At 33.3% G+C, this 72,089-nt stretch overlaps 7 protein-coding genes and 1 long non-coding RNA gene across 10 annotated transcripts; 7 read left to right on the forward strand and 1 right to left on the reverse strand.

Moving 5' to 3' along the window:
- The first annotated feature begins 13,234 nt into the window (after nucleotides 1-13,234).
- LOC107945287 (allantoate deiminase 2) lies at nucleotides 13,235-17,370 on the forward strand. 2 transcript variants are annotated; one of them, XM_016879240.2, is made up of 12 exons: nucleotides 13,235-13,469; nucleotides 13,909-13,988; nucleotides 14,437-14,540; nucleotides 14,618-14,702; nucleotides 14,811-14,927; nucleotides 15,125-15,234; nucleotides 15,315-15,420; nucleotides 15,531-15,617; nucleotides 16,383-16,625; nucleotides 16,710-16,835; nucleotides 16,923-17,084; nucleotides 17,171-17,370. In XM_016879240.2, the coding sequence occupies exons 1-12, from the start codon at nucleotides 13,364-13,366 to the stop codon at nucleotides 17,291-17,293; spliced, it is 1,449 nt and encodes a 482-aa protein (XP_016734729.1). In that variant the 5' UTR covers nucleotides 13,235-13,363; the 3' UTR covers nucleotides 17,294-17,370. The 2 variants fall into 2 exon arrangements, 1 of the variants encoding a protein (XP_016734729.1); XR_001696470.2 differs by having other exon boundaries at nucleotides 13,247-13,469; nucleotides 16,981-17,084.
- Nucleotides 17,371-18,919: 1,549 nt separating this feature from the next.
- On the reverse strand, nucleotides 18,920-19,944 carry LOC121224653 (uncharacterized). The gene is made up of 3 exons (XR_005922302.1): nucleotides 19,642-19,944; nucleotides 19,467-19,521; nucleotides 18,920-19,096 (listed from the first exon to the last, which is right to left on the reverse strand). It is a non-coding gene; the product is annotated as an uncharacterized lncRNA (long non-coding RNA).
- Nucleotides 19,945-25,720: 5,776 nt separating this feature from the next.
- On the forward strand, nucleotides 25,721-30,035 carry LOC107945286 (protein SUPPRESSOR OF FRI 4). 2 transcript variants are annotated; one of them, XM_016879239.2, is made up of 7 exons: nucleotides 25,721-26,069; nucleotides 26,856-26,956; nucleotides 27,701-27,827; nucleotides 28,084-28,463; nucleotides 28,563-28,717; nucleotides 28,816-28,869; nucleotides 29,634-30,035. In XM_016879239.2, the coding sequence occupies exons 1-7, from the start codon at nucleotides 25,876-25,878 to the stop codon at nucleotides 29,703-29,705; spliced, it is 1,083 nt and encodes a 360-aa protein (XP_016734728.2). In that variant the 5' UTR covers nucleotides 25,721-25,875; the 3' UTR covers nucleotides 29,706-30,035. The 2 variants fall into 2 exon arrangements, with proteins under 2 accessions (XP_016734728.2, XP_040964303.1); XM_041108369.1 differs by having other exon boundaries at nucleotides 27,704-27,827.
- On the forward strand, nucleotides 29,675-33,326 carry LOC107945285 (UDP-glycosyltransferase 43). Its single transcript, XM_041108368.1, has 2 exons — nucleotides 29,675-29,816; nucleotides 30,157-33,326. Exon 2 carries the CDS (start codon nucleotides 31,590-31,592, stop codon nucleotides 33,069-33,071), a length of 1,482 nt encoding a protein of 493 aa, XP_040964302.1. The 5' UTR covers nucleotides 29,675-29,816; nucleotides 30,157-31,589; the 3' UTR covers nucleotides 33,072-33,326.
- A 10,908-nt stretch (nucleotides 33,327-44,234) lies between these two features.
- LOC107945284 (UDP-glycosyltransferase 43) lies at nucleotides 44,235-46,039 on the forward strand. The gene has a single exon (XM_016879237.2). It carries the CDS (start codon nucleotides 44,433-44,435, stop codon nucleotides 45,918-45,920), a length of 1,488 nt encoding a protein of 495 aa, XP_016734726.2. The 5' UTR covers nucleotides 44,235-44,432; the 3' UTR covers nucleotides 45,921-46,039.
- A 3,026-nt stretch (nucleotides 46,040-49,065) lies between these two features.
- Nucleotides 49,066-51,322, forward strand: LOC107945283 (cationic amino acid transporter 5-like). Its single transcript, XM_016879236.2, has one exon. It carries the CDS (start codon nucleotides 49,422-49,424, stop codon nucleotides 50,445-50,447), a length of 1,026 nt encoding a protein of 341 aa, XP_016734725.2. The 5' UTR covers nucleotides 49,066-49,421; the 3' UTR covers nucleotides 50,448-51,322.
- LOC121224513 (cationic amino acid transporter 5) lies at nucleotides 50,484-51,179 on the forward strand. The gene has a single exon (XM_041107951.1). The coding sequence runs from the start codon at nucleotides 50,484-50,486 to the stop codon at nucleotides 51,177-51,179; it is 696 nt and encodes a 231-aa protein (XP_040963885.1).
- Nucleotides 51,323-51,530: 208 nt separating the features above from the next.
- LOC107945281 (pentatricopeptide repeat-containing protein At3g57430, chloroplastic) lies at nucleotides 51,531-54,511 on the forward strand. Its single transcript, XM_016879234.2, has one exon. The coding sequence runs from the start codon at nucleotides 51,720-51,722 to the stop codon at nucleotides 54,315-54,317; it is 2,598 nt and encodes an 865-aa protein (XP_016734723.2). The 5' UTR covers nucleotides 51,531-51,719; the 3' UTR covers nucleotides 54,318-54,511.
- Nucleotides 54,512-72,089: the final 17,578 nt, after the last annotated feature.

Consider the following 72,089-nt stretch of genomic DNA (forward strand, 5'->3'; position numbering starts at 1 on the left):
TGCGTATTGGTCTAAGTATGAATCTGTAATAAGATTAGTAACACTTGAGATCCGAATCCGACGAATCGAATCGGATTGAGGGCATTACATCAACAACACGTTGTACCTTATGACATGCCAACTATACCTAGCTAATTTCCACGGAGTCTACAAAGACCGATATAATAGTCTATAATGGACGATAAAATAATTTAATTCTTTTGATACAATTCAATCATTGTTAGACATTTACAACTATTCCATAATCATAATCAAGTATAGCGTTGACTAATAAATTTTGATAGCACAAATAACATCTCTAATAATACATATTATATTTCATTCATATGATATTCATGTAACTATTATTTTCATTGGCATGATTAATACTTCAATCTCGGTAACTCATTAATATCTAACAAATCACTATATTTACTGAGATTCTTGCAAATTTAGCTAACAAACAATCTTAATACCATAATATTAAATTACAACCATAATTGAAATTATAATTTTTTTTAAATTATCATCATATTTAATTTATAATACAATTCACTCTAGAAGTTTGGAACACTAACTTACCTCAATTTCTCCATTAATACTTCACATAACAAACTCTCGAAGATTATATCATCAATTTTCATGGTAGCTCACGGCTTGGAGGAGAAAGCCAAGAAAAACTATCTTTCTTTTTCTTTTTCAAATCACCGAATGAAAAATGACCATAAATCTTCTATCTTCTTTTGTTATTCAATTTATATTTTGCCGACCCAAGTGAGAAAATCTCCATTTGTATTGTTTTAAAACCTAATCCCTTCTTTATTAGTGCATCAAACGGTGGAAATAACATTTTGTGGAGATAAGTGGTGATCAACGTTCGCCATCACACTCCTCCACTAATGTCATTTCATCATGGTCCAACAGCTTCAAGGTCCTTAGGTTAATTGTTCTTTTATCCCTTTTCAACCCTTTTTTTTGTCTCCATTTAATTCATTTCATGTTCTTCACATTTAACATGCTAATTTGTTCTCTTTTACAATTAGGCCCATAACTCAATTTCATTTATTCAATTTTCAATTCAACTCCAATGTTTTACCCGTGTCATATTTGTTAAACAAATAAAAGACAATAATTACAGTACCCATGGTTGGGAATTTTTTAAACTAGCCCAATTCCCGATATATTATGAATTACAACACTGGAAATTTTGGGTGTGTTATATTGTAGACACTTAGATTACAAGCCATGCTAATAGCAACATAAAGACTTAACTAATTACAAATCCATCTAGTAATGATCATTCCATTTTTACAAGATAACTAAAGCATAAACAATAGATTACGACAAAGATGTTGTGACTCGGAAAGGTGATGCAACTCTTCTCGGGTCCACAATTGACTCTTCAACTATAACCTATGCACTAAGCTACAAGAGCACAATAGTGCTCACATGAACAACTTAAAGATAATTATTACATAAAATAAGCTGGTTAAATCCAGTTGAATCAAGTAAATTACCAAACCTTTACTACAACCATTAACCATAATTTTTTTATCCTCTCTCTTTTCTTTAAGTTATGCCACTTTTACCATATAACAAACTGCCCATTTAGACATTTCAATACATACACTTTAACCAATAGTCACTTAACCATTTTTATACTTCAGTCTAGTTCCCACATCTTTTAGAACATTTATACTTTTATAACATTTAAAGATTACTCAAGCATTACCCTTTTCCAACAACAATCAATCTCTTAAGCTATTCCTTTTTCTTTTTATCATGAAATATAAAGATACTATGCTATAAGATAGGAAATTCCTTTCTATGTTATCTAAGATATATGAGAATCAAATATACTTTAACTTTATCAACTTAATGAGACTATTGTTTCATTATGTAACACGCCAAATCCGACCTTATAGTAAGATTCAAGTTTGATGTGTCACTACTTAAAATTGGACTAGCTTATAGTAAAACAATTTGGTGAAAGCTTTATAAAATTATTACGAAGTTATATATATAAACATATGATAGTTGTGGATTTACTAAATTTTGAATGAAATCATTAATATTTTGAACTAGCGTTCAAGTCATTTGGTGTATAAGTTCAAATATAATAACTTCATTAAATAAAATGTAATAATTCAAATCCAGACATTGGGACTTAATAGAAATCTTGTAAAAATGGAGTCTTGTCAAAATATAATTTCTTTATACAGATTATTTCCAAAATACATTTATACGCCACCCCTAAGATTCATGCATGATACAGAACAAAACAGTTAGCTCACAATAGCAACAACACTCTGGCATAATCTTTCTAATAAAGTATTCCTTCAGTCAGCAAGCTTGAGAAGGAAAAAGGTGAACTTATTGAGTACCAAGAAGAAATCATACATATCATTACTTACAACACAACCGAACCTTTTAGGGAAACTTACACACAAAGAACATAGTACGCCCAATGGCGTATAAAAAACATAGACGAACTGAGTATGCCAACTTACTTAACACATAGGCGTATACTGTACATCAACTAAACCTAACTTAGACAACTCATCTTTATGCCAGACACGAACTTAGAATTCAGAATCAGAAGCATATCATACATTCTTATTTTCATGCATTCACCCCTTTAACACCTCATATCATTTTCATTCAGAACATGTTTTATCTTGAACTGCTAATTCGGTTTGCAATATAGCTATCCTACTTGAGGCTACACAAACATATATGCTCTTCTTCATCACCACAGAATCAGATCGTATCATTCATACCAGAAGCAGATAGTAGTGACTTAAGCATAAAGAATGACACTTACTTCATGTCATGAACAGGCTGAGCTCAAACTAATGACTTTGGATAACCATTATCCACATATACACCTTCTATCCATTACAGAGGAGAATTACTTACCTTACACGAATTATATAAACAAGAAATTTACAACATATGGAAGTAAGAAGGAACTCACCAAAAATTCTTGCACTATCTACAATGAAGGCTATTTTTTATTGATAAAAGTGACAGTTCTAAGGTTTGAAAAATAATGGAAAACGACAACAGTAGTGATAAGGAAAATATTCAAAAAAAATAATTGAGGAATGGCAGTAATAGTTCTAAGGAAAAATGGTCGGCAAGAGGAGAAGGGTTGATGGGCGGCACAGTAAAGGAAAAAAGATAATTGAGAGAGGAAGAAGAGAAGAGAAGAGATGAAAATGGCTAGGGTAAAAGAGATGACTGAAAAGCTGAAAAATAAAAGAAAAAATTGTATTTATACCCAGGGTTACTAAACCTGGGCGGCATTAAACTAGGAGAGGGAGAAAATTGAGCAAAAACTAGACATTTTGCAAGGGAAGTGTAACACCCTCAACCCGTATCCCTCGCCGAAACCGGGTTACGAAACATTACCGGAGATTATAGATCAAACAGACAGAAATCTCAAACATTTTATATCATCAAAACAAGTCATCAAAGCATCATTTTAATCCAAATTATAAACTCTCCAAAATAGATATTATAACTTCATTTACAATCAAACCATAAATAACTAATATTTAGACACTCTAGGTACATGCCGACACAAAGAAATAAACATCACCATATTTGAGTTTGGGATCGTTGTTGGATGCTGAGTCTACAATCAAACTTAAGTACTTAACCTGCGAACAGAAAACAAAACCGTACGCTGAGTAAAAACTCAGTGGTATTTCTATAATCCGAATATTTAAAAATAAAACAATAAAATATGTATAATAAAATGTTAAGCATAATTGAACATTTAAAATCACACAATACTCAATTTTCATCACTTGCTATATATAATACATTTCCATAATTTATTCACGTATCATTTAAACAATGGCACTATCCATTCCACAATCAATTTATGAGTATATAACTCGTGTATTCCATGTATTTACAACATATTTCACATTCTACTTTCAGTTTACTATTTCATATTCTTATTCTTAGCCCAAAGTAGATTTTATAGAACACACCGGATATACGGAACAAATACATAGGTGCATTATTATGCACTAATGAACAGAGAGCACTAAAGTGCTATACAGAGAGCACAGATGTGCTAAACGGAGAGCACTGACATGCTAGTAATCAGAGAGCACCAACGTGCTAATAATCAGAGAGCGCGCTAAAGTTCCTTAATGGCATGCCACTAATATCCCAATAGTTCTAAATTCTATCTACTTGGGCATTAAGGCTGAATTTTGTACATATCAAAAATAATTCAATTATCATATTTGCACAATTTCACATTTACACATATATATTCATAATATATATTCCACTTCAATTCAACCAATATAATTTCATCACATATTAAGACAATCCATTTCAATTGTAAAAAAAAAACAATAATTCTCACCTCAATCACTTACCATAACATTTAATTAAAAATACAACAATTAATAATTAGATTCGGATTATAGAAATACAAACCAGGAATTTCGAGCTATTCCTCGTCGACTATATTTTTCCCCTTTTTAGTCAAGAATTCCGGTATGACGATTGCTACGGAATTAAAACAATTAAAAATCATCAATACAACACCATTCAATCTCACCTTAAATATTTCAATTTTTACTCAATATTTGCCTAAATTCCAATTTAGTCCCTAAACCGAGACTAACTTTTATTCTCAAAACTAATTTCATATTTTCATTCCATTCCCACTTTAAACTAATTTAATTCTCTAATTTCACCATAAATCTCTAATTTTGAAATTCTCTCAATTTAGTCCCTATTAATTCAAAACTTATGTTTTATTTTACAAATCAACCCTTTACTAACTTCTAACTTGAAATTCAATCAATTTAACCCCTAATTCATCAATTAATTCAACATGAACAACATCTAAAAATTTACTAACTTTCAAAATTCCAACTTAAATCAAGTAGTATTTTGTTCTAGGATTCTAAAAACATCAAAACTAAGAGAAAAGGGATTAAATTGACTTACCAAATTAACTTTGAACCTTGAAACCTCAAATTTCCCTTTTTTTTCTTTTCTTTCTCCTTCTCTGTTTCGTTTTTCAATTCTGTTTCTATTCTCTTTTTCTATCTTTTCTATCTTTTATAATCTAATCTAATCTAATCTAATCTAATATTTATACTTAACTTTTAAGTAATATTATTATAATAATAAAATATTTTAACTTTAGATTTTTTTTAAAAATCTACTTATGCCGCCTCAACTTTAGAAATAGGCATAATTGTCTATTTGGTCCTTTTAACTTTTCTTTAATCTTTAATTAAACTTTTATATCTATTGCAATTTAATTCTTTTTAATCAATTAACCATTGAAACGTTAAAATTTCTTAACGAAACTTTAATACTACCCTAATGGCACTCCGTAAATATTTATAAAAATATTTACGGCTCAGTTTGTAATATCGAGGTCTTGATACCTCGTTTTCGACCCAATTTACCTAATAATTTCTTTTAAATCACAAAATTCACTAATTCAAAAATGTTTCTAAAATTATGCTTAACTTATAATTATTAATTAATAATTTTTTCTAACTTTTTCATCGAATTTAGTGATCTCAAATCACTGTTCTGACACTACTGAAAATTGGGCTGTTACAGGAAGGGAATCGAACTCGGGTTCCCAAGCAAATTTCACTATCTCTTTAATTACTCTTAACCACTAAGTTTTGGAAAAAACGGGTTTGAAAAATGCAGTGAAAAAAAATTTAGGGAAAACAAAGTTTTTAAATTTTTTTCAAAACAAAATCTTGGTTGTAATATCTAAAGTAATAAACACTTAATCAAAATTGTACCTTTTCGATTCGTCTAGGATGAGTGCTTTGACCGAGCAGTCTTCTCCGCTATCCTTAAGCTTACGTCTACCGAGTGTAGGCTTGCTTCGAATCAAAAAAAATTCACAAAAATTACCAATGGGGTAATTTTGTAATTTTTTTGAACTTTTGGGTCAAGTTGTAAATAAAAAAATATCTCTAGAAAATTTCTAAAATAATCTCTTTAGAGAATTTTCTCTCTACAACTTTCTCTCGAATTAAAGTGTGTGTAAAATAATGACTCAAGACTCTCTTTATATAGGAAGAGTTTAGAGAGTTCAATTATGATTAAACTTAATCACTTTAATATTAAATTTATTAAAATAATAGAATGTTTATCTACAAGATAAATATTAAATTTAATATTAAACTATTAAAATAATATTATTTTTGGAATAATTAATCTGAAATCAAATTCTCCAGTAGAATTCGAGTAGGAGTGTAACTTTTCCACTGCTTAACCACCGATGACCAGCTTTCATCAACCACTGGGACACCGTCGTCGCAAACGCCAGCACCGCCATGTCCGGTGATATAGGTGCGACACCCTTACATTCAAAAGACAGAAAATACAAAAGACATAATAGTGAAATGTGAAATTAACTTTATTTATTTATTCATCGTTCAAATAAATAGAAAAGAGTTACATGTTTACTACAATATGGACACATTTCCCAACAGGGCGTTACATTATATGCAGCCCTAAAGCCTGCAAAGTCCTTAGATAAGCTTTTGAACACCATCTCTATTTGCATGTTCTGGTCCAAATTGACCTCATTATCCATAGCCTCGACAAAGTATCCCATAAGAGTAATCATATGGTCTTTGATCGGAGTGTCGGGCTTTTGTTCGGCATTCATCAAGCTAGTTATAGTCGATTGTTGAGCCAAGATAGCTTGGCCTCCGAACATGTTCTCTAGTTTGTCTAGACTTGCTTTGGCAGTCTTACAGCTCTCCAGTTGCTTATAAAATGTGTTGTTCACGCTTGCCAGCATATAACAACGAGCTATCTCATCATACGCCTCCTAATGTTTTCTAACCTCGGCTTGAGTGGTCGGAGGGCGTTTATTATCAATGACCGTTTTGAGTTTCTCACAGCTCATGACAATCATGAGGTTCCTTTTCCATTCATTGTAGTTATTTCTGTTCATTTTGTTCTTAGCGAGTATATTTAATAAGGAAGTAGGTGTCATTTTTTAACTGAAAAAAATAAAATATTCATTCATTAATATATTTGTATTTAGAAAATATTGAGAAATTTTTTTGCAACATATAATATGCATTAAGATGATGCATGCGTCTTACATTAAACCTTGAAAACATTTGTAAGTTGTTGCAGTGATTATTCCTACACCCATTGAATTAAGTCACCTTGGGGAAATCTTAACCAACTAGTAACAACAAAGATTCTCCTCTAATGAATACATGAACCTAATTCCTTAGGCATTTACACGTACTAATAACCGCCTCACATTAGGAAGTTACTTAACTTGAATGATCTTAAGTGTATAACCACCAACTCAACACATATCCAATCATGTATCACAAATGAGTCACTTTGGGACAATCTACTTAACCGAGTGACTTGTTTTGACTAGTTGTCCTCTTTAAAGGAAAATTTTCTTGTTATATCACATGATAATACCTACAACGTGGTTGACCAACTATCATATGATTACAAGATAAATCTTCTTTCTCTTAGGAAATCTTTTCAGTTAAATCCAGATGACAAAGTCTACCTTGGGGCAGGTCCATTTCATGCCATCACAATAGATCATCGATGGAGGCCATAATTCTTGTTTAAGGCCTTCTCCCACTCAATCTTTTAAAAACATGCAAGGTTTTTTAATGTTCGATTTCAATCATGAATAATTAATAAATGCATGACAAGTACATGTGACATTCTTTCCCTAAACTAAACGAATGTTATCATAAATAAAAGCATGAAATTTAAATGACCCTGATCAGTCAAAGCTTCCATGATTCCATTCTAGAAAAATAATAAAATTACAAAAGTCACCCCAAAGCATACTTTGGGTCTTTTAATTTTCTAACACGGACTTTCGCTGTCACACTAATTCACATCGCCATCGTCATTGCTGTCAGCCACCGACCACTACCATCGACCACCACTGCCGGACCACCAAAAACCTCCATTGTCAAACCACCATTGGTCTTTTGCCATTGGTTGGTTTGGGTTTGCGTTATCTCAATCAGTTTGGATACATTTCGGTTCTCCGGGTTTCACCGAAATTATTTGTTACATAAGTCTTATATACATTTTAGGCTCACATAAATTATTCTAAAATAATAAAATAAATAAATAAATCTAGTGTGAAAAGATAGTCCATGATCTAATTACATATCCAAAATTAATAATAATTACATCCAAATTTCTAAGAATAACAACTTTGACAAAATTACTTTATCATATAAATAATAAAATAATAACATGCATTCATTCACATACATATCCCTAAACATGCTGATAATTACAAGAATGACACATTTTATCAAAAATTGATTACAAATAAAGAAGAGAGAAAGTTTCTGGTATCAGTTTATACTATAAACATAACACAACTTGACTCTGATACCAATTATTGAAAAAATCCGATTTGATAACGGTTTTCTTAAACAACGAAAAATAAAAATTTGAGAACCAAGTCGATTTGTTATATTTATAGCAATAAACTTTTTCTTGAAATAATACTTGTGCTTTGAGCGAGACAGATCCTAGACGTTTCTAACTTTTAACCAAACGGTCTTCTCTGTTATTCTCGTACCATGAATTGCTTCGAGTGCGGGCTCGAACAATTCTGAATCAAACTCAGAGTCAGAAATAATTTTATTACTTTCAGTAGGAAAGTAAGTAAATCTTTCTCTTATAGAAACTAGTAGAATTGTTATTCTCAAAAAATATAATTTATACTTAGAAATAAATTCTCACTATTTTCGGGCAAATAACAATATCTCAAAAGTTGTGTAACTTATTGTATTTCTAGCCTTACAGATTTCGTATATTTATAAGGAGAGGTAGTGAAATGCTTGTTGAATTAGTAAAATACATTTAATGTTTATTTAATAGAAAAAAAAACTAATCCACTAGTTAAACTAGGAGAGAGGGGCGATTAATTGGGTGTGCCTCCCCTAATATGTATTATGATGAGGATTTGAACATATATTGTATTGAGTCCAATTATATGTGATTCCTAGACTTTTAACCCAACACTTTGTAATTTAATCCAACCCAGTACATGTTTTTCTATTTTCTCAAATTAGATATTGTTTATTAAATTAATTTTAATTAATTAATTTTTCTATTAAATAATTTTCTTAACCCAATTCTAATTTGGTTAAAATCATGACAACTTTAATGTAAAAGAACCTATGAGAAAATATATTCAATTTCTACATTCAATGGATTCACAATGACCAAATAATTTAATTTAATTTTCAAAATCCAATTAATTAATTAATAATTCAAAAAACCATAAATTAATTCTCAATTCATTTCCATGCTTAGTGAAAAACCACATTCATTTTCGAATGTAACTCATTTCTCTAACTCTATCATTTTTATCCATTTCTATTCATTTGATTCGACATGCAATTCATTTTCGGTTTCAACGAGCTAGAGGAGGGACCGACTAAACATATGTGATTAGGGCTCAAATGATTTATAATTAAGTTCCAACTTTTTGTCTATTAATTATAAACTCATTTAGTCATGAAGTCATTCCATTATAGTATCATGATTGAGCTCTCCCTAATGACATACCATTATAAAAGCAACTTGATCAATGCTCGTCCAATGACCTTGTCATAAGCGTGTTACCTCATAAGATATCCTTAATCTCTTTGGGATATATCTGTTCTCCCAATATAATCCTATTTTATTTCATTGTAATCATTACATCTTCCTCAATTAAAAGTCAATTACTATCATATAGTAGTTAAGTCATTCATCACAAAGACAAACAACCTGTGGTCACGTTTATTTTTCACCTATCATGTAATGCCAAAAGAGGGTATCATTTACTCATGTCTTGGGCTATGAATTCTACTATTGTGAATGATGCTACATGCTACAGAAGTCGTTTACCCAACGCACTAGCTTTTGGTTTGTTACCTATTCGAACTTAGGCTTTTATTTACATCAAAGTATACGAGTCACGCATACATAGTCCATCATCTACTCAGCATTAAGGTATGCCATACTATGAATGTCACAAGTGAATAAATCCATAAACAGATTCAGAATATATTTTGCTTAGGTCCATTCCAATGTACTGTCAGTCCAGTCAGTCACATTTATGTCTCTATCTTTTGGGAGTCATCCGCTCCGATGCCCAAGACAAAACATCTTTCCAATTGGACTTGATAGACAACATATTAGTCTTTCAATTGGTTTGCTCATTTTTTATTAGGTTAAGGACATGTTTAGGTTCGTCTACTAATATAAGTTATATTTTCGTATTACAATTTAACCACATAATACCGCATAATATTAGTTAAACATTAGACAACTAGTGAGTCATATTTGTTTATATTTTGCTTTACATGCAAAAACCACGTGAGTACAATATACAAAGGCTATTAATGTATTTTATGAATAATTTTATTAAAACAATCTATTCAAAAAAATACAAGTATACATATACGAAAATATTACACTTAGGGCACTAGATCCAACATATTTTGGGAATAAAAAAATCGTTTATTGTGTTGGTTAAATAATATAAGCTAGTTTAAAGTCCAAATAACACATATAATTGTATACAATACATAATACAAGCTTGAAAGCCCATCTAGCAATCGTAGTTCTTAGAATAAGGGTGTCGTCGCCCATACACTTTCCCAATAAGGGAGAAGTGTATTTTTTTATTAAAATATTATTATTTTGTTTTTCTTTGTTACTCTTTATCATTTCTATACAAATAAAAACTATTAGGTAAGTAAAACACACGCCATTTAAGCGTCAATACTCTATCATTCCTCTAAATAAATTCAACATTTGAGAAATAGATAGTAAAATGTAGAAGTACATTCATCATCATCAACAACAAAAATACTAAAAGTCGAATTTGGTTAGTGAAACGAAGGAAGGGTATCTCTTACTCATACCCATATATCATTAACACTAAGCAATAAGCATAATCGCTAGTTGTTTGGATTTAATCCAAAATAATACACCAAGTAATAAACCATTATGTTTGTAGAGGAGAAAGAAAGAAAGAGTGATATTATTATAAATGAATTAATGGATGATACTAAGATACGCACTTAAGGAAGGTTTTCATGTTTATTGCACCGCAATGATGAATCATTCAATAAAATAAACTCACATTTTTTTTTAAGAAAAAAAGAAAAATCGCCAACAATTTCCATTTTTTTTCTTTTAAATAAACATTTCCCTCTCACTTTACTTTTTAATCCAAAAATATATAATTAAAGGAGTGACAATTTACGATAAAAATAATATTTTAAAAAAGTTCAGAAATAATATGTTCATGGTTAAATTGTCACGTGTCAATTTTTTATGATGGCGGTTTCAAAAATAATTGGCACGTGACAATCTAACTAATATTATTATTTTTAAAATTTAAAGCGTAACGCATATTATATACATAGTAAATATTATTTTTTTGAGAGAGAAATAATTTTAAACCCACCATACTTTTTTGATTAATTAGGCTAAAAGTTAAAACTCAACCTAATCTTTTAGGGGTTATTCACGTAAGGATCAAACTAGATCTTATCATTAGTCGTGCCATCCGTCCAAGTTTGAAGGCTCATTCGAAAAATAAGAGGTTTTGGACAAAAATATAAGCCATAAAAATAGCCTTGGGTAGGATTTTTTGGCACAGGCTCGACCCAGCCTAACCCGAGTCAACCTAAGCTTCCTTTTCTTTGTTGTTGTGCTGCCATTTCGTTGCTGTTTTGTTGTCACTTCGCTATTATATTACTACTATTTTATTATTATTGTTTGGATATTCTATAACTCTTGTTTTATAGGTGATTTTGTTACTATTTTAGAGGCATTTGTTTGCTAAGTTGCAACTATCTTAGTGTTATTTAAATATAAATTTTTTATAGTATTTTCAATTTGTTAGAAAATATTTATTTTAATATTTTTAATATTTTCAATGTATTATATTTTTAAATTTGTTTTTATATAAAGAAAACAATCATTACTGGATGTTTCGATGTACCGCTTTGGGTTTGTCGATGTTTTTAAATATTTTTCATACATAGTCTCATTTTAGTTTCTTCGTAAATTATATATACATGTAAATATTTTTCATATATATTTATAGTCAATTTTTTAAATTTTTTAATAAATTATATATTATTTTGACAATAAAATAAATTATATATTATATATACATGCAATTATATCTCAATTACATCAGTATAAATATGTTTATACGTAAATATAAATTTTAAAGTTATTAATTAAGTTGATTAATTTAATTTAATAGCTTTTAATTTAAATATAATTATAGAAAAATTAAAATGGTTAAGATAAAAAATTAAAAATTAGTTTAAAATATAAAAATTTTGTATCAACCGATATGCACGGTACAATCCGATATGAATCGAAACGGGTTGAAACACATCAAAATTTTGATTGAAACAAAATACATATACGACTTGATACTGATTTAAGATTGAAGCAGTACGTACTTACTTATATAATCATTACCGATACGATACGAACTACCGTAATGAATACTTTATAAAAATTAAACATTTATATAAATAATCATATAAAGGACTAGGTGGAGTGGAGTAACGCAAATAAAATTAAGAACAAGGATGGATGGGGTTTTGTGGCCAACAAGATGGCGTGAAATGAATCAGCATGGTGATTCAGGGTCATGGGGGGATCCCCACCCACAGGTCACCTCCAGTTTCTGATCACAAAGGAAAAGCATACGTGGATTGGGCCCACCCATCACATTCATTTTCTGGATCCAATTCATCTCTTGTTTTTTTCTTTAAGGGGTAAGGGGAAAGGATTTGGTAAAAAATAAAAAAGGGATAATTACAGTTTACCTACTTAATTAATAAAATAGATTTTAACCTCATCCATCAGTATGCAAATGCAAATCACGAGAAAGCTGCACGTGAGTCGGTTTTTGGTTGGCGAAGGCAATCGAGAAATTATATTTTTATTTTAAAAATAGTAAATTAATTATTATATTTATTTTTATTAAAATTTATATTGTTAAACTTTGATTATATATTATTAGAAGAGATAATTACAATGTTAATCACGAAGAACACAGGAAAATTAGTATGACTCGAGGTAACACATATAATGTGTACTTAACTAAGATGAGTCCACGTCATAACGATCCCTCGAGATTCCTGAGTCCCCTACCAACAAGGTGCTGCTGACTGCTGATTGCTTATATATTTAATCAAAGGTTGATGAGATTAGAGAAGAGAAGCGTGAACCAATTTTTATCTTTGGTTCCGTGGCCATTGTTTCTTTCACTTTTTGCTTCACCATTTTCATTTGTTCTCGCAGAGCTCACCCAGCGGCACACATGACTTTTACCAGAATTTCCCATTTCTCTCTCTTTTTCTCCTCTTTCTTTTTCCTATCATCAACCCTTTCTTCTCATCTTTATCCTGCTTCTGCAACTACTCCTGGTATTTCCCTTTTTTTTCATTATATATCACTCCGGCTTTCGTTCTTGTGTTTTTTTCCCTTTTTTTTCTTTACATTTTGGACGACAAATTAATTTTATTTCAGTTGTTCCATTTTGGTATAATTCATTCATCCTTTCCTTTCGATTTAATCTTAACATCCTTTCAGGCTCTTTACCTGGCTTCATTTCTCTTTCTTTAAAAAAAAAGCATTTTTTTCAATATTGGATGAATGCAGGGATAGATGAGATGAGAAATCATAGCAAGCTTCAACCTTTTTTCTTTTCTCTATCTTTATCCTGTGTAACACCAGCATAACTGAATAAGAAAGAAGAATGACTGGCTGCTTACTACTTAATAGTGTTCTTATTTATGTTTATATATACTCTTTTTTTGTTTGGTTTACGAGTAATGATTGTTGTCTTACTATGTGGTATTGAAGAAAAAGATGGCAAAACGAGATCTTTGTATTCAGAAATATTAAGGAACGAGGCAGCTGCAAGGCTTAATGATCTTGGAAAGGTATTTGACATTTATATCAATTTTTTTATTTTAAAGATGGTGTTTTCTTCTATTCTCAGATTACCCAAAAAAAAACCCCGAAAAGAAGGAGAAGGCAAGGACTTTACTTGAGTTTCCTCTGACCCAGAAATTGTTCATATCATATTTGACGAAATCATTAAACCAGCTCTGGACGAATGCAGAGAAATTTATTTCTCTCGTCTACAAAACAGTGTACATGAGCCTCTTAGAACAAATTTAATTCAATAAGGATTAGACTAAAGATTACACGCATCCATTGAATCTAGCAATAATACATGGTTGGGACCATGGCTTTTGCGTATGTGATTACGACCAGCGACCAGTTGAATAGTTGTGGAGCCAAGTTAGTTAGTCATTAGTTTTTGATGAATTGCCTAAGTTAACAGGAAAGCAATGTTTAACGAATGTTGTTTGCTTCATTTTATAGGTGAGTGATGCTGATGGCTACCTTGAGAGAACATTTATGAGCCCAGCTTCTGTGAGGGCAGGCTTTCTTATTCGTGAGTGGATGGAGGATGCTGGTTTGAGAACGTTAGCTTTCCACCTTTTTTCTATATTCTGTTTAGGTTCTCTGGAACTTTTTACTAATAGTTATCTGAATTTCCCAGGTGGGTGGATTCTATGGGCAATTTACATGGTCGAGTTGAGGGAATGAATGCGAGTGCTCAAGCTCTGTTAATTGGCTCTCATTTGGTGACGCCTTTCGTTTTCCACATGTTTATTCATTTTCATGACACTACATGCAGTCAAGAATATGACTGGCACTTTCATACTGATAGTTGACATCTTCTTGGAAAATAGGATACTGTTGTTGACGCTGGGATGTTTGATGGGTCATTAGGTATAATTTCTGCTATATCAGCATTGAAAGTCTTGAAAAGCATTGGCAAGTTGGGAGAACTAAAACGACCAGTCGAGGCAAGTTATCTAATCTCTGATGTTATAATATAGCCAAGCTGTGTTCCAGTTCATTTTTCTTTTTACCCAATACATTTTGGCTCCTCTTATCTGTAAAAAAAGATACTCAATTTTCAAATGGACATGCTCTAAAGTGAGTGCTTTGGAGGATATTCTTGTTCATGATATTCTGTTGATTATATTCTTGAAACTTGCAGGTTATTGCATTTAGTGATGAGGAGGGAGTGAGGTTTCAATCTACCTTTCTTGGCAGTGCTGCAGTAGCTGGAATTTTACCTGTTACAGCATTGAAGATATCTGATAAGAGGTTTCCTTGATTAACACCCCTTTCGTTTTTACTTATTGCGCTGTTGACAATCAGTGTGTTTATGCATAATCCTTGTTTAGTGGTGTGACAGTGCAAGATGCTCTCAAGGGAAATTCCATAGAAATTACAGAGGATAGCCTGTTGGGGTTGAAGTATGATCCCGCATCGATTTGGGGTTATTTTGAGGTATGTTCGCCTGCTCTGCATTATTGTGAGAATAAACCTATACTGGTTATCTTGGGATATTCACCAAACAACTTAGTTTTGGATTTATAATACTTGCCCCATTTCTGCAGCTTCACATTGAACAAGGACCTGTACTAGAATGGGTTGGTTTTCCTCTTGCTGTAGTTAAAGGCATTGCGGGACAAACACGAATGAAGGTGAATATTTCTTTTCAAAATAGAGACATGAACTTCTCAAGACACACTCAATCTATGATCCTTTTTACTACCTTGGATTGACTATAGCTAAGGATGTACAAGGAAATATACTAATCTTATGTAATGCTGTGCAATCTTTTAAGTACCTACTACCTACTCTTGAAACATGTTATATGAACATTGAAGGTTCAGTTTACTGCAATGCATAAAAAGTACATGGAATCTATAAATGTAGTTTAATCAAGTTAGAAGCATCATAAGGTCAAAAAGCACATGATATGAATGAGAACATGATATATTTCTTCTCATTCTTGACTAGAGGAAGGAAGGGAAAAGGGGGACTAAAAGTAGTAGTAGTGTATTGTTCAAGCAGTTTGAGTCCCAAAATACCATAGAGCAGTTGTTATGGAGGAGAAAAATGAGCATTTTCATTTTGGGTAAACCTTGCATTATACTGCAATCTAAATGGTCTATTTTCCTGATTCTTATGAATGTTTCTTCATGCATTTCTGTGGTATAGAAAGAACTGAAGACTTCAAGGGTGATTATCTTTATTAATTACAGAAAGCAATGCAACTTGATCATTAATTGTTTACAGAGATTGTTTTAGTCCTTCAATTTTGGGCTTATGGCTGCTTGTATTCTATTTTGCAACCAAAAGCTTCATCAACTTGGATGTATGTGAAAGTAGAAAAAATTTTCAATCCAATATTTCCTAACAAGAATTCAGTTTTTTTTCTTCATTGAGCTGTTCCACTTTTGAAGGTTACGGTGAGAGGTTCACAAGGACATGCCGGAACAGTGCCAATGTCAATGCGTAGGGACCCTATGGCTGCTGCTGCTGAATTGATTGTTTTGCTAGAAAGTCTATGTAAATATCCTCGAGATTTCTTATCCAGTGGCGGTAGCTGCAATGAGCAAACATTAGAATCGTTGTCCACTTCTCTTGTCTGTACAGTTGGAGAGATCTCAACCTGGCCAAGTGCAAGTAATGTCATTCCAGGGCAGGCAAGAAATTCTTCCGTGAACGAATCTCAGTGTCAGCGTAAACAGAAAATGCTGATAAGCAGTAAAATGTGAACTCTAATGCAGGTAACTTTCACTGTGGATTTACGTGCAATTGATGATGTTGGACGTGAGGCTGTTGTTTACGAATTATCTAATCAGATGTATAAAATATGTGATAGACGTTCTGTATCTTGCATCATTGAACGGAAGGTAGGAAGGTTTCCTAACATTTTGCAAAGCATTTTGCATAACAAGAACAAAAAATTTGATAACTTTGTCTGCTGTGGATCATTTCAGCATGATGCAAATGCAGTAATTTGTGATCAAGAACTGAGTTCACGGCTAAAATCTGCAGCTTACAGTGCTGTCAACAAAATGGTAGGGCAGATTCATGAAGAGGTTCCAGTGCTAATGAGCGGAGCAGGGCATGATGCGATGGCCATATCTCATCTAACCAAGGTTCAGTATCTACTTGCCTTTCTTAACTTGATATGGCAAGTGAATTTAGTGGTCGAATGGTAATGTGAGCCATGATATTTGAACAGGTTGGAATGCTGTTTGTCCGGTGTCGGGGCGGCATAAGTCACTCCCCGGAGGAGCATGTATTGGAAGACGATGTTTGGGCAGCCGGTTTAGCAGTGCTACAATTTCTTGAGTCCCATATGTAATTGTAACATTCAACAACTTAAGTACACTAAATGCAAATGGACTTTCTTCTTCAATAAACCCACCAGATTGAATTGTACATTTCTTCAGTAAATCAGCATTTTTTATGAATATTATTTCTGTTAAATAAAAACTCAACATAAAATATTTAAAATTGTAACTTCTCAATGGAAGTAACGAAAAATAATAAAATCTAAATTGTCAAAATATAGAATTGCATAAATATTGATTTAAACCTTAAGCATTTAAAGCTTAAACAGAATATTACTACAACATTTGAAAACTCATATCAATTTTGCAAATTACTTAAAAAATTGGCCAGGAATTTTCATAATGGTAAGAAAATTTATAAGATGAACCCAATAAAAAGGAAAATAAAATCTAAAAATAAGGCATGTTTTTAATTAAAATGATATTTAATGTCAATTATAGATCAAATTGGGATTGACCAAGGAATAGTTATTCTCCATATTTAACTCTCAACTTCGATCGAATCTAATCGAGTTGACAAGTCATATTTTATAATCCTAACTGAATTTAAAATTTTTGAAGTGAAAGAGTTAAATTTAAAAGATGACTTTGGTGTTGTTTATTTTTATGTAATTTTAAAAAAAAATATTTTTCTTAAAGTTTTTAAACATGATCACACAAAAGAAAATAGAAGTAAACATGAGTCTAAGAATATGTAGATACATAGATATGATTCCCCAAATATTAAAACCTCTTTTAAGGAAATCGAGCATAACATCCATATACATAGCTATCTGACCTGACTACAGTGCATTAAAAGGGAGTAATGTTGAAATACAGCTTCTTGATCACTAATAACAACTTGAGTGCAAAATCTCAATCATAATCTAATTGGCTAGCAAGAAACGACTCATAGATTTTCATATTAATTACATCTGATTATACGCATGTAGCAACTCGCTTATATGATGTCTAATTAAGCGTAAGAGTAACTATTATTGGAATTGATTTTGTAAGCAACCTAGAAACATCGAGTATTGAATATCAATACGTAAGAGACATAGCTATACTCAATTTTTTCTAAATTCTTGCATAAATTTATAGGAGTCATGCCAGTGTATCCAAATACGTTACCATTGTTGTTTTGTTCCAGATTGAGTTAGGTAGAACAATACAGTTATGATTGAAGCCCAGAAGGAAAACTACTTTGATTTGATTTTGGGGAAAATTGGAAATGGTTGGGCAGTAAAATGGGATGGCAAATTGGAAAAGAGTTTAGTCATTTAGGATTTTAGAGGGGAAAATTTTAAAACGATGTAGTTTTAGTAAAATTAAAATAGTAATATAAATTTAAATTTTAAAATGATATAGTTTGGTGTTTGAGATATTCGAATTCGAAAATTCAACTCGACTCGAACTCGAAAAAACGAAAAAAAAATTGAGTTGATTCGATTAATTTGAATTCGAATAATTCGAAATCCAATTTTTTTTTAAATTTTTTCAAGTCGAATTAAATTTTGCTAATCCTACTCCCAACTTTGGTTTCTATATTTAATTGGAACTTTGGGAGGGTGGGATCCCATACTAGTATCATATTTAATAATAATCTAATAAAATACTTTTTCCAACAACTTTCCAAGTATTAATTTGACTTTTTTGGGATTACATCGGACCGGATTAGTAAGTTTAAAAGCTAGATGTTCTTCAAAAAACATCCAAGTAAGATCAAAAGACTACAAACAGAGACAAAATTCATTAATTTTCAAGTGTAACGATCACCTAATTGAGATCCATGATGTACCAGCATGGCTCCGCATACTCAACTTCTTCCAACCCTTTCAAAAAAAAAAAAAATAAGAAAGAGACAATCATTATTATGTCTAATTCAACTTCTATGAATACAGTAAACAAAAGATTAAATGTCAAGAAATAGATACATGGAATTATTGGCCATACTTTCACCAACTTTCAGGACACCCTCCTAATACTTAATTGAGCCCGATGACATACACATGCATGCATTTTCCATGTATTCAAAATTTTCTTCTTAAAATGTTTTCTCAAATAATGACAGGATTGAATCTCTATACTATGCCCACACGATATATCTTGCAGACAAGTATTTTAAAGAAAATGACAATCTCAAATCAATGTGGGCATATTCTAAGCAAAAAGAAAATAGAAACGAGAGGGTAGAGAACCAACCAGCAACTTTATCAGCCTCTTCCTCACTCATGCAGGCTTCAAACAGATGATTAACCTTATACCAATAAATAGAACCGATTTTAGATGAATCCCCGTCAAGGGAAGCACTTTTCAATGTATAGCAAGCTAATACTTAATCTTCATTTAAGTCCACCAAAGAAAGATGTTTAAATACCATTTAAGAACATCTACCGGCAAAGCTTTATGAGAATCCCGGTTTTTGTCATCTACCAAGCTTACTTTATACCACTGCCATTCCAAAATAAACAAAAAAGAGGCTATTCTTTATCAATATGCATTTTTTCCCTCTGTGGTACAATGCCAAGGAGACCTTAATCTAGGAATAAGGGAAAATGTTGCATATATGCAATTCCAACTCCAAATCTGTTGACCCCCATAAAAAATGGTTGCATGAACTAACTGAGCAATAAATTATTCAGAAACATGAGAAATGAAAGTGAATGATGTCACAATCCTTATACCGGATAAATGGTCTATACTCAACAAACGACACCTAAATCAATAGATGTAAAGCCTACAAGAACCTATAAAAAGTAGTAAGATGAAGCTTAATATATTTAGTTTAGAACCTGTTTAAGGACCTTGGGAAAAAAGATTATTTTAATTCAAGACTACTTGGCCTAAATTTCTAATTAATAATAGAAATATGATTTTATTCAATTTTAATAATAAAGTATTAATATAAAAATATTTTTAATAGTGAAGTGGGTTATCAAATTGGCTTGATTCAGGCTAGGGCAAAGAATTTGAAAAATAGTTTCCCAAACGAGGTCCAATCCATGGGAACTTCTAACTTAGTTAGAGTTTCATTATATAGAACACATAGAGGGAAAAGATAATAAAAGCCAATTTTCCAATGCAAGATGGGTATTCAAGCATAAACAGATAACCATACATAACTATTTACCGATCATAAATGAAAAGCAATAAAATGAAGCAACAAACCCTTTTCCCAAATGTATCAAACCCATAATAACCCTCGTATCTGTAGGAGTAATCATAATCATCGAGAGAATCATCCTCTGTTCAAGCATTTATTACAAAAAGGAAAAAAAGAAGAAGAAGAGAGAATCACCAACCAATGCCAAAACAACAAAAAATGTAAGTTCCAAAATAGTAAGGGTCAAAACTAACAAAACCACTAACACATAAAGCAGAGAGGCAGAATAAAATTTTTTTTCCATAATTTTATAAGAAAAGTGGAACCTTATACCTTACAACTCTTCCTCTTTTAATCCTTAATGTTAGACCTTGGCTTAAAATCTGTTTAAAGTGAGAGAAGAGCGGGAAATCATAAAAGATTTGAGCACTCAAATAGTTATTGTTAAAAGTAGTCCTTAACAAGACAACATTCACCTTTTCTAAAAAAGTAATTGTTAAAAATTGGTTCATTTGAGAAAGGGGAAAGTTGGTCTATTTAAAAATCACAGATTGAAGCCAAAAAATAAATCCATCTACTAAGACAAATTAGATTGATCAAGCGAGGAATATTTGGTCAGGAGCATTCAAAGCTAGTCCGAACAACAGAAACCCACAACCTTATTGGGTAATGCGAATTTGACCATGCACATGCCTAGTGCATTTAGATGCGTTTTCCCCATAATTTGATGAACACGCACAAAAAACCTCGCTTAATAGAGGTTCTCCTTGTTTATTTTTCATTACATATACCATTACTTGTTAGAAAGGAAATAAATTATCAAATTCTCCTCCTCAATATTTGAGTATTTCACAAGAACAAAAAAATGCATATTGATCAACAAAAGGGATCACTTTTTAGATTCTATTATCATAAATGTATAATACTAATTGTGTGCGTGTGTGTGTATGATAGAGATACCAAAACATGCACATATGGGTTATAGAGTGCACCATTGATAGCACAATTGGGTTAAGATTTCATTGATCATTAGAGTAGATTAAAGACTAACAAAAATACTTAGTGACATGAATTTCCACATCATAAGAATATGCTAGCTGAAAGAGCACAAATACAATAAATATTATAGGACAATGATACTAAACAACCAACACTTTAACTTTCTTTCCAAAGCAATCTCTAAGTCATTGTCATTGTCATTGTCATTGTTTACTTAAAATCCAACTCAACTTGACAACATTTCTTTTTTCTCATCTTTTGTTGTCAAAGCATATCACTCACTAACCCACCCACCTCTCTTCCGATCATGACATACAGAAATGATCGAAGATTTGCAATGATTCCAAAACACGAGCAATGAAACATATAATACTCTACCCACCCACCTCTCTTCCGATCATGACATACAGAAATGATTGAAGATTTGCAATGATTCCAAAACACGAGCAATGAAACGTATAATACTCTTGGTAGAATGCGAGATACATAACGCATTCAAATTGATGTTTTATGCTACTTTTGCGTTAATAAGTGAATTAGTATGTTTTATACTGCTTTTGAGACTCGGGTTTTCCAAATGCGCCATAGGGACCCTAATGGATTGTTTGAGTGTTGTAGGGAGTCGATGGAGGCCCGAATGCAAAGAAAACATCACCTAGAAGGGGGATATCGTGATATCGAAGCATGAAAGTTGTGATACCCTTGACAATGTTGAAACGAAGAGGATTGAGACTACCTACAGTGGTATCATGATACCAGCCATAGGGTATCATGATACCCAAACACCAAGGACTTCCCTATTTCAAGACTAACAAGGGTATCTAATCGTCGCCAAACGTGCGAACGTCTGGGCTAGAAATACTTCAAAAAAAAAAGATATATAATAAAGCAGCGGTTTCTGCAAGTATACGGGTCAAATTGTAATATAGTAAGTTCTACAACAAAACACTCCGGGAAATATTCCGAGGATCGTATCCAATGAAAATTGAATTAAAAAAAAAAACTACTTTCTACGCTAACAGGGCTAAATAGTAATAATCTAAAATTATAGTACGAAAAAACAAACCACAATTAATAAAAAAACATAAATTGAATAATTATAAGAAAATAAATTGACAATCAAAATTACTCAAATAACAAACCGAAGATTAACTCACATCAATGATCATAATTAACTTCAAAACTCGGGTTTTAATGAATTAATTACTAACTAACTCCTTATTACCTCTTGGCCTCTAACTAATTAATTAATTAACAAAAATCACTTATCTCTTGACCTCACTAAAGGTGCTCATGGGTCGGGTCGGGCCGGGTTCAGGCCGGGCCCATAAAAAAATTTTGGCCCGGCCCGAAATATGGGCCTAAGATTTTGCCTAGGCCTGGCCCGGGAAAAAAATCATAAGCCCGGGCCCGGCTCGGCCCGGCCCGGCCCATTTTTATTTTAAAAATTTTAAAAAATTAAAAAAAGTATTTTAAAAATATTTTAAAATTTAAAAAAAGTATGTAAAAAATATTTTAAAATTAAAAAAAATAAATATATTTATTATATCGGGTCGGGCCGGGCCAGGCCTGGGCCGAAAAAGTGGTGCCCGAGGCCGGCCCGTTTTCTAAACGGGCCTCGTTTTTTTGCCCAAGCCCATATTTCGGGCCTATATTTTTACCCAAACCCTCCCATATTTCGGGCGGGCCGTCGGGTCGGGCCGGGCCGCCCGGCCCATGAGCACCTCTAGACCTCACAGTTTAAATAGAGATAAATTAAGAGATGCTCGGTAAATTATTCTCTCAACCTAATTTACCTAGATTGCTTCTTAGGGTTGTCAATTCTAAAGTTTAAGCATGCATAATCTAAGTCAATTTATTCTAAGGCAAACCTTAATTCGTCTGTTAATTATTCCTACATTCGATCGTTAATCTCCCTAAGGAAATTAACCACTCATGAATCTAGATGCAATTTTCCTTAGATTTAATTTAAACATGCAATAACAATAATTAAACTAAAAAGAAGGGAAAAGAGAAATCGATCCGATTTTGATAGTAGACGCACTCGGAAGTCGAAAATCTTTTAACAGTCATCGAGACAGCGCTAATTGCAGTTGAAAACAAAAAAGAAATTGCCTTATTTTTTTTTGAAGCAAATAAGACTAAAAGTTTTAGAGTTTACACTTAAAACTTAATATATATATATTTATATTGAAAGCAAAAACTTAATATATATCAGAAATCCTATCACAAGCGTATGCGTGTGAAAATCGCAAATTTAGAACACAAATGTGTATTTAAAAATAACATACAATAAAAATGAAACGTATGGTTTGAAACTAATTAATTCATATACACAAATATATAAAAATTTAGAACACAAATATACTTATTAAAGTTTCAAATTCAAATGGTAAATGAAAAGGTTTTATATGCATGGTGTCCTTGGTTCAAATTTCATTATGGATAAATTTTTATTGATTTATAAAAATACTAAAAGATGAATTCACCTAGATAATCATGTAACTTACTTTTCAAATAAAATGATTTTTTAATAACCCCTAACTGAGTTGGGACCCAGTTGATGGGTGAGACAAAGACTTAATAAATTGTAAATATAGATACACAAATTTGGTGAGAGGAAATAATTTATGTTAACAGTTAATTTTTTAAAGTTTACTTAAGCCTAGTTCGTATATTTTTCTCAACCAAAAAATGGAATTGGATTTATTTTTGAAAGATATTTTATTATTCTCTTTAGAAATAGAATGCTTTGAGTGATCCATTTAATTTTTTGTTTCTTTTGAAGTTTTTCGAAACAATTTTGTTTTTTCTTTTAAAATTGTTAAAACTATAAAACTTTTCGTTTTCAATTTTTTTATTTTTTTAATTCTTTAAAAATAGGCTCAAAAAATGAACGCCATTTTTGAGGAGAATCGAAAGGTAGTTCAGTTTCCATACCCAATTTGTTAAAAAAGCAAAAATAATTCTAGAATTATTATTGGTGTATCCATTAAACACATATTCAATCCTTAGACATGTTAGTTTTAATTCTATTATTTAAAACCATATAAAAGTATGGAAAGACAAAAATGACATCAAAACAATAATAACAATCATTTAATATGAGGGTATATTAGTAATTTCCTAATCCAGTTGGTAACCCGTGACATCAACTCAATCATGGGTTTTATTAATAGTAAGCACAGAAGTATAAACATACAACTTATGTTAATAAATTGTGCATATTAAATTAAAAATGTATTAACCATTATTAAAATGGAGTTTTAGTTGAGTAATAAATTTAATGTTTTACGTGGATTCAAATCCCATTAGTGTGGATTCAAATCCCATTATATGCATATTTATTTTTATTTTTATTAAAATGAAAAGATTAAAATACTCTCGAATAATATGACTTATTTTAATTAGAGAAGGACATTTCTGTAAAAGAATAATAGTATAGATATAGATAGACAAATTTGATGAGAGAAAAAAACCATGTTAGAAGTAGACCTGTCCATGGGCTGGGCGACCCGGCCCGGCCCGACGGCCTGCCCGAAATATGAGAGGGTTCAGGTAAAAATATAGGCCCGAAATATGGGCTTGGACAAAAAAATGAGGCCCGTTTAAAAATGGGCCGGGCTCGGGCTCAACTTTTTTGGCCCGAGCCTGGTCCGGCCCGAATATAATAAATATATATTTTTTAATTTTAAAATACTTTAAAAATATTTTTATTTTTTTATTTTTAAAATATTTTTTTGTGTTTATTAAAAATCGGGCCGGGCTCGGGCTTATTATTTTTTCCTGGGCAGGGCCTGGGCAAAATTTTAGGCCCATATTTCGGGCCAGGCTGGGCCCAGGCCTAAGAGTTGGGCCAAAATTTTTTTGGGCCTAGCCCGAACCTGGCCCGGCCCATGGACAAGTCTAGTTAGAAGTTAAATTTTTTAAGTTTAATTGCTTTCTGTGGTAAAAAATTTGTTTATAATCTCATTAAACATAGGTTCAACCATTAGATATGTTAATTTTAGTTCTTTTAATTTAAATCTATTTAAAAGTATGAAAAGATAAAAATACCTTCAAAATAGTAATAGCAGTAATTGAATTAAAGGGTATATTAATAATTTTCTAACCGAGTTAGCCAATTCAGTCAGAGATTTTATTAATAGTATAGATATATTGTAGAGATATTTTTGTAAATATTTCGAGAAATTTACCACCGTTCCTGACTATTTGTTCATTTTCACCCAACCCAGACGATTACAATTTAGAAAGTAGGGCCCAAGTCCAAACGAGCACAGTAATAAGTGTGGGACCCACCCGACCCATTTGGCCAATTGACCAATTTATATAATATGAAATATAATGGAAAAATAGGTTATAAAATTAAACCCAAACCCAACCCATCCATCGATTGTAAAGAAAAAAAAAAGAGGGAAGGAAGGTAGGAAGGAAGGAAGGAAAGAATTAATAAAATAAAATAAAAGAAAATCGCAGATCAGACAGAGAAAAACCCTAACCTAAATCTAAATGGGTAAGAAGAAGAAAAGAGTTCCGTCAAAGGTATGGTGTTACTATTGCGACAGGGAATTCGATGACGAGAAGATCCTGGTGCAGCACCAGAAAGCCAAGCACTTCAAGTGCCATGTCTGCCACAAGAAGCTCTCCACCGCCGGTGGTATGGCCATCCACGTTCTTCAGGTTCACAAGGAGTCCGTCACCAAGTATCTCCTTTTCCTTTACTATTATTATTATTTTTTCTATTTGCTTCTCTATTTCTGTTCTTTCTTCGTTTTCCTCTCTTTTTAGGTTTCCGCCCCTTCCCCCCCAAATCATTGTTTTCAATTTAATTTTACGGGGTATGATATCGCTTTTCGCAATAGGTTTATATTATTTGAGCGTTTCCTTTTTCAGTTGATCAGAAACTTAAAAAGAAGAAGAAATAAATACACGATGAAAGAAAGTAAAAACTTGTTCCTAAAGAAAAAAAATCCTTGTTTTTTTAGATTTTTCTACGTGGCCGATGCTAATAAACAACATTTTTTTTTACTACGAGTAATTGTTTTCTTGGCAAAATGTTATCTAAATACCTTTCTTTTTTGGATGAACAAACCAATTAGGAGAAGTGGTAACACAATGAAATCTATATTAGTTCTTTGCCCCGGTTTTTGTTTATCTCTAGAAGTTGTTGTATTCTGTGCACTTTCTGTGCACAAGATAAAAAAGATAGAGAACTTCAGTTAGATTTTTGTCTATATTAATTAATAATTAGAAGCTGCTGAAATGATTTTAAAATAAAGTGAGTAGCCTCTATCAAATTATTGCATTGCCTTGCTTCTGAAAAGTTGTCTAAGAAGTTCTACTGCCTGTTTGAATCTAAAGTTTTCTTTTTTTCTGGAATGCACCCAACATTTCAATTTTTGATAAGCTGTCTATCACTTGAGGCGAACGCCTACTATTTTATTTTACAATGAACTTTGCATTATATTGACAAGGTAGTTCTTTTATAGGGTTCCTAATGCAAAACCTGGCAGAGAATCGACTGACATTGAAATATACGGAATGCAAGGAATCCCGCCTGATGTGCTGGCTGCTCACTATGGAGAAGAAGGTAAACATATTGATGTATCATTTATAACCATGTTCCACTTCAAATGATGGCACTTGAGTTGTTTCACATACATGTGTTATGTACCTTTGCACACTTAAATGCCATTTACTTGCCACTACTTCTCTTTGACTGTTTTTTGCTTTTCGTTTTCTTTTTCAGATTTCCTAATGTAGAAAAAGCAAGTAGTAAATAACAAATCGTATGTATTCGTCAATAAGTAAAACATGATAGATGTGCATTGGTCTAAACCATGCTTTATGGCTTTTATAAAGCTTAATTTTCTTATAATATTTGCTAAAATTACTTTTTGTTGTTGCACCCAAACATTGCTTTCTCTTTTTTTCTTATGGAAGAATTACTGATTATTAAAAAAAGTGGCAGCTTGAAGGTGCCTTCTTAAATATTATTGTAATAACATAGGTGAGTATAATCAAGTATGCATTTTAAAGTTGAATAGGGATGCACGTTTTTGTTTAAAAGAAGAAATAAGGATGCAAATTTTCTCTTAAGCAAATCACTTTGCAGGCAGAAGTATGCTTATAAAATGAGTTCTGCAGTTTTCTGCAATTTTCATGAGTTTCCTTTATGTGAAATAGTATTTTATTGCAAATAATTTCTAGATGGACTTGTGCTTGGAGTGTTCACATTATAATTGCAAATATTTTAATTAACAAGTTTGATGCTGTTGCATATTGACTGTGATTTCATATTTGCTATTAATTCATAAAATAAGATTTCTTGCAGAAGAAGAAGCTCCATCAAAAGCGGCCAAACTGGATATCCCATCTACTCAGCTTGTGGGAGGATTGATGCCAGGGCCACTTGGTGTTGGATATCCTCCTCAGTCAACTTTAGGAGCAGTGCAGCCAATGTATGTTCTCTTTAGACTTTTATCCTAGCAAACTCTGTTCTAGATATTGTTAAGGTTTTGGGTTATGGAATATTTAGAATTGGCGTTATGTAAGAATAATAGACTTTTTTATGTCATTGTTACTTACATTTTGTGGCTTTGTTCACGTGTGTATATGTATGCAGCATTTCAGTTTGCAATTTTAAGGATACTCTTCTTCATCTTGAAAAGTTGTTAATGTAGTTAATCTAGCAGTTTAATGTGTTCTTTGCCTCAGGTATAATGCTGCAGTGCCTATACCTCCTGTTGGTTGGGCAGTTCCACCTCGTCCACAGCCTTGGCTCCCACAGCATCCTGCAGCTTCAGTTCCTCTATCTGCACCTATGGGATATGTGCAGCAGCCATTATTTCCAGTGCAAGGTGTGAGGCCTCCTTTGGCAGTGCCTTCAACATCACCTTCACTCCAACCTTCACAAATTGCTCCACCTGGATTGCCGGTGTCAACACCTACACTTCCTGTATCCCAACCTTTGTTCCCTGTTGTCAATAATAGTGTACCGACTCAAAGCTCACCATTTTCTGCTTCTTTGCCAACAAGTGTTCCGGAAGGAAAAGGTTCAATTGAAGCGCATTCAAGTGGTAGTGCTTCTCTGACAGGTAGCTATCACCTTCTTCCCTGCTGTTGTACTTCTACTTAATTTTGACTTAACTTGCTTCCTATTTTTGTAACTTCTCTTTTTATTTGCTTGCTTATAGGCGGAGCTGGAGGCAATTCTCATTCTTATGCCTCTGGTCCGAATACTGGTGGTCCATCTATTGGACCACCCCCTGTTATTGCAAATAAAGCTCCTGCTATCCAGCCAGCAGTAAACGAGGTTTATTTAGTATGGGATGATGAGGCAATGTCCATGGTCAGTTCCTAACTTCTCTTTAGTTGTGTTTTTATTTGCCCTTTTCTAGATTATGGTTGCAAAATTTTATTGAAGGATTTTATTTTATATACTTGCAGGAAGAAAGAAGAATGTCCTTAGCGAAATATCAGATGCATGATGAAAATAGCCAGGTAAGTCATAACTATCTCTCTAGTACACGGAGTTGGTTTGCACATCTAACCAGATGAGTAGGCTTTATGTTTCATGTTTTCAGATTCAGTTGTTTATGCACTTGTTACCTATTTGATAAGGTATTTTCATGTGATTCTGTTATTATTATTATTATTATTTTTAACTCTATTCCATACTAAAAAGAAAACAATTTGTGAAGAATCCATGAGCCTTTTAATCAGTTATTCCCATTAATTGATGGGCATGCACTTTTTTTTTAAAATATGACTTTTCCACTTTGCAAGCAATTGTCTCCAACTGTTTGGGCCTCAATATTTAAGTAGGTATTATGTCATTTTCTTTTCTGGTGTTGGTAAGTGCAACTTTGACAAGCTTGCTGCAACCCACTCAAGGATTTCTTCCGTCTAGCATTGAATCCGGTTAAGAACAGAGTATGTATGTATGCTTGTATGTATGCATGTAGGTATGCATGTATGTATGTACATGATTCCTTAAACTTTGGATTTTATTCAATGCTATTCATTCTCCCTATGCTTGATTTCAAAGTGTGGGGTTTGGGTGGAACAAGATGATACCCAACAGATTTTTGCTCAAATAAATAGCATTGATCGTGAATTCAGACTTTTCCAGGTCAGCTTCTTTCGCAAAGTTTGGTATCTTTTGCATAGGACCAGGACCAAGCTTCTAACGAATTAAGTTCTATCCAAGTGAGGGATTGGTCATGGTTCCTGTCTGATCAGTTTCATTTGGATTTTGGTTTCAGATGAGCTCTATTGATGCAGCAATAGACAGAAGGATCCTGGAAAGCAGACTTGCTGGTCGAATGGCATTTTAGTTGGGAGGAGAGGAATGCGTCTTGAGAAGTTCTCTTGGGATAAATGAGCATGCTTTTGTGATTGCACTTCTTACATGAATTGGAAATGGATTTGGGTCAATCAATTTTTAGGTGGGTATGGCAACCAAGGAAGATGTATTTGTGTTGTATTCTTTTGCGAAGTGATGCAGAAGAGAGAAGATAAGTCATTGTTTTTTAATCTTAAATTTTAGTTTCTCCAAGAAAAAAAAAACTGTTAGGATATAAATTTTGAGTTATTATCATTGTGGATTGGTTGCTTTCTAATAGGATATTCATTTGAGTTTATTATAGATAATGAATTTTATTGAAGGAATTGGAATGTGATGATATTTGAAGAGAGGCCATTTTTTATCAAAAAATGGAAGAGTATATAAATGTATTATTTCATACATGCATACATAAGGCGGTCAAATTTCTTTTTTCTTTGCAGGTCCCTGTACTTTTCTCTCTCATTTTGTAATCCCGAGGAGTGTTATTTTGCCACTGGGCGGTGGCTGCAGGGCCGACCGTTGCCCTCCCTGTTCCTTCTCTTTCTCTGCTCCAGCCAGCCGGCTGTCAACCTTAGGGCCGACTTCGGTCCCCCCTTTCCCTTCTTTTCTCCCTTTTCCTCTTGTTCCAGTCTGACTTTTCTTCGCTTCCCCTTCCTTGCTGCTACTTTTGTTTGAGTCCAGTGTGGTCTCCGGTTGGGTTGCCGTTGCAGACCATGTCGGAAACAGTTGGCTTTGTTTCTCTCTTGCCACCCTGTCTCAACCTTCACTTTCTTCTCTCTCCTTCCTAGTACCGGCCACCCGGGTTTTACCGACCTTTTGTTTTGGTTTGATAATTTTGGCCTTGGGTCTTCTTGTGGTCCCTCCCTCGAAGGAAATTTCTGGAGTCGGTTAGGACTCACTTTTCTTAGTCTTCTTGTGGTCCCTCCCTCGAAGGAAATTTCTGGAGTCGGTTAGGACTCACTTTTCTTAGATCCTATGTGACTCGACTCACTCGAGTTCTTTATGATCTGCCTTCTTGAGGCCTGATTGACTTGTTTTTGTTTCTCGTTTGATGTGATGGTTTAACATTCCGAGCATTTTTGGTGGCTGACGTCTTTTGTTGGAGCAGAAGCTTTTGACATGACTTGTATTTGTGGTGGCGGCGTTCTTGCTCGGCGTTTGTTCCTAGGATTAGACGGTTTTCCGATATGGCTTGCCTTTTGCCCAAGTTTCATATCGCTTTTCTCTAATTTGTTCATTGAGCGGATGTTTCAATGTGGTGAAACTTTTTGCTTTTTTTTCTTTGTATGAATTACAAATCAATGGGAAAAAAATTCTAGATAATATGCGTTTGGAGAAGGTATTTAACTTAGTAGCTGTTTTAACACCCAATCGTAGCTTAGGTCAAAGAGTGTATGAAAAATTTATTAATCAGATAATTATTTTTTTATTTCTAATTTAATCATTAGATTAATAAATTTTTCATGTTTTACTAAGCACAGTTTAAGTTGGGGATTGAGGTTTAATCCGTTCATTTTTTTAGATGTCTCGCTATTTTGTGTACGAGTCAGGTACTAAAAGATTCCCTAAATATCTACTTTAGTAACGTGTTTGTAAAATGTATGAATTATATTAAAAGTGTCTGTAAAGGAGACTCGTTTGTTGAATGAATTATATTAAGTGTCTGTAAAGGAGGTTACTCCTTATTATGTTTGTCTGTAAAGTAGTCTAGGAGATAAGTCATGAACATTCCTTCATATTTGAATAAAAAAAAAAATGAAGGTGAGCTTGATCTCTAAATTCTGATATATACGGCTTTAGTTCAGATATATCTTAGCATGTGATGTGTACTTGGTGGTAAATAGTTAAAAAGCTAAGACATAGAAGGGTGGGCATGGCCATGGATAAATATGAGGTTGTCTTTATCTCCACTCCTTTGATCGGCAACTTGGTTCCTACTGTCGAATTTGCCCACCACCTGACTCGTCATGACCCTCGCTTCTCTGCTACCATTCTCATCATCACGGTGCACGAGAGACCAATCGTCAACCTTTACACACAATCACTTGCCACTGCTGCCTCTCATTCTCAGTCGCATGTCAATTTCATCCATCTACCTACCGTTCAACCTCCCACTCCTGATCAGTACCAATCTTCTTTGGGTTACACATCCCTCTTCATAGACAAGCACAAGCCCCACGTCAAGCATGCCATCTCCACCCTCGCCTCAACTACTTCTGTTGCTGCTTTCTTTGTTGACATGTTTACCACTTCCATGATTGATGTTGCCCAAGACCTTGGCATTCCTTGCTATCTCTTCTTTGCTTCTCCAGCCAGTTTTTTGGGGTTTATGCTTCATTTGCCAGCGTTGGCCACCCAGCTAGCTGCCGACTTTGTTGACTCCCACTCTGGGTTAATCGCTCCCAAAGACTCCGCAATTGAGTTGATCGTCCCCACTTTTTCTAAATCCTTGCCCCCAAGCGTGTTGCCGTCCAGTGTGCTAAAGAGAAACAAGGATGGCTACTTCTGGTACTTAGAGCACGCACGCAGGTACACGGAGACAATGGGTATCGTAGTAAACACGTTTCTTGAACTGGAGCCCCATGCCATTGAGTCGCTCTCAATCAGTGGGTTACCTCCAGTTTACCCAGTGGGTCCGATTCTGGATCATGCTGGAGCTTCCCAATGGCACCCGGATGGAGCCCAGCTACATGATTCCATAATGGAATGGCTTGATCAACAGCCTCCCTCTTCAGTGGTATTCCTCTGCTTCGGGAGCATGGGGAGTCTTGAAGGACCCCAATTGAGAGAGATCGCAATTGGGTTGGAGCGTTCTGGGTATCGATTTTTATGGTCCATCCGCGAGCCACCCAAAGGCAAATTAGATCTCCCAGGTGAGTACACCAATGTAGAGGCTGTTTTGCCGGCGGGGTTTTTGGATCGGACGGCTGGATTGGGGCTTGCGTGCGGGTGGGTTCAGCAAGTGAGAGTATTGAGCCACCAAGCAATTGGAGGGTTTGTATCACACTGCGGGTGGAATTCCATATTGGAGAGTGTATGGTACGGGGTTCCTATTGCAACATGGCCAGTGTATGCGGAGCAACAAATGAATGCATTTGAGTTGGTGAAAGAGCTGGGGTTGGGTGTGGAGATAAGGTTGGATTACAGGGAGGGCAGTGATTTGGTGGTGGCTGAGGAGTTAGAAAGAGGGTTGAGGCGTTTGATGGACGGAGAAGATGAAGTGAAGGCCAAGGTAAGGGAAATGAAGAGCAAGAGTAGGACGGCACTGATGGAAAATGGTTCCTCCTGTAAATCCTTAGCATCCTTAATTCAGGAAATCAGCGGTAGAATACAAGGTTTGAAGAAAGATTGTTAGCTACAACTTCTGGTGAAGAAGCAGATAGTAAAAATGGAATGTTTGGAGTGCCCTCCTCCCAAATAAGGGTTTTTAGAAATATATACAGGCTTTATCGGAGTTAGGTTTCGGGTTGGCTTATTTTTATTATAATTGTATAATAATTTGTCTACCACCTTGTCGAAAAAGAGTTATAAAGTGACTCTTCTGAGACAAACTTTCACGCGTGAAGTGTGCAATTTGGGACTTACTATATAAGAAACTTTATTGAGCAAATTTTGTTGTCTGATAGTGTGCTACAGGAGTCAAAAGTTGTATTGCAGAATACAACAAATCATATTTCCCGTAAGTAAAAATTTATCTGCCACCTTGTTGAAGAAATCAACGAGCTTTAAAAATGACAGTCGTGATCGTAAATTAGCAAATTGTTAGAAAATCGAAGGTCGTGATTGAAAATCAACGGTAAGAATAAACTGTGATAATAAATCAACGAGCTTTAAAAATGACAGTCGTGATCGTAACTCAGAAAATTGCTAGAAAATCGAAGATTGTGATTGTAAATCAACGAATCGTAAGAATAAACCGTGATCGTAAATCAGCAAGCTTTAAAAATGACAATCGTGATCGTAAATCAACGAATTGTTAGAAAACCAAAGGTCGTGATCATAAATCAGCAGACCGTAAGAATAAGTCGTGATTGTAAATCAACGAGCTTTAAAAATGACAGTTGTGATTGTAAATCAGCAAACTGTTAGAAAATCGAAGGTTGTGATTGTAAATTAGCGTATTGTAAGAATAAGCCATGATTGTAAATCAACGAGCTTTAAAAATGATAGTCGTGATCGTAAATTAATGAACTGTTAGAAAACCGAAGGTTGTGATAATAAATTAGTGGATCGTAAGAATAAGCCATGATCGTAAATCAACAAGCTTTAAAAATGACAATCGTGATTGGAAATCAGTGAACTGTAAGAATAAGTCGTGATTGTAAATCAACGAGCTTTAAAAATGACAATCGTGATCGTAAGAATAAGTTGTGATCGTAAATCAGTGAGCTTTAAAAATGACAGTCGTGATCGTAAATTAGCTGTAACACCCCTAACCCGTATCCTTCTCCAGAATAAGGTTATAGAGCATTACCGGAGTTTACAAATAAATTTTTAGACATTTCATTTCATCAAGCATTCATATTTATAACCAATCAAAATCAGAACATTTATAAGTTAACATTAACCAATTTAACTATACAAGTCATTATAACTAAAATCAAATCATCCAAAATTACTGATAGAACCAATAGATAATGTGATATATCTCCCACAAGCTTTCAACCCAATCGAGCTTCCGATAATCATTTCAAAACATCTAATAATTATACATATTACTAATAATAATTCAATTTCAACAATAAAACACACACATATATATAATGTTCATTACCAAATAGCATTCAGTTCAATTAAAATTATACAAAATATAGTTCATACGAACTTATCAGGCTAAATTGCAGAAATACAGAAATTCAGGGACATTTTAGAAAATTTTTATTTTTCTCGAATTTTCCACCCAATCTTGATCTAAATTAATATTTCATTCAATTAAGTAATTTAAATAATAAAACAATTCATTTCATGCAATTTGGTCACTTTTTGACATTTTTACAAATTTACCCTTAAAGTTTCACATTTGTTCAATTTAGTCCCTGAACCTAAAACATGTAAATTGGCCATTTTTTAATGAAAATTCATGCTAGTTGAGTAATCATTTATTTTCCTCCTCCTCCTCTCCATTCCACATCCTTAATGTATATAATATGCTTATATGTAGTATAATCTATAATTTCACATTTATTTATATTCATTCAAAGCTGTCCACTTGAGTCATAGTCACTAAATTATTTATATCTTAAGATACAGAACTCCAAATTGAGATCCGTAAATTTTATATGAAACTAGACTCACATATATTCTTACCATAAAATTTTCAGAATTTTTGGTTTAGCCAATAAGTACAGTTTATTCTCTAATATAATCCCTGTTCTGCTGTCTGACAGTTCCGACCCTTCTTCACTAAAATTTAATTATCTATTCATACAGAATGCAAATGATGTTACCGTTCATTTGTATTGAAAATATACTCTTTAAGGATTTAAACATATAAATTTAAGACTCTAATTATTTTTCCCCAATTTTTTATGATTTTCCAAAGTCAGAACAGGGGAACACGAAATTATTCTGACCTCATCTCACAAAACCTATTATATCTCATAATTTACAATTCCATTGCTTACACCGTTTCTTCTATGAGAAACTAGACTCAATAAGATTTAATTTTATATTTTTTTCATCCTCTAACTCAATTTATACGATTTTTGGTAGATTTTCAAAGTCAGACTACTACTGCTGTTTCAAAACTATTTTAGTGCAAAATGTTGATTACTAAGTCTATAACAATCTTATTTTCCTTCTCTACACCATTTCTCAACACTTTCTCTTATTTTCTCTTCACTAACATATCAAGAACTTATAACCTTATATAATAAAACCCAACATTAATATCAATTTCATACTTTTTCAATAATATCAAACTCAAAAATATATTGAAATCATGATGTTCTTACCTTGCTTAATTGACTTCAATCTTTAACTTGATTTTCTCTCTCCTTCAGCCCCTATTTCTTGAATCTAACTTGATATTCTAGCTCCCCATAGTCTCCTTGTCAATTTTATCTCTTGGTGGCTATGGAAATTCCTTTGATTTCTAAGTGAAAATAGTGAATTTTTGGTGAAAGGACCAAATTGTAAAGAAAACAAAGCTTTCTTTCTTCCCCTCTTCTTCTCACGTTAATGCATGCAAAAATGGGGGGAATTACTGGCTTTTCATCCTTCTTTCCACACATATATATACTAAATAAATTAATAATAATAAAATAATATCATTTAAAAAATCAAATTAAAATATTAATAAACTAATATTTATTTATTTATTAATCTAAAATATCTCCAACATCATCATTATCTTCTAGATTTCTCTCTCTTCTAATTAACCATTTTGCCCCTAATGATCTTTTAAAATTCCATCCCTGAGTCACCACTTAATTTGGTAAAATTATGATTTAGTCCCTCAAACTTCTTCACCTTTTTCAATTTGGTCCCAATCCATTCATTTTTCTTAGTTTCTAGATTATTCCACCCTTAAAATATTAACACCATTGGTCCTTCAACTTTTTCATATTTACACTTTAACCCCTTAACTTTTGAGTATTTACTCTTGGATAACAAAACTTTTCTCACTTTTGCGATTTAATCCTTTCTTGAATTAATATGTTATAATATACTTCCCAAATATTGCCATAACTCAAAATTACTCCTTTTTAGCACTTTATTTTCTTATTTTACTATATCAGAGATATTATCTTACTTTCCTTACTGTAGAAATTTTCAGGGTATTACATTAGCAGACTATTAGAAAACCGAAGGTCATGATCGTAAATCAGAGGTCCGTAAGAATAAGTCGTGATCATAAATCAACGAGTTTTAAAAATGACAATTAAACTAAATCCTGAGACACCACTCCTAAAAAGTTATTATTAGAAAGCGATCTCTCTAATATATGACGAAATATGATCTTGCAATCTATTTCCACTAAGGTTAAGCTTAAGCAGAGAAACTATGTCAGTGAATGATGTAGGAATTGAGCCAACAAATTCATCGCTCACTAAACTCAAAAATTTCAAGCATTTGCAAGTGTGACCCATGTTTAAAAAAAGTTCACCTACGATTTTATTGTTGCTAGCATCAAAGATCGAACCATCCAACCTTAGACAAGGATCAAAAGAATATACAAAAATATTACCTTCAAAATTGTTCCCATTCAACTAAAAAACTTAATCCAACCAGATCCATATATGACATTGACAAATTCAAGGAGCCATTAGAGCCCTCACCATGAGAAAATCTTGAAATATTTCCAAACAAGGAATTTTGGCTGATACTGAATACAACCCACGCATGGAACAAAAATTGCAGTTGGAAGCGAACCAGACAAGTTATTGGAGCTCAAATCAAGGAAATACAAGTTCTTACAATTACCAAAGGACGCAGGTATTTATCCAGTTAAGAAGTTTTGTGCTACACTCAGCATTTTCAAGATAGAACATGACCTCAAGTCTGCAGGAAAATGCTTTCTAAATTCACATTTGGCAGCCAAAAGACATGGATACCGAAAATTTTTACAATACTCTTGGGTAGTTTCGAACAATTTTAACCGCTTACCATCCCCCAAAGTCGGCGCTACAAGTCCACCCAAGAAATTCCCCAGTTACCCAAGTTGGATGAAATTGAATATGAAAGCCCATTACTTGCAAGATGGAGATGCATTAGACTCCAACAATTTTAGCCTAACTCATTTGGAATTTCACCACTTAACTTATTAAAAGAAAAGTTAACAACTTGCAAACTTGTAATTGGCTCAAAAATTGCCGGAATGGTTCCATTCAATTGATTCCTCTAACTTGATCATCTTTCACTATTGTTTTCGATGCAGAGAGTTGAAGTACAGAACATGTATAGTTGAGGTTAGGAACACTTTTCACTGTTGTTTTTGATACATTGATTCCTCTTTCAAAGCTAAAATTGCTGCCAATCAAACAACAAACCAAAAAATCCCCAATTAAATAAAATTTCAAGCATAAATAAAAGGAGAATTAAATCCATAGAGTTTCTAAAGGGATAAACGTATAATATCCACCAATAGTAGTAGGGGAAATTTTTTTCATTCATGATTCATACATTCACTCACATAACTATAAACTAATTAGTATTTTCTAGCACATATATAAGTTTTTTTTTTTACCTCTTGTGTAATAGACACATAATCTAACTTGATAACAATAATCTTTTATAAATAAACCAATACCTTTCTTAATTCTAAATAATTTAATATTCCACAAAAATGAACAACCCGTGGCTTTGTTTACTTTTCATCTACCATGTAATGCCAATGAGAGGATATCATTTACCCATATCTTGGGCTATGAATTCCACTGTTGTGAATGATGCTACATACTACAGAAGTCGTATACCCAATGCACCAGCTTTTGGTTCCTTATCTATTTGAATTCAGTCTTTTACTTAAATCAAAGTATACGAGTCACGCATACATAGTCCGTCATCCACTCAGGATTAAGGTATGTCACACATTGAACGTCACAAGTGAATAAATCCATAAACGAATTCAGGATCTATTGTTCTTGGATCCAGTCCGATGTACTATGAGTCTAGCTAGCCACATCTATGTCTTTATCTTTTGGGAGTCATCCATTTCAATAACGAAGATAAGGCATCTCCCTAATTGGACTTGATAGACGACATATTAGTCTTTCAATCGATTTGCTCATTTTCGATTAGACAAAGGACATGTTTAGGTTCGATCACACAAGCATTAAGCAATATAGAAAAACCTTCAGCACACGAGATATAGTTAAGGCAATAAACGGTTCCCATGCCGAAGGCCTTAAGATGGAGAAAAGTGTGCATAACTCAATCCGTTTACCACCATAGAATAAGTCACTGTTCGAACACAATGCATTACCAGATCAACCCAAACGAAGCATCATATTCTCTACGAAAGACTTTACATGATCCTAAGCCTTACTTATATCGAGTTTCGGCCGAACTTCCCACCTTACTGGAATGTTGATTACAGAGAGAATGTATCAATTCATAAGCCACCAAGACATTATCAGAAATTAAACGCCCAGGCACAAGTGCACTTTGACCATCATCGATACAAGAACCAAGCACACCTTTAAATCTATTAACCAAAACCTTGGCTATAGTCTTATATAACACAAAGCAAAGACTAATAGGGTGAAATTGCCCATATCTCGAGGCTTCGTAAACTTCAAAAGTAGGACAATGTTAGTGTGATTAAAACTAGCAAGATTTTGACATCTATTTAGCATAGATAGACAAAACTGAATAATATCCCCACCAATTACTTTCCAGCAGATGTGCAAAAACAAGCCAGCAAACCATTTGGCCTTAGTGCTTTTGCCGGATGCATGTCACGCTAACCCTCCACAATCTTCGAATGTGTGAAATCTTGAAGAAGACTGGCATTAGCCTCAGCCGAGATGAACCATTGCACTCCATCCAACTGTGAGAAGTGAACAAATGAACAAAATAGTTGACAACTACTTAGGCAACCTCTACATCACTCTCCACCCACATACCAATACGATTCTCAATATCGAGAACCCTATTAACTTGGCGTTGTTGAGAAGCAAATTTGTTAAAGAAAGCAAAATTACGACCTCCTAACTTCAATCAATTGACCCTTGCTTGTTGCTCCCAATAAATCTCATCCCGCGAAACTTCCATACTTAAGTATAGTTGCAATTCATCTAGGTTGCATAACACATCAACACACACTAGTCGAGAGCGAAAATGCTCAATGGCCGCTTGAAGGCACTTGTTCAAACAAGATCTCCTCTATCGTAAAGATCGACTGCAAGTGTAACACCCCTTACTCGGCCTGGTCGTCGGACCCGAGTAGTAAGATGCTACAACAAAATCCAACAATCAACAAATACTAAACAAAATCTCAATTATTTATCATTAAATCACGTATAATCAGACATATTACAAAATTTGAATTCTACAAGGACCTAATTGTAAAATTTTAAAGTTTAACAGTCAATGTTGAAAATTCATAGTTGGTATCGATACTGAATCGATACCTTATAGAAAATCGATACCAAAGTATAATTCTATTTTCTTTGCAAAACAAGGGTATCAATATTTATTTTATGATATCGATATTTTATGAAAAAATATTAGTACTCAAATAAAAATCGATACCATTTTGGCATACTGTTTGTTTTAAATCTGTTCATATAATTAAGTATTGATACCAAATATAAAAATATCGGTACTTGAGTTCAAAAATGGTAAAAATCTCTCTTAAATGGTCCACTTATGCATATAACTTACCTAAACTTACCTAGACATAAATAAGGGCATGCAAAACATCATCTAAGGCATACCTATTCATGTACAACTCAAATCACTTAAATACATACTATTTCACCCAACAATTCAAAAACATCAAAATCCAAGCCAAATACATCCTTAGAATCAACCACCCTAAATATTTAACCATTATACCATTATGGTACCTTTACATCATCAGCTAAACATTCAATTTCATTTATAAAACATATACAAAGCATTATCAGCCATTGCAAGATCAAACCATTATTCTCACAACTATGTGTTAACCAACAACTCATCCAACATATTAACTCCTCAACTAATTAACCAATATGCATATAACCATAGTACTTTAGCAAAACATTTTCAATATAACCATTCCTATCAATCACCTTCAAGCAATCATCAATCATCAAGCCAAGCATGAAATCAACTCATTCAAGACCACATTAGGCAATTACCAAAGAACACATCTTCCAAGCTATTAACAATTTGATCATTTCCAAAATACCTTACTTATTCAGATAGCTATAAGGATAACAAGATTCAACTAGCCATCAACTATAAAACTAACACTTAAAACTCAAGACTCTCTAGGTACATGCCATCATCAAAATAAGAACTTCACCAATGTTTGAGTTTGGGATTGTTGCTGGATGCTGAGTCACGTACGAACTAAATAAACCTAACCCACACACGAGCAAACGATAATGTACGCTGAGTATAACTCAACGGTATTTCTATATTCAATATTAAATTATAATATAAATTATGTAATGCATGACTTAACAACAAGATCTAATGCAAACTAATGTTGAAAAGCTACATGTCATAATGCACCATTTAATATTACAATTTGATTTACTATAATAATTCTATCTAACATAATTGTAACATATATGCATTTCTCCTTATAACAATCAAAATAATTTTATCACTTCAATATTATATACACATTTCCGGACTTAACTCCGGCATCCTCTATTCAATTTCATTTATAATAAATGTCCCAATTCTGCATCATTATTTCATCCATCATACTTATATACATATACGCAATTATATTTATATATATCACATCTCAAAACATATTCAATTTCATATTTATATTATTATACGATATTTCCAAAACTATTCACTTTCATCATCATCACAATAATAAAATTGAATCAAATCAATTCAACTCCTTTTATCATTTATAACTTACCTTATGATCTTCCCATGGAATAAATTCATAAATGCATCAATTGAAGTTGTTCAAGTTATAGAAACATAAACCGTAAACTCTGAGCTATTATCAATGACCTTGTCTTTTCCCTTCTTTTTTCGAGGAATCTGGGTCGACGTTAGCTACGAAATAAAATAAACAACATATTTCATCAATATACATACAATTTCACATTCAATTACTAATTAATGCAACTTTTACATTTTAATCAATTTAGTCCCTAAAATCGAAACTAACATAACTTTCACATTTAATCCCGAATTTTTATATCAATTTCACTCTAAGCTAAATTTAACTTCCTATTTCTCATTTCTACCCCTAAATTTCAAAATTTTTGTAATTTGGTCCCTATTGCTCAAAATCAACTATTAACTTCACAATTTAGTTATTTTTCACTTTTAACCTAAAAATATATCAAATTAGTCCCTAAAACTTTAACTAACCAACAATGATAACATCTTCAATCTTAAGCAGCACCGCAAAATAAAACATGCGTTAGTTAGTTCGAGATACTAAAATTTCAAAAACATAAAAATTATAAAAAAAATGACTAAATTGTATAACTAATTTTAAGCTTGAAAAATCAAGCCCTATGCCATTAGTTTCTTATTCTCCTTCTCTAATGGTACGACCAAAGAAAGAAATGAAGAAAATTCCATTTCTCTTTCTTTTCACTTTACATATTTTATACTTTTAAATTTTAAATTTTAACTTATGTTTTAATAATTTATTTTTATAACATTTTCCATATAAAATTTCTCTATTGCCGTCCACTTCCATTTAACTAACAGTTTTATTACATAATAAGTCCCTTAACTATGCTTTACTTTACGATTTAATTATAATTTAACTTTTGACTCTTGCGCGATTTAGTCCTTATACTTAAAATTTAACCCTAATTCGATAAAATTTTTTAACCGAAATTCGATTTGCCTGTAATATAACTCCGTAAATATTTAATAAAAATATTTATGAGTCCGATTTATGGAAACAAGGTCTCGATACCTCAATTTCCTAAACCACTGACTTTAGAACCGATACACTTGTACATTGTCTAACTTTCCAAATAATTAAAATTATTAGACCAAACATCAATATAATATTATAATACCTATGTAAATATTAACAAATAATATTCACTAATTCTATCATAAAAAAACAACATTTCAAAACCACTGTTTTCGACCCCACTGACTTTTGAGTTGTTACAGTAAAGGTGCAAAACCTCCCCATCTGCTCAAGTTTATAGGGCACTGATAAATTACCAGCATTCCAAGTATCCCGAATTAAAGCTTCACATTCTTGTTCCAACGTCCAAATGACCTCAAACTTAAACTGGCGATCTCTCATCGCCACACCCTTATTGGACGTTAACCAGTATTCAACAAAATAGCTCAGTGCCGAATGGACAATGTGCTGAACTTTATAATGGGGATAGTCAGCCAACCAACATGTAGTGCCCTAGGCGCACCACAATAACCAACTTCAATCCCACACGTAAAGCCACACAACCGCCGAACTATTTCCATGTCTTTGTAATGTAGTTTCGTTTCAATCAAGAATACTACATGGGAAGCTGGCTGCCTCAAAATGTGTGAACGTTTAAAGTAAAAATTGTGCAAAAATATATAGAGAGAGTAAGTGTGGTATTCATAAGCGAGCATGTCAAATTGTAATATAGTTTAGTGTTACAACAGAACATTAGTAAGTATTCCGATGATCGTAGTTAAGGGAGGTTGAATTAAAAATAAATATATTATCTACACTAGTAAGTCTAAATAGTAATCACTAAAAATCATATTACGATAATTAATATTAAATATTAAGGTTGTAAAATAAAAACTAAACTACTAAAACAAAGTTAACAAATGAAAATTTCTCAATTAACAGGCAGAAGATTAACTCGCTTCAGTGGTTGCAATTAATTTCAAAATTTGGGTTTTATTAGGTAATTAGTTATTAACTAACCATTATTACCTCTCGGCCTCTACTAATTAACTAATCGACTAGTACACACTTATCTCTCAACCTCACTTTCCTGACCAGGATAAATCCATAATTTACTTGGTAAATTTATCTCTCGACCTTGTTTATACTAGATTACTTCCTAGGGTCGTCAATCTTAGGGTTTAAACACACATGTATTTATGCCAAATAACTCTATGGAAAAACTATAACTCTTTCTTAATTTACTCCTACGTCTGCTCATTAATCTCCCTAAAGATCTAGCCACTCATAAACACAATTTCCATATTCTATAAAATTAATTCAACATGCACAAACACACAAATAAATTAAAACGAGAGAATGATAGAAATTGCTCCACTTGATAAGCTAAATGCATTTGGATCCACGAAATCCTTTAACAGCTAACAAGAGATTGTCGTTGACAAACAAAAAGTGTAAGAAAAATAGAAAAATACTTAAAACCAAAATTTTGGGCTCAAATCAAATCTAAGTAAAAGAGCAAGAAAATAAATTGTTTTGAAAATAAAATAAAATAAAATAAAATAAAACCTAATTTAAAATTTAATTAAAACTAAATCTACTCCTAAAATCTAATTTGTGGCCTCCAAAATTGTGATCTTCTAATTAAGTGTAAACCTCCTATTTATAGGTAAAAGTAGTTACTTAATTAGATTAAATATAGGCCTTAATTACACTAAATATTGATTGTGCAGGTGAAAACATCCTCACTTTAGTTTTACCCTCTGTCAGCTTGTGTCGCGACATAACCTAGTGCATGTCGCGACACACACTTCGATTGTGAGATCTAGAGCTTGTCTTGCTTTGTTATGACTTGGCAGTTTTTTTTTTATGTTTTTGGGCCTAAAAAGAAGTGTTTTGCACACTTAATTAAATCGTTAAAATTACTTTTAAGTCCGGTATTGACCAAATAAGTTAACTAACCTGAATTTTTGCCTAAAAATATTTATTTTACAATAATTTAAATTTAAGCTGAGAAAAATATGAAAATTCAGTAAAAAGAATACAAAAATGGTTTAAAAACCAAGTTGATTAAGGGAAGATATTAAGTAACGAAATACAATGTTAGCAGTTTTCAAGACTAGACAGTCATATTATCTTATCTGATATACATAGTAATAAATAATTAAAGCTGAGACACAGAAAAAAGGCAAAGCCTGAGTGGCCGTGGCCATGGCCATGGATAAATATGAGGCGGTCTTCATCTCCACTCCTTCCATCGGCAACCTGGTTCCTACCGTCGAATTCTCCCACCACCTAACTCGTCATGACCCTCGCTTCTCCGCTACCCTTCTCATAATCACGGTGCCCGAGAGAACCATCGTCAACCTTTACACTCAATCACTTGCCACTGCTATCTCTCACTCTCACTCTCATGTCAATTTCATCCATCTCCCTACCATTCAACCTCCCACTCCTGATCAGTACCAATCTTCTTTGGGTTACACATCCCTCCTCATAGACAAGCACAAGCCCCACGCCAAGCACGCCATCTCCACCCTCATCTCAACTACTTCTGTTGCTGCTCTCTTTGTTGACATGTTTACTACTTCCATGATTGATGTTGCCCAAGACCTTGGCATTCCTTGCTATCTCTTCTTTGCTTCTTCAGCCAGCTTTTTGGGGTTTATGCTTCATTTGCCAGCGCTAGACACACAACTAGCTGTCGACTTTGTTGACTCGGACTCCCACTCTGGGTTTATCGTTCCCAAAGACTCTGCAGTGGAGTTGATCGTCCCCACTTTTTCTAAACCTTTGCCCCCAAGCATGTTGCCCTCCCATGTGCTAAAGAGAAACAAGGATGGTTATTTCTGTTTCTTAGAGAACGCATGCAGGTACACAGAGACAATAGGTATCGTAGTAAACACGTTTCTTGAACTGGAGCCCCATGCCATTGAGTCGCTATCCATCAGTGGGTTACCTCCAGTTTACCCAGTGGGTCCGATTCTGGATCATGCTGGAGCGTCCCGATGGCATCCGGATGGAGCTCAGCAACAAGATTCCATAATGGAATGGCTTGATCAACAGCCTCCCTCTTCAGTGGTATTCCTCTGCTTCGGGAGCATGGGGAGTCTTGAAGGACCCCAATTGAGAGAGATCGCAATTGGGTTGGAGCGTTCTGGGTATCGATTTTTATGGTCCATCCGCGAGCCACCCAAAGGCAAATTAGATCTCCCAGGTGAGTACACCAATGTAGAGGCTGCTTTGCCGGCGGGGTTTCTGGATCGGACGGCTGGATTGGGGATTGTGTGTGGGTGGGTTCAGCAAGTGAGAGTATTGAGCCACCAAGCAATTGGAGGGTTTGTATCACACTATGGGTGGAACTCCATATTGGAAAGTGTATGGCACGGGGTTCCTATTGCAACATGGCCAGTGTATGCGGAGCAACAAATGAATGCATTTGAGTTGGTGAAAGAGCTGGGATTGGGTGTGGAGATAAGGTTGGATTACAGGGAGGATAGTGATTTGGTAGTGGCTGAGGAGTTAGAAAGAGGGTTGAGGCGTTTGATGGACGGAGAAGATGAAGTGAAGGCCAAGGTAAGGGAAATGGAGGCCAAGAGTAGGATGGCACTGATGGAAAACGGTTCCTCCTATAAATCCTTAACATCCCTAATTCAGGAAATCAGCTGTAGAATACAAGGTTCTGAGGTGAAATACTGAACCGTTTGGAAAGACAGAACTAGCTACAAATGAATTGTGGTCACTTTCTCACAATGGTTATATTTATTGAAATGCTTTATTTGTAGATGCAGCCATTTAACCATCCACAACTTCTGGTTCATGCACTGCCTTGTTTTGATATTTTTGGCATTAGATTTAACAATGCTAGGCAGTGGTATAGCACTTTTGTTGACCTACAGATGCTAACATATATGATCGTAGCTCAAGTACAAAGTTCTTGTAAGCTTCCATCGCCACCGGCTTTAACAATAAGTTCAGTATACTTGTTATCTATCATGTCACAAATTTTGCTCACTAGTCGAGTTATAGATGTAGGATTTTGCATCATGTAAGATGTTATACTCTATAAGCATGCAACAGTGAGGATGTGAAAGAAAATGTTAGGATTCTCATCATCTGAAAATTACCATGCAAATATATATATTTATCAATTAATGAACCCAACAGTCGGCCGGTGTTAAAGCTGCTACTACATGTCACCAATAAAATGCTGAAGGCGTGGAGATCATGATACTTTGAATTCAATTAAATTGGAAAAAGAAAAAAAGTTTAAGGCCCCTCAGATAAATAAGCCCTTCATTCAGAGGGCCAAAAAGAAAACCAAAACTTATTTATCTTTGTAGTTATCTACGGGATGACGTTGAAGGTGTTGAAATTGAACTTGATAGATAACAGCCTGGCCAGCGATGAAGATAGTGATCAATCATGTTGTCTTCTATATAGCAAACATAAAACAAAAGAAGCATAAATTAAAGGTTAAAATATACCATAGGTCCCTGTACTTTTTACAATTTTGAAACTTAGTTCATGTACTTTTATTTCTAAAAATTTAGTCTCTCTACTTCTTAAATTTTAAAATTCAGGTCTACTTGTTAACCTTGGTAATTTTTTTATTTTGGTAAATTTGTTAGTGTGATATTTTGAAATAAAAATAAAATACTTATTTGGTACGTAGCTATGTAATTAAAAAAAATGATACTGTAATAAGCCTGAATTCAATAAAAAAATATTAATAGTGATATCGGTTGAACATAAATTTTAAAAGTTGAAAAGTAGAAAAATTAAAATTTTAAAAATAAACTTCATGAAGAGTATAGGGGTTTGGGACAAATTTTACTCTAAATTAAATGGCTTTAGTGCTTGAATCTCACGCTCTCCAATAGCTTAACAATTGTAGCAAATATCAACTTGCAACCATTTCTCGTGGAACTGTGGGCATGCTTGACTTTGAAGTTTGAATATTCTGGGACGAATATCTATTTAGGTGTCACCTTCCTACTCACTCACCATGCTTTATATATATATATATATATATAAATTCTGTACCTTCTAATATCTTTAAATCTAAGATTTAATCTTCGACTTTAATTTTTTTTACATAATTTGATTTTTACATTTTAATAATATTATAAATTAGTTGAAAGAATTAATATTGTTGACTTTCAATTAAGATGTTACGCGATTATATATAATTTAAAAGTAAAATTTTAAATATAAAAAAAAAGTAGGGATCAAAATTTTGAAAATGAAAGTAAGAGGGTTAAATTTAAAATGTATGAAGTGTAGAGACCTAGGGTCATGGTTGTTTGAACTGGAGCAGACTGGCTGCTCAAACAAGAAAACGGTCAGCATATTGGTTTAAAAAGAGACATCAAACTGGTTGACTCGCGAATTGGTATAAGACAATTGAACTAGACTAAAACATTAATTAAACCGATTTTCTATTTCTATAAATTTTCATTGATTTATTTAATCAAATCGTATGAATAAGTGGCTTAATCGGTTCGATCGCTGTCCGATTCTAAAAAATTTACTTAGAGTATATTTTAATCTTTGAATTTTTACCTTATAAATTGACATAAACAAATAATTAGACTATCACAAAGCGTGAGTGAACCATACTAATAGAGAATAATTATTGGGTAAGAATAGGATAAAAAATTTATGATTATTACTTGGTAAATATTATTTTGGTAAAATAAAATTGTCTTATGAAATAGATTAGAATCATTTTTAGAATTAATAAAGAATGATGTAAATGTTTCAAATAGTAAGAAATGTTTTATTAATAAATTTTCAAAAATAACTAATTTAAATAATTGCTATACAATGTTTTTTAATATTTTTGTTAATCTTATTAAATTTTATGTAATGCAATTTATTACTTAATTCGAGATATAAATAACACAAATTGGAATATAAATCATGAAACATGATCTAATAATAATACATATTTATACTTTTGGATGTTAGGAGTAAATTGAGCATCAAAATGAGTAAAATATATTTATTAAATTAAGTTATGTTATTATGAAAATGCTTTTACGATTAATAAAAATTCATATTTGAATTTAAGACACCATAATTTTTAAACATTTAAATTTATTTCTACTAAAACTTCATTTCATTTTATATAAACTTTTAATAAATATATGTATAACATAATTCCGAATGCTATAAAATTTTTATTATTATTTTCAAGTAAAAATAAAATATGATGAATTAGAATGCAAAGTATATATTTTTTAAAATTTTTATTCATGTTAACATATAAACACATATTTTAAATAAATATGAATACTCAATAATTTTATAATAAACTATTTGGTTAAAGCTCGTCAGACGTTTGGTACGGATTTGGACCATGTTTTCCTTAAAAAAAAATTAAAAATCGTTACAGAGATTAGGTGTGTTTAAATGGTTAACAGAAACAAACTAATATTAACCAAACTTTTTTAATCCTTTAACCGTTAACTAAACTAAAATATTTTCAAAAAAATTAACCAAACCAAAATATTTCGATTAATTTGGTCGGTCAACTGAATTAACTGAAATTTATATGTTTTTGTTTTTCTGGTTAAACAAGTATGAAACATATAAAAATATAAATTAATAATATTCATTTAACTGAATTAATTGAATTAAAACTACATATAATTTATATTATTAATTATTAAGTTTGATTAATTCGGTTAATTACTCGATTTCGAACCGAATTAATCGAAAACCGAACTTTTAAAAAATTATTAACCGATCTCCGACCAAATTAGATCGGTTAACCGACCAATTAACCGAATTAGATCAGTTGAGTCTATTAATTCAGTTTTAACCAAAATTTAAACACCGAATCAAACAGCGGGCCCCTGGAATCTTGATGTGAACCGGTTACAAATGACTAGAAACAGGAATAGGATTTAATGCAGAGCAGGCAGACTAGGCCAGGCAAGGCAAGTCAACGACGTGAATCAAACGACACAGCATGCTCTTATCTTACCCTTGATGCTGTATGGAAAGAGGACGAAACACTCCAAAACATCAGTAACTAGTATGGCAAGTTGTGGTGACAATGTCACCGTTTCAAGGATCCATTGGTCTATAATTGAGTTACAAATTCATACTAAAGACAAAATCACTACACCGTATTATCACTAGTCTACCCTTGATATTGGTGAAAGCTGTGAGAAAAAAGAAAACCAAGCAATGAGTTACATTGGGAAAGAAGATGAGGTTCAACAACGACCTTACTGGAGATGGAGCAAAGTTGATTTCTTGCCTGAAGAATCATTCCAAAATTGGAACACCTACCTATCTGCACTCTCACAAATATATTCCCGATTCAATGACCGCCTTCTAAGCCGCTCGGATGATGCAAACGAGATAACACAACTTCGTAAACAAAGTGAAAATGACATGAAACGTTGCCTCACTTGGTGGGATCTTACCTGGTTTGGATTTGGGTCGGTTATTGGAGCAGGCATCTTCGTGCTCACTGGCCAAGAAGCTCATCGTCATGCTGGACCTGCCATTGTCTTGTCCTATGTTGCCTCAGGTATTTCAGCAATGCTTTCTGTATTCTGCTATTCTGAGTTTGCAGTAGAGATCCCTGTGGCAGGTGGGTCATTTGCTTATTTAAGAATTGAATTAGGAGATTTTGTGGCCTTCATCACTGCTGGAAATATACTTCTTGAAAGCATTGTTGGAGGTGCAGCTGTTGCCAGAGCATGGACTTCTTACTTCGCCACTCTCTTAAACCGTCAGCCCGACTCACTTCGTATCCCTAAGGGAAATTATCTCTTGGGCCCGATTGCAGTTGCAGTTTTGGCAATTGCTGCAACCATTGCAATGATTAGCACAAAGAAAACTTCTCAATTGAATTGGATAGCCACTGCACTGAACACTTTAGTGATCTTGTTCGTGCTAATTGCTGGCTTTGCTCATGCCAACACGTCAAATTTGACACCCTTTTTACCCCATGGAGCCAAAGGGATCTTCCAAGCAGCGGCTATTGTTTACTTTGCTTATGGTGGATTCGATAGCATTGCTACCATGGCTGAAGAAACAAAAAACCCTTCAAGAGACATACCATTAGGATTACTTGGATCAATGTCAATCATCACTGTCGTATATTGCTTGATGGCATTGTCCCTAAGCATGATGCAGAAATACACAGAAATAGACCCAAACGCCGCCTATTCTATGGCATTTCGGAGTGTTGGAATGAAATGAGCCAAGTATCTTGTAGCGCTTGGTGCTCTTAAGGGGATGACCACTGTCCTTCTGGTAGGAGCCCTTGGGCAGGCACGATATACTACTCATATTGCACGAGCACACATGATCCCACCATGGTTCGCGCTTGTCCACCCAAAGACTGGAACACCAATAAACGCGACGCTTTTGATGACCATTTCAAGTGGTCTCATTGCATTTTTCTCAAGCTTGGATGTCTTAGCAAGCTTGCTATCTGTGAGCACTCTATTCATATTCATGATGATGGCTGTAGCACTACTTGTGAGGAGATACTATGTGAGGGAAGTCACACCAGGAATAAACCAGCTGAAGCTTGTAATATTCCTGCTGGTTATCATTGCTTCCTCAATGGGAACTTCAGCCTACTGGGGACTAAGGCCTAATGGATGGGTGGGATACGTTGTAACAATTCCCCTTTGGTTCCTGGGGACTATGGGGATATCAATATTTCTGCCACAGCAGAGGACGCCAAAAGTTTGGGGGGTCCCACTGGTTCCATGGCTTCCATCTTTGTCAGTTGCAATAAATATCTTCCTCATGGGGTCTTTGGGACCTCCAGCTTTTATAAGGTTCGGAATCTGTACGGTGGCAATGCTGGTTTACTACACTCTCGTTGGTGTCCATGCAACTTATGATATGGCCCATCAACAACAAAAACTAGATGCCCTCAAGGTTAAGAATGAAGATGAAGATGAAGAGGAGAAAGCTTAGGCCTTGCCTTATTTTCCTCTTCTTGTTTGTATTCCTTCCACCATCTCTATCTATATGGTCTCGTCCTTAAGCAGGATTCTTCATAATCTGTATAAAAGCCCCGTGTTTTACGTTTCAGATCAAATAAAATATACTTACTAGAATCCCAAAAAGGATCTACTTGTATGCATGATGCACTTAATTAAGAGAAGAATATTATGTAATAGATATATTTATTAAAAGTCTATAATAAAATTTTTAATTGAAAAAGTAAAGTTAATATTTTAAATTTATTTTATTTCATATATATAAAATAAATAAAAATACCCTCATAATAATTTAACTTATTTTATATATATAAAAATATTTTAATAATTTTTAATAGAGCTCGTTTTCGGTTAACTTATGATATCAATTTAATTAGAAACTTAAAATAAATATAGATAAAAACGTCAACTGGCCTTATACCAGATCCAATTGGGCCTGGTACTCCAAGATACTATATAACCAGCCAAATTCAATCCTGCTTGTGGATAACAACACAACGGCAATAACGAGCAAATGTCCTCCCCTTTCCTGTATTCTCCTCCACCAACTTCAATCCCTTCCCTTCAAACCCACCAATCCATCCCCACAACAACCCACTCACTCACTCGGCAATCATGGACCCAATCTCTCAGAGCCAATACCCAGTCCAACCAATTCCACCAAGCCATTTTAACCTATGTCAACATGACTTCCTCCGGTATCCTACCTGATCACTTCGCTTTCCCCGCTATCCTCAAGGCCGTTGCCGCTCTTCAACACTTGCCCTTGGCAAACCAGATTCATGCTCACGTTCTCAAATATGGCTATGGAACCTCCTTCGTCCCCGTGGCCAATTCCCTGCTCAATGTCTACGGTAAATGTGGGGACATTTCCCATGTCTACAAGGTGTTTGAAAGAATTCCCCAATCCCACAGAGATACCGTTTCTTGGAACTCCTTCATTTCTGCCTTGTGTCGGTTTGAGGACTGGGAAACCGCTTTAGAGGCCTTTAGGTTAATGCTGCTGGATGATGTCGAGCCTAGTTCATTTACGTTGGTGAGCGTTGCACATGCTTGTTCGAATTTGCCCAGGCATCATGGCTTACGTCTAGGAAAGCAGCTTCATGGATACAGCCTGAGAATGGGAGATATCAAGACGTTTACTAATAACGCATTGATGGCCATGTACTCCAAGCTAGGACATCTCAACGACGCCAAGGTGGTATTTGAGTTGTTTGAGGAGCGCGATTTAGTATCATGGAACACCATGTTGAGCTCCTTGTCCCAAAATGATATGTTTTTAGAAGCATTACTCTTATTACACCGCATGGTTCTTCAAGGTCTCAAACCTGATGGTGTCACAATTGCAAGCGTGCTTCCTGCTTGCTCACACTTGGAGCTCTTAGTAATTGGGAAACAGCTTCATGCGTATGCATTGAGACATGATATTCTGATTGACAATTCTTTTGTTGCTAGCGCTTTGGTTGATATGTATTGCAATTGCAGAAAGGTTCACAGTGGTCGCCGAGTCTTTGATTATGCCACAGAGAAAAAAACTGCTCTTTGGAATGCTATGATCACTGGGTATGCGCAAAATGAACTTGATGAGGAAGCCTTGATGCTTTTCATTGAAATGGAAGCAGCTGCTGGGCTCTGTCCCAATGCCACTACAATGGCCAGCATTGTGCCTGCATGCGTGCGCAGTGAAGCATTTGTTCACAAACTAGGGATTCATGGATACGTACTGAAGAGAGGTTTGGGGACAGACCACTATGTGCAAAATGCACTTATGGATTTGTATTCTAGAATGGGGAACATACAAATTGCCAAAACCATATTTGACAACATGGACGTTAGAGATATTGTGTCTTGGAATACAATGATAACTGGTTATGTTATTTGCGGGCAACATAATAATGCACTTCTTCTGCTACATGAAATGCAAAGAGTTGATCAAGAGAAGAATGAAAGTTCTTATGAGCATGAGAAAAGAATCCCCCTTAAACCTAATTCTATAACTCTCATGACAGTCCTTCCAGGTTGTGCCACACTGGCTGCGTTGGCAAAGGGAAAAGAGATCCATGCATATGCCATAAGAAACATGTTAGCATCAGATGTTGGGGTTGGGAGTGCATTGGTAGATATGTATGCAAAATGTGGCTGCCTGAACACATCCAGAAAAGTGTTTGACACCATTCCCTGTCGAAATTTAATTACCTGGAATGTAATTATTATGGCTTATGGCATGCATGGCAAGGGAGCAGAAGCCTTGGAGTTATTCAACTGTATGGTCAAGGAAGTCAAGCCTAATAAAGTTACTTTTATTGCTATATTTGCCGCATGCAGTCACTCGGGGATGGTAAGAGAAGGCCAAAACTTATTTTATCGTATGAAGGATGAGTATGGGGTCGAACCTACAGCAGATCATTATGCTTGCATTGTCGATTTGCTTGGTCGAGCAGGTCAAGTTGAGGAAGCATATAAATTGATCAATGACATGCCCTTGGAATTGGATAAGACAGGTGCTTGGAGTAGTTTGCTTGGTTCTTGCAGGATCCACCAAAAAGTTGAAATCGGTGAAATTGCAGCTAGGAATCTCTTCCACCTAGAACCTGATGTGGCAAGCCACTATGTTTTACTATCCAACATATACTCATCAGCTCAACTATGGGACAAGGCAACAGATATTCGGAAGAGGATGAAAGAAATGGGGGTAAAAAAAGAACCAGGGTGTAGCTGGATTGAGTTCGATGATGAGGTTCATAAGTTTATAGCTGGGGATGCATCACACCCACAAAGCGGGCAACTATATGGATTCCTTGAAATACTGTCAGAAAAGATGAGAAAGGAAGGGTATGTGCCTGATACTTCTTGTGTTCTACATAATGTTGATGAGGAGGAGAAAGAAACTTTGCTTTGTGGGCATAGTGAGAAACTGGCAATAGTCTTTGGCATTCTCAACAGCCCTCCTGGTACCACAATTAGAGTTGCAAAGAACCTTAGAGTTTGTAATGATTGCCATGAGGCTGCTAAATACATCTCAAGGATAACAGATAGGGAAATAATCCTAAGAGATGTGAGGAGGTTTCATCAGTTCAGGGATGGAAGGTGTTCCTGTGGAGATTATTGGTGAAAATGTTCCCTGAATCACTTTGCTCTCAAGAGTAATATTCCTCTGAGACTGTACATTATCTAGAAAAATACTTTTCCACAATATTTTCTGCATTCTAAGGCTCTCAGCTCATGTTTCTAATATGGAAAAAACGGTTCAATGAAAAAGCTATGAGCTTTCATTTATGGAATAAGAAGTACTAAGAACTCTCTCAACTGTCAACCTTAAACAAACTGTCAGCGCCTTTTAATTAAGATCCACATCAGAGTATCTACTTATAGTAAGCTCACAATCATACCAAATACCTCTCATTTAAGAAATTCCTTTCGCTAGCCCAATTGGTACTTGTGTTACAAAAACAACTCTCTTAAATGAGAGATAATTTGTTTGCACCAAGAGAGGTGAACTATGGGTGAGAAATCCTTAAAAGGCCAGTGAATACCCAAAAGAGAATACTTTGATGTAAGCCTACGTAGGGGCAATGACAAAATCCTGGTACATAAATACCTTAAGCTCTAATAATCATTTCTCACCTCTATATTACAAACTTTAATCTCAACAAAAATATAATTACACCAGTGATTAAAGGTTTGCTGAATACCAACCATAAAACTCCTAAATCTCTATAGGTTAAGAATCTAATTTATTACTCCTTGTCAAAAACCTCAAAACAACAATAATTGTTCTCTACAAGTGTATAATCTCCTGACAATTCTAAATGCTCGTTCTTTTGACCCTGAATAGATACAATCGAGATCATAGCTAAAGATTATCGGAACTTAATAAGCAAAACTCATAAAAATTTCACAAAATTTTAAGTATAACTTCAGTTTATTAAGATCTTCAAAAGATCAAAACCATATAACAAACTTAACCTTAACCTACTCACATCAAGAATCCATCGCTTGCAATTTATCATTACTCTTTTATCAATTTCACCTCAATTTCTACTCATAACAAAATTCAAAGCCAAACAAAATAATTATCGGAGTAAGAATCCTAAGAAACATAGAATCACTAAACCTGGCTTGGATACCACTCTTTGTAAAGCCTCATTAATCGAGGTGACAGATACACATGAGATGAATCCCACAACAAGCATAACATTAAATCAAAAACAACTCAAAAGTCTCCAAGATTTATGTTTACAAAGCCTCAAATATGCACAAGTTCAATATTATTATATCTTGATCTAAGAGAACAAGTATCTCTAAAATAGACTAAAACTAATATCAAATTAATCATGTTCAAAGTCTTACAAGACTAATGCAGATGCTAAACTTTGTATACAAGGACTCTCGTCAAAACTAAACTAGAAAAATTCACATATCCAAATCTGAAAAGTAAGAAAATTACTATAAAAAAATTTAAGTATGAATGCTCAACAAGTAACCAACATCTTCTCTCCTCTTAATTGGATTAGGCATGCTACAAAGAATTCAGAGCAAAATGATCAAATTATAATGATTCAAAAAAAAAAGGGTCCTTATCTTTAGGATACATTGACTTGATATTTTCTACATCTCATAAGATTTCCCAAGTACTGATCATTCTCTTTAATGCCCAACGCCCGGATAACTTCTCTTCTCTATGAACAATTTCTGGTGCTATTTTTCAACTCACTCTGCACTTAAGAATTAAAACCTAATTGCTTATGTAAGAATCGCATACCTGGTACTAGCTAGTTCGACCAATTTCCAATGTGGTGATCCAAAAAATCCAACACCTTGTTGAGATCCCCAGCACAAGGCAAAAGTTCATCCAATGCCTTTGCCTCCCTAACCCTAGCCTCTCTCAGTAAACTCCTAACTACCTTTCTTCTGAGACCTTCCCCTGGCAAAAGACGGACCCTCAGCATATCCCTCAAAACCATCAAGCCCTCAAGAACCAAGCCTCTGGCGCACAACCCACCAACCAAAATCCCATAGGCAGACTTGTCAACCATACTACAAGGAGAGCCAGGCCTGAGCATCCATTTGTATACTTTGAGAGCATCCTTAGGCCTGTCCTTTTTGAGATAAGAGGCAATGAGCATGGTTGAGATGGGCGTTAGATATGGGTGAGGTGGGTGCTTGCGGGAGAGGCGGGTGAGGAGTGACATGGGTAGTTTCAGGTCAGGCTGGAGAGTGAGGGAGTGAATGAGAATGGAAAGAGAGAGGGACTTGGGATCGGGGGGAGGGTTAGGGAGAGTGAGAGCGGTGGTAGTTAGCTGGATTGCAGTTGGGAGGTGGTTAAAGAGGCAGAGACGTGGGAGGAGGAGGTTGATTTTGCTGATTTCTTCTGAGGTAAGTGTGGGGGAACTTTGGGGTTTTGATTTGAGATAAGTGTTAGTTAGATTTGGCACAGATGAAAAGGAAGATGATGACAATATGAGGTGGTGAGAATGCGATGATTGGGGTTGGGGTTTTGAAGGTGTAGTTGAGACATGGAAGAGTAACTCAAACTTCTTCCACTTCAGAGTCTTTTTCATATTTCTCACTGCCATGCGATCAAAGCATCCCTTCTTAGTTTATTTGGGACTGGGTTTTCCCTTCATTTGTGATTTCTTGTTTTCAGCCGCTCCATTTCCCCCTCTCCTCTTCCTCTTCCTCACTCTGTTCTCTGTTACAGCCGTAAAGGTGTATCAGTAACACTCAATAGTCATGGACTCATTACTGGGCCGAGTTTGAATTTATAGCTCAACAATTAACGTGGCCATTCAAATCCAACAATATTACCTGGTGCACAAAATTTTTTGCATAGATGAAAATATTTTTTGGGTAAACTATATAGTTGGTTACTTAACTTTCGAAATTTTTTTATTTTGGGCACTAAAAATGAAAAATTGCAAATTGAGCACTACTGTCAATTACTTTTTTCATTTTAATCACTTAACTTTTATAAATTTTCATTTTGATCACTAATTTTTTTTTCCTTTTCTAGAATTAATTTTAGTTTTTTCCTGAGTTTTTATAAAGTAATTTTTTTTTGGAATTTTACAATCAAAAACATTTTAAAAAAATTATTTATCTTTTTAAAATTAATTTTAGTTTTTCTAGTAAAAAGAAAAAAATATGGATTTTACAAGGAATTATTTGAGTTTTTATAAGGAAAGCCTAATTTATCTTCTTAATTTTCTTTGTTTCTTTTTTAAAATTAATTTTAGTTTTTTTTTCCTAGTAAAGAAAACCTAGGGTTTTATAGAAAATTATTTGGGTTTTTACAAGAAAAATAATTTTATCTTTTTAATTCCTTTATTTATTGTCCTTTTTAGAATTAATTTTTAGTTTTTTTAAAAAAGAAAAAAACCTTAGTTTCCTCAAGGAAAAATCAAGTTTTTTCAAGAAAAACTTAAGTTATTTTTTTTATAGAGAAATGAGATATAAGGAAATATTTGGGTTTCATCTCTACAATTGAATAACTTAATTTCCTATAAAAATTAAGTTTTTGTTCAAAAAAATAAAAAAATAATTTTTAAAAAGTAAATGAGTGGCCAAAATGAAAACTTAATAAAATTGGGTGATGACGATGAAAACTATTGCTAATGGCAATGCCCAATTTGCAAAAAAGTTGGTGCTCAAAATGAAAAGAAAATCAGGTAACTAATTGTTGGGAAATGTGCCCATATTGTAGTAAACATATAATTATTTTCTATGTATTTGAACGATGGATAAATAAATTTCACATTTCACATTATTTCTTTTGTATTTTTGTCTTTTATATTTTGCATGCACAGTGAATTTGTAACAAGCAAATATTAACTCATTGATTGTCTAAGTTCAAACTGATGATAAGTGGCACTGTAAGAAAGCTTACATTGTAAGAAATACAACTTACTTCAATAGATAATCTAAACGAGTTTGTAATCTCGTAAACGAATCAAAATAAGCATTTGATTCAAATATTGAGAAGGATTATTATGGTGTCTACAATTTCATTTGAGGAGATGGCTAATCTTGTTATCGGAGGAGTTGACTTCATGGGTAGAGATATAGATGCATTCATTGGCAGAATGATACATTAGACTGGGCCCAAGATGAATTAATTCTGAATCCTTTTATGAATTAATTCACTTGTAACATTTATGGTGTGATTTACCTAAATCCTGAGTTAGTCATTGACCATGCATATGTAATGCGCTTTGATATAAGTTGAGGCTTATGCTCTAAAGATGATTGAGCCGATAGCCGGTATGTTGGGTACATAACTTGTGTATGGCATGGCTTTACTAGAAATAGTGGAATTCATAGCTCAATTAAAGAGTTAACGATATCCTCTCATTGGTATTGTGTGGATTGATAAATATGGAACGTGACCACGAGTTGCTAGTTCTCAAACGAGCAATTTATCACAGTTATTTGTTGACAGTGATCATATAAACCGTTAAGAAGACACAATGGTGACTATGAGATAAAATATGATTGTATTGAGTGAACGGATTTAACTCAAAGGAATCAATGATATCATATGAGGGTAACACACACATGACGAGGTCATTGGACAAAGCAGTTGGATGAATTGCTTTCATAAAGAGTACACAATAAGGAGTTTTCAATCATTGTACTTCTTGTAGCCTGACTCCATGATTAAGTAATTGTAAATTACTGGAACGATACTTCTGGACATAATTGCAATTACTAGAACCTAATTGTATATGTCTGATTGGTTCCTCCGCTAGCTCAACAAAAGCTCGATCGAACTGCATTTGAATCAGAAGAAAATTCTACGACCTTGGAAAAAATTTAATTGAATCGATTTATTCAATGTGGAATTAAATTAGAGGAAAATTGGTCGAACCAGGCCTGATATGTGAAATCAGACCGAAGGTCCAACCGGTGGCTAGATTGGACCAATAAAAACAAAACCTGCTTGAGGTGCTAGCAGCTGCAACAGTGACATTCCGATTGCTAAAAAATGGTCGACGGCGATGGATCTTCGATGGTTGAGTAGTGGAAAATTTACACTCCTAATAGGACTCTACCAGAGAATTTAATTTCCGATTAACTATTCCAAAAATAATATTATTTTAATAGATTTAATATTAAATTAAATTTAATACTTATCTTAATAGTATTTTATTAATCTAATATTAAAGTGATTATCTTAATATTAAATTAAATTTAATGTTTATCTTGTAGATAAATATTAGATTAAATTTAATATTAAAGTGATTAAGTTTAATTATAGTTGAACTCTCTAAACTTTCCCTATATAAAAAGAGACTTGGGTCATTATTTACACATACTTGAGAGAAAATTCTCTGAAGAAATTATTTCAGAAAATTTCTAGAGATATTTTTTTATTTACAACTTGTTCCAAAATTTTAGAGAAATTAAAAAATTATTTGCACCGGTAATTTTTGTGAAAAATTTTCTAATTCGAAGCGAGCCCACACTCGGTAAACATAAGCTTGAGGATAGCGAAGAAGACTACGCGGTCGAAGCATTCATCCAAGACGAATCAAAAAAGTAAAAATTTAATTAAGTGTTTATTACTTTAGATATCACAACCAAATTCTTATTTTGAATTTTTTTTAGAGTTTTAGTAAGGATGTTCACACAAAACTTAAGGACAAGATGAAAGCCCTTATTGAGTAATATTTGGGAAAAGTTGACATGGATCCTGGGATTACTAAAGTTAAGGGTAAGGGTATTCTTGGGGCTCCTCCTAGGTTCCCTCCTAAGGAATTGTTGTTGAGGCTCCATTGGTTGTGTTGGAGGAGGTCGGCTCAGGGTTGAGTAAGGAAGGTTTGGTTGATGGGCTAATCGTGCCTATAAGCTGAAATGTCCAAAGCTTGATGGGCCCAATTTTTGAAGGTGGTGGCAAAGATGGAGCAATATTTTAAGGGAGAGGTTATTCTTGACACTGCCAAAGTACAAACAATTATGTAGCAATTAGAGGAGAAGGCTTTAGGTTGACATTATTTTTACACGCAGGGGGTTTTCATTTTTTGGAATAGGAGTCCTATTCTCAAAAGTTGAAGGAACAACTTACTTTTGACTCTTTCCAAGATCTAATGGCAGATTTAGTGTTTTAGAAGCAATAAGGATCAGTGTAATAATTCCATGATAACTGTGTGAATATTCTTACTCGATTGCAACTTTCGGAGTCTTATGCTCTTAGTATATTTGTTAGTAACTTGAAGCCTGAAATTTCCCAAATTTTAAAGTTTTCTAAATCTTAAGCCTTGAATGAAGGGCTTTTTATGGCCAAGCAAGTCGAAGCTATTTTGTTATGTAATTAGAGGAATTTTTTCCCTTCTATGTCTTACACTCGTACTGGTACCACATTGTCTCCTTTGTCCTTGATTCGTCAAATTTTTTTTGTGGGTTTGAGTGTTTCTCAAGGGTCGAAGGATTGTAATTCAGTTCAAATTCTCCTAAGGCTGCTACTAAGTTACCCTTTCCCACGAAAATAGAAGATAGAAAGAAAAAATGTTATGTTTTTGGTGTGCAGCACTAACTGACCCATACACACTTACATAAAAGGAAACAAATGTAATCAATAATATCCATAATGCAGGCACGACTTTATCACAAGCATGACAGTGTCAAATTTTAATATAGTGATTTTCATTGAAACACTCTAACAAGTATTCCAATGATCATTCTTTCAGAAGGATCGATAAGGGGAAATGCAATAGTCAAGCCACTCACTGGTTAATATATTACTAATCTAATTGACTCATAAATTATTAGTGCAAATCAAATTAGAATTATAAATAGACCTATCAATGAATCACTGCTTTCAGAAAAGCCCTTGACAGTGGTAACGAGACCTCCTGTGTTGGAAAAATTTTAGGAATTTGATCCAATAATGATGTAAATGCACATTTTCCAAACCATGGCCTTATCTTTCTTTTTCCACGGCTAGCCATATCACAAAAATAGAGCTCGACCCCAAGTAGCAGCACGAACCAAGTGGGTATTATCTGGACAATACGACCTATAAGAACTGCAACATTAGCACCTAGATCCTTGGAGAAGCCTAAAAGATTTGTGGTTGTCTAATCATAACTAAGAGTGGTTTTGATTTCCTTGGAGTAGGTTCCAAATAAATAAACTGAACCAGAACCTGCTATGATTAGAAAAGAGGCAAAAATGTAAACCATCAATCACTGAGGAACTCTAATGTAAAAGGCAATATTTCGTTACCTTTGAGTCCTCTTTTTGAGTAGATGTTTCCTCAGTCATACTTATTTTTCGATGCTTGCTTAGAGAAAAGTATGAGTGGAGAAGAATTCAATAAAACAAACTTCTTCATGCAAGGTGAATGGTTAGAGTTTTAGTTCATAAGAAATGTATATAAAGCAAAGTTCAACTTCTTATTAAACATTTTGTTCATGAGGAAGTAATTTTATGCAAGACAAATGTCTTCGTGCAAGGTGAAAGGTTAATGTAATATCCTTGGAAACCCCTTAGGCATAACAGTATTATTTTGAGCAATTACAAGTCAAATTTTTCAAAATAAATAAAATGTGATTTGTAAGTGTTAGTAGAGAATGTAGTAGGAGATTGGAGAAAATTTAAAAGGCTAATGTGAAATATTAATCCGAAGTATAGAATAAATTGTAAGGTTATACAAAGTGTTGGGGTCAAAGTGAGAAATTTAAAGTAGGAAAGAATTAAATTGAATTAGTGGTGAAATGTGTGAGGACATGGAGAATACTTTTACCAAGAGCTAGTGGAAAATGATGATAGATAGATTTTTATGAATAAGTTATAATATTTTATTTGATATTTTATTATTATTGTTATGATATTTTATTATTATAATGGTGATATTTTCAAGGAAAGATGGAAAAGATTCATCTTCTTCTTTATCTCTTTCATGCCACCAACAATTAGAGAGAAATAAACTTTTCTTTCTTTTACAATCTAGCCCCTCATCATCATTAAAAGTTCTTCTAAGCTTGAAATCATCAAATTTTCATAGAAACCTTAGCTAAATCAAGTTGCCTACATCCTAGCAAGTTTAGTTTTCAAGCTAGAAATGGAGTGTCCATGCTTGAAGAGAGAGAGAAAATCTAAATAATGTGAGAAACTAAGGTTTTAAGGTAAAATTTTCATGATTTAGTAGTAGTATTGTGTTTATTATAATTATTTGAGCATGAAAATGTTATGAAATAAGTATGCTGATTTCTCATGTTTTATGGAATTGCTATGAAATTAAGAGAAAGACAAGGAAGAAAATGGAAGGAGTGTAGACAAGGGGAAACAAGTAGATAAAGTTTGAAGAAAAAATAGCCTAATTAAGAATAGTAAGTAGTTTAGAATTCTTCTTACTTAATTAGGTTTTGAAATTTATATGCTAATGTACATGTTAATGTCATGAAATTGAGTATTTGTAACTTAATAAATATGTAAATAATTTAATGAAGTAGTAAATAAATGTGGTTATTGTTGATGTGAATATTTGTGTGGAGAAAAGGACTAAATTGTAAAATGTTAAAAATTTATGTGTGACTATGAAAATCTAAAAACTTGATTTTTCTTGTGATGAATATTGGATTTATAATATTGTTAAAGCCCTTGTAGACAAGTGTGGGAGAAAGCCTCTAATCAACCTAAACAATGGGTCTCGTCCTGACGAAAAACAAAGGCTTGTCTCGGCGATGTGACTGTCTTGATGTCTCAACGAGCGGAGAAGCAATGCCGCGACGATGCAACGTCCAGTTCAAGTTTTTGACTTGTCTTCTGCTAGTTAAACTTTGTTTCAGTTTTCCACTTAATCTCTGATTAATATAAAGGTATTCTGGTCATATTATACTATGAATTTTAGGCTATAAATAGGCCACAATTGCTTTAGGTTAGACACAATAGAAATATTTAAATTGAGAGAATTCTATTCTTTGCTTTGAACTGTTTTTCTCGTGGGTTTTGAGTTTTATTTTAATTCTCTCAATCTCTTGTACTTTCCTTTTATTATAGTAAAATCTCTTTTTACCCATGATTTTTTATCATCATTTGAAGATTTTTTCCACGTTAAATTTGCGTGTTCGATATTTTCTATTTAATTAATTGACTTATTCGTTGCACTACACGGGTTAATTCCCTACAACAAGTTTTGAACTTGTGGGATATGGATGACATGCCATTAGGAATTCCTTAGCGACTCGTGAATTTAGCACTTTGATGCTCGTGTTCTAACACTATTAGTGTTCGTGATAATCTAACACTTACATGCTCGTGTACTTTGTGATTACATTCTGTATATCCTTCTTGTTCATTTGAGTTTACAAAGGGAAACATGAGTGGTATATAAAAGATATGTAACATCCTTCACTTGACCTAATCACCGGGTCTAAGCTACAAGATACTATAGTCATTGTCGGAGCAACTACCATCAAATTTACAATAAAACAATCATTTAACACCCAATTAAAAACATTATGTAGGCAAAAAGTAGCCATACAAGTAATAAATATGTTATACAACCTTTCTCGGGTCTTATATGAACCTATGAATGCTTTAAAGTTAACCCGAGATCGAACGAGGACCAAATTATAAAAGTTACAAAAATTCAAGTTGACGTCACGACGTGAGGGGGTTCCTCATCGCAACATAACATACTGACATGGCCTCATCACGACGATGGGGTTCCTCGTTGCATCATGGCATAAAGTCTCTATCTCATCATGACAACTTTTAGACGCCACGATGTCACATATTATTTCTACAATTTCCTATAGTTTTCCAAATGAAACTCTTACCTACAAAATTCAAGTTAACAATATAAACATGCTAATCATATTTCCAACCAAACTATACAATGTACATGGGCTACAATGCCTTATCATTTAATTACTGATTAAAACAAACTAAAACATATCAATTGATTTAAACATACAAATACCAACCTTCAACTATGTAATGTCACATTGAAATATTCTATTTCATTTCAATTCACTCATCCTAACCTTCATAACATTGATATGGACCGTATTAGTTTTATACCAATACCTAACTCAAACATGAAAATCAAACACATCAATTTCAACTACGTATCAAATAGTTCCAAAACATACATTCACTTAACCATTCATTTCACCTCATACAACAAATTCTCATATTCCAAGTTCAAGTAAGTAAATATATCACCTTTTCAAATCATTAACCATTACCATGAAACACTTACCTAATTTCCACAAGCCAAATTCATTTCCATGGTCAACTCATCAAGATTTTAAAACATTAAAATATGTACTAAAACACTTACATACATTAGAACCATATCAAGACATCCTATTTATACATGCCACAAATTTAGGCTCAAATTGACTAAAAAGCTATCGATTTGGTGATGGGATAGTGTGATCTTCAAATCGATCTAGCTTGACACGTTCCACAAGGTGAAAATCTACAAGGGAAAACAACGGGGTAAGCATAAACGATGCTTAGTAAGCTTATAGACATTTAAATCAAACTTACCTTAGCTTTCAATAATTACATTAAACTACCAATATGTTGATATCATTTGGCTAGTCATGGTAATTCACAACATCAAACAAGGTAAGTTTAACATATAATCAAACCATTAGGTATCTCAATCATACACCAAACCAATTTATTTTCAAATCCATATCTCAATAACATGTTCATGTTCAATTTAACATTTATCAATCTGATTAACAAGCTCATACCATTCCTTTGCAATTTTTTTTTATATTTTTATTAATCATTTAGCTCCATGAACTTTAGTAAACAAACTTGAATACAGGTAACTACACCACACCAGGGAACCAAAGTGCAAAGCTCGTAGGCAATAATATGTATAATCGTATAATAATTCTTCCCTCCACCACACTAGGGTATCCGTAGAGACATACAATACTCGATGATCGGCAACAAATATTGGATTTTGATATAATATGTAATGATCTTTGTACAATCACATATCCCGTAAAAGCACACATATAACACTATTGGCTTGTCAATTGTATCCTAACTTTTACTAAGTTCACCCGGGCATCAATATCACATAATCCTTCCTTTACAATTTAGTCCATTTCTTATCTTATATATTATTTGCCATAGTTCAACTCACAATCAAACATACAAACACAATAAAAATACACAAAAATTTAAACATATTAATACCATATGAACTTACCTGGTCAAAATAGAAAACAATTTGAATCCTCAAGGACTATTGAACAATTTTGGTTTTTCCTCGACTATTCCTGGTTTGATCCAATTCTCGATCTAAACAATTATTTAATTCAATTTATCAATACCAAAAATTGTATATCATTCCATGATATGCATGAACCTATTTAATTTCATTTTCTAAATTCTCCTTAAATTTTTTTATTTTATTCAATTTAGTCCCTAAAACTGACATAGCCATAACTTTCAATTTTGAGCTTCGGTTTCAAAACTGATCTCAATCACATCCTTTTAGGACCCTCTATTATCTATTATACAAAAAATTTACATCAATTATACAAGTTATTCAATTTGGTCCTTTTGAACAACACAAACAATTAAACTTTACAATCTGGACCTTTTTCACATCTAAGCTTAAAATCTATCAATTTAATACCAATTTCTTCAAGAAATCAACCATGGAAACTTTCAAAAACTTTAACAGTTTTACAAATTGGTATATGGGCTAGCTAAATCAAGCTCCCACGACCTCAAAAATATAAAAATTACAAGAAAATGACTTAATTGCACTAACCAATTAATAGCCAAAAGTTTGAAGCTTTAGAAATGGCTTCTTTAGGTTTTATTCAAGAGGTTTCAGTGGTGGATAGAGAAGATGAAGTTTTCTTTTCTTTCTTTCCACTTTTAGTTGTTTTATTTATACATTTTATACATTTAATAATTTAGTTACAATTTTAATAATATATAGACTTAACATTCACCTACCGTCCACTAATCACATCAAGATGGTTTATTTGCCTAATTAGAGACCTTGGGTTAATAGCAATTTGAGTCCCTAAATCTTTGGCCAATTAAAAATCTATAGCAATAAACTTTTACAATTTAGTCATTGTGCCTTAATTAACTATCAATTCGACAAAATTACTAGACCAAACTTTAATATATTTCTATAATAGCCTTGTAAATATTAAATATTAATATGTACGAACTCAATTTATGAAAATGGATTTTTGAAATCACCATTTCTAACACTACCAAAATCGGGCTATTACAAGATAAGTGGATGATGAAGGTATGGGAAGTGAAAATGTGATAGTTAACCTTGTTGTTACCATGTATTTTATCTTTGGTTTAATTTTTGTATTCATGTTAATAATATTTATTAATAGAATTAACTAATTGAATTCAAAGGTAAGATATAAATTCTTGAGTACTTACTAAGCTTTCTTGAGCTTAATGCGTTATTTTGAACGCGTAGGTAAAGATTATTTTAAAGGTATCTTTTAAAGTGGTCGTCCTCATCCTCATCTCATCATCAAGCAATGATTGAAGTGTATGGAACTTAGATTGTGGTAATAGAGTGGCATGTACATAAGATTGTAACCATATGAATTCTGTTGTAAAGTAACTAAGTGGTTTCAAAACTATGTCATGCATACCTCATATCATTTTGTACCTTGAGATGGTTTTCCTCGGATGGATATACCTCGTGAGTTATAGGAATTTTTTGAATGATAATTTGACATATTTTGAGTCTTAAAAATGTTTAGAAGTGTTATGGAATGATTGATGATAGTTTAGACTTAGTTTTAGATGTTTTAGATATGTTTTGGGTAATCTATTCTCAGTGTTGTGACATCAGAAATCAGTGTCGCGACATTGGACATGTAATTAGAGTAAATTTCTCCTAGTGCGCAACACCCATTTTCCAGTGTCACGACAATGACCATGTTTACCTTGTTTTGACTTGAATAAGCCCTGAATGGTCCCCGTTTATAACTAAGCTTTAAAGGAAGCCTATAAATGACTTGAATAACTTTAAAAAAAGCCTATTTATGTTAAAGCAAAGCTTTGAAATTAAAGCTCAAGTTAAGTAATCTTAATGTCCAAATCTGACATCCCTTACTCGTGATGTATCAGTTCATTCCGAGTGAAGGGTGTTACAGTTAGAGTTTTAGTTAGTTATATTAGATTCGTTATGAAAGATTAAGCTTAAGAGATTTTTGTAAAAAATATATACCATGTTTGGTTGGGTGTAATGGATTAGCCATTACACCCCTAATCCGTGGCCCCGCTGATTACCCTGTTTGGTTCGCTGTATTGCCCTAATACGGGCCTATTACGCTGCGGACGAATTCGACATTTTCCCTTATGCAGCACCGATTTGTAATCCCTTCCAAAAGCAAGGATTACCTAATCAGTCTCTCTTTTACCCTCCCAAGCTGAAATCAATCTCCACCCACCCTCTCTCTCCCAACATCGACAGAAGCTGCCAGCGAACCAAACCTCCAACCAGTCCCGACTTCCATCTTGGCATCTTTCACCGACTCTACGGTCTCAGATCTCCGGACACTTTGAAGCGGTAAGTAAGTAATCTCCAGCAGGTCCCGACTTCCATCTTGGCATCTTTCCTCTCTGCATGCATTTTTAATGGGTGTTATTGTAATTTTTTTTATAAATACGATTAGTTTTTGGTGCGATTGTTTCAGTTCATGGTGTTAGTTTCTTGGTAAATCGGCATAGGGTTTCTTGCTGGTTATGATTTTTTTCATTATTTGTTTGGTTTCATTATTTGCTGGTTATGGTTTCGTTTCATCGCACTCTTCCTTTTCTTCATCGATTATTGCAGGTTCTTCTTCATCGATTATTGCACTGTTCACTTAATCGATTTCCCTTTTCTCATTACAGGTTCTTTGTTCCAACACTTCTTTATCGCACTCGTCCCTGATTTGCTCATTACATGTTAGTTTTCCATAGGTATTTATGTTTTTGTTTGTATTGCATGTTAGATTGAAAGGTTAGTTTTCCCCGATTGCATGTTTGTATTGTTGTAGCAGCTTTTGTTGTTTCCTTTGTATAAATAAAAAAAGTAAAGTTTATCCGAAAAAAATCAAGTTTAGCATACACTGTTAGGATTCATTACCCTCCCGATTTAAAAATGCCAACTAGTTAGCATAAATCCATTTACAGAAAATAGTTTCAACAAGTGATTGCTAGATAACAGGAATAATGAGCCTGCTTCATGTAACACTAACCACAAACTAGGTTTGCAATCAAGTTGAACCGATATTGAACAGTGATAAGCTTGAGATCTATTTGAAGCTGCTTAAAACTCAATTCAAGCTTGATCAAGTATATGATTTTAGAAGCTTGAGCTTGAGGTAAAATCAAATTATGTGAGCTCGGCTTGTTTGAGTTTGTTTACATGATATACATACCCGAGCTCAAGTTTGACCTCATTCGTTTCATATATAATTTTTTTTTATAGTTAAACAACAAAATTTTGGGTTTGTGTTTTAAGTAGTAAGTTAAGGTTAAAAATATTGAAAGAATATATATAAATAAATAAAAACAAGATTAGGCTCAGATGCTACTCAAGTATTAAGATTACCTCAATAATTATTCTTGGTGCCTCTGGTGAGAAAATGACTTCCCCTGCTCTATTTCATCTTTACTGCCATGTTAAGTGCTAGTTTCAATGATTTCCTTTGTTAGAACTTAAATGGAATTTGATCTGTCTGTTGGCTTTGCTGAAATGATGAATATAGTGCAATAGGGATGCTTTGTATGTAAGGATTATTAGTACCATGAGGTCCAAGATTTCTGATATGAACTGAGGAATCATATTCGTGAGCGAGACACCTCTATTGATATCATTTGCTCCCCTTGAATAGTTGTTGTTAGATATAATTTTTCTATCTCTTGATTGTTTCTTCATTTACATGTGGTTTCACTCTAATTTTCCTTCAGTTTTGAGATGATATTTTTTAATAGTATATTATTTGTTATGTTGTATTATTTTTTCTTTAATGTGTTTTTATTTGCTTTATGTCTTGATTATCTGTTTGTGTTCACAATTTTCATTTTGTCTGCTAAAATATTCGTATTGATACAGCGAGCAATGGAAATTATCTGCTGTTTTCAATGAAACTGGAAATTGTTGCATTTGTTTTGATATTGTTCTTGATTTGTTCTGGAAATTGTTTTGATAGTCTGCTGGAAATTGTTCTTGATTTGTTAGTGAGTAGAAGATGAAACTGGAAATTGTTGCATTTGTTTTGATATTGTTCTTGATTTGTTCCGGAAATTGTTTTGATAGTCTGCTGGAAATTGTTCTTGATTTGTTAGTGAGTAGAAGATGAAACTGGAAATTGCAAGTATAGTAGGATATAGTTTTGTTATGATTTAGATTTCGAAATCAAATGCTGTAAATGAGTTACTTGAGCTATTATTTATATTCGATTAAGGGTTAATTATGTTGTTTTCTATTAAAGACTCAAATAATTATTGAATTATTTTACAAGGATTTTTTTAGTTAATAAGCTCTTTGTTTTTAAATTATGCAAAAACAATCAAATTTCAATTTCGATGCTTATATAATGTTCAAATTTAAGATTAAATCTTTATATTTTAATTTTTAATATAATTTGGTACATCAATATTAGCCTAGATACTTTAATCGATTAAAATGCTAACGTTAATTTTTAAACTTGATAATAATATTAATTTTTTTTGTTTAATTCGAATTCATTATAATATTATTTTTATATAATTATGAAGTGAATTTTTTTAAATTTCAAAATATCACATTAACAAATTTTAACTATAACACATGTCAATAGCAGCATTTAGAAGAAGTTGAAAGTGAAATTAAGTCAATTTAAATATCAAACCTATTTTTTTTCCCCATAAATTCAACTTTAGCACAAAATATCGAAAAAAGTGTCATTATTGTTTCTTTTCCAATCATAATTGCAAACACAATACTACATTTTAATAATTATTTGTACATGTAAATGAGATTAAATTTACAAAAAAACAGTTATATATATATTTATACGAAATGAAATTTAAATTTAAAATGTTATAAAAGTTTTAAAACTTCAATTTCATTATCAAACCAAATCCTCATTCTTTATTTTATTTGTTTTAAAATTAGAAAACCTTAATTAAACTAATCATCAATAAATAAACTAATTAATGTTCAAACTTTGAACATGCTTTATAATTTTAAATTATAATGAGTTTAGTTATAATCTAACAAATACCAACAATTAATTTTAGGTCAATTATACATATACCTTTAAATTTTAATATATTTAAAATGTATTTAAATATATTTTCTTTCTTTATTGTTTGGGTGATTGATAAAGAAATGAAATTAAAGTTACAACGATATCATTTAATAGATACTTTTTTGCTTCGTGTGTTCTAAATTTGTATTGTTTATTTTTATTTGATAACGTGTAGTTGCAACTTCAATTCTTTGATAGTGTGTTCTAATTTTAATATGTTGCAGTAATGGCTCGTCTGCCTTTAATTGCACAAAGTGTGAGGCGTAAAAGAATTGGTATTGCATTGACAATATGGTTGGAAATCTGTAGAATTGCGATTTGGTTCTTATTTACAATGGGTGCTAGCCTTAGCCTACATACTTATAGACCAAGGATTAGGTCTTATACCTTAGATTTTTATGCAAAATGGGATTATGTGAAAATGCTTGTATATGCTAGTGACGAGACCTGTATTGAACAAGTTAGGATGAATAGAACTGCCTTTTTTAAACTATGTGAGATGGTAGAATCGTTAGGGGGATTGAAGTCGTCAAGAAACATGCTTGTTGATGAGTAAGTGGCAATGTTTTTACATATCATCTCCCATCACTTGAAAAATCGAGTTATCAAGCATCACTTTAGAAGGTCCGGGGAAACTGTTAGCAGAGCATTTCATAGTGTTCTAAATGCTGTCATACGCTTACAAGATGTGTTATTTAAAAAGGCGGAGCCAATTACAACTGATTCTTCTGACACAAGGTGGAAATGGTTTAAGGTATTGGACTGAAATTTATATATAGCTTGTACAACATTTAGTTGATTTAGATTTAAATTAGTATTCTAACTCAAGGTTTTATATCATGTGATATAGAATTGCTTAGGTGCTCTTGATGGAACCCACATCAAGATTAAGGTTCCAACAGCTGATAAACCTAGATATCGAACACGAAAATGTGACATAGCAACAAATATGCTAGGTGCTTGTACACCTGATATGCAATTTGTTTATGTTCTTCCTGGTTGGGAAGGTTCAGTTGCTGATGGACGGGTTCTTCGAGATGCCATCGGTAGAAGACATGGACTAAAAGTTCCTCATGGTAAAGTGGATAGTTAGAGGACTTTGAATTATTCATTAAGATCAAACTTCTTCTGCTGAATTAATCATTTTAAAAAAAATTATTTTATAGGTTGTTATTATCTAGTTGATGCTAGATACACAAACTGTGAGAGATTTCTTGTCACTTTTAGAGGACAACGATATCATTTGAACGAGTGGCATCAGGGTTATCAGCCAAGTTCCCCGTAAGATTTTTTTGATATGAAACATGCCTCAGCACGTAATGTTATTGAAAGATGCTTTGGGTTATTAAAACTTAGATTGGGAATACTTAGGAGTCCATCATTTTATCCTATAAGGGTGCACAATAGAATTATTATTGCATGTTGTTTGCTCCATAATTTTATTCGAACCCATGAGTATTAATCCTATTGAAGCGGATGTGGGAGAAGGATTACCTAGTAATGTGGTGGATGACGATGAACCGAATATCGCAAATATTCATCCATCGGATGCTTGGGCTACTTGGAGGATGGAACTAGCCAACCAAATGTTCAATGAATGGCAATCATCTAGAAATTAGTTAGGTTTAGTA

Source organism: Gossypium hirsutum, chromosome D12, assembly GCF_007990345.1.
Source record: "Gossypium hirsutum isolate 1008001.06 chromosome D12, Gossypium_hirsutum_v2.1, whole genome shotgun sequence".
Lineage (NCBI taxonomy): Eukaryota > Viridiplantae > Streptophyta > Magnoliopsida > Malvales > Malvaceae > Gossypium > Gossypium hirsutum.

Excerpts from the sequence above, each read along its gene's own strand:
- LOC107945287 (XM_016879240.2), top strand. The coding sequence starts at position 13,364 with ATGACTTTTACCAGAATTTCCCATTTCTCTCTCTTTTTCTCCTCTTTC. Across the intron at positions 16,626-16,709 it reads GTAATGTCATTCCAGGGCAG|GTAACTTTCACTGTGGATTT; the intron begins GCAAGAAATTCT and ends ACTCTAATGCAG. Across the intron at positions 16,836-16,922 it reads CTTGCATCATTGAACGGAAG|CATGATGCAAATGCAGTAAT; the intron begins GTAGGAAGGTTT and ends GGATCATTTCAG.
- LOC107945281 (XM_016879234.2), top strand. The coding sequence starts at position 51,720 with ATGTCCTCCCCTTTCCTGTATTCTCCTCCACCAACTTCAATCCCTTCC.
- LOC121224513 (XM_041107951.1), top strand. The coding sequence starts at position 50,484 with ATGACCACTGTCCTTCTGGTAGGAGCCCTTGGGCAGGCACGATATACT.
- LOC107945284 (XM_016879237.2), top strand. The coding sequence starts at position 44,433 with ATGGCCATGGATAAATATGAGGCGGTCTTCATCTCCACTCCTTCCATC.
- LOC107945283 (XM_016879236.2), top strand. The coding sequence starts at position 49,422 with ATGAGTTACATTGGGAAAGAAGATGAGGTTCAACAACGACCTTACTGG.
- LOC107945285 (XM_041108368.1), top strand. The coding sequence starts at position 31,590 with ATGGCCATGGATAAATATGAGGTTGTCTTTATCTCCACTCCTTTGATC.
- LOC107945286 (XM_016879239.2), top strand. The coding sequence starts at position 25,876 with ATGGGTAAGAAGAAGAAAAGAGTTCCGTCAAAGGTATGGTGTTACTAT. Across the intron at positions 28,464-28,562 it reads TGGTAGTGCTTCTCTGACAG|GCGGAGCTGGAGGCAATTCT; the intron begins GTAGCTATCACC and ends GCTTGCTTATAG. Across the intron at positions 28,870-29,633 it reads TGCATGATGAAAATAGCCAG|ATGAGCTCTATTGATGCAGC; the intron begins GTAAGTCATAAC and ends TTTTGGTTTCAG.